Below are 72,089 nucleotides of genomic sequence, written 5' to 3' on the forward strand. Positions count from 1 at the left end.
TGGACATTCTTTGCATAAGGGAGATGATAGGGAATCTGAGGGCTGAGGGTGTCTTGGTTGGGTTGCTGCTGGACCTGACCAAGCTGGCCATCCACGAGTCACAGTGCCAGGCAGAAGGGGGCCCTGTCCGAGCCTGCTGCCTGTGTCTTCTCCGGGGTTATGTGCACGCCCAGGTGGTTTTAAAGAGGGACTACGCTCTGTCAACAACTAAGTATTGTGAATGGACACTGGTTGAGCAACATTTTTTTGTTTCCTCTGGGTATGTGAGTACTCAGGAAATGACAATAAAGATGTACTGATACTGATATTACTGCTTATTAATCTATCGTATTATTATTGTATATTTGTGTGTTATTGATTTAAAGGTCCAATGGAGCTGCAGCAAGTAAGAACTTCATTATTCTGTTACTGGCACATTGGACATTAAACACACTTGACTTTAAATGTCGGCTTTGATAATAAAAATCGCAAGCAGAGTTTCTTGTCACATCTACATTACCAAATCGGGTTATTGATAGGGGATGATCAGCTATGATCACAATGAATGGCGGTGCTGGCTCGAAGGGCCGAATGGCCTTATCCTGCACCTATTTTCTATGTTTCCATTACCAGCAGGCTGCTCACATACACGAGCAGCTCTAACAGTGGTGTGCTCAGTGAATTAGGACTTTGCTTCCAAAGGTTAAGACAGCATTTGATCTGTGGCCTTCTTTGGTTGCATTTGGTACAACCCTGAATAAAAGGGCTGGTATTCAGTGTGATGTTATCACTAAAAAGGCATGTTATAATAGCCCACTTTTTAATGCATAAATGGAACTCTTACTCCAGCACCAACAAGTTTAGAAATAAGGTTGGACTGTAGAAGCGGGTTTAAAAAAAGACACAAAGTGGTGATGTAACTCAGCAGGTCAAGCAGCAGCCTGGAGAACATCGATAAGGTCACATGAAGATAGACACAAAAAAGCTGGAGTAACTCAGCGGGTCACACAACTCCAGAGAAAAGGAAGAGGTGATGTTGTGGTTGCGCCGAAACCTAAACTCATTGAAGATGGAAAGCTAAAATGTCACTTATTCCATTTCTCCAGGGATGCTGCCTGACCCGCTGAATTACCCCAACTTTTTCTGTCTGTCTTTGGTTTAAAACAACATCTGCAGTTCCTTGCTACACATAGACAGGTCACACAATTGGTTCGAGTCTGAAGACAGGCCCTGACCTGAAGAACAACCTATCCATGTTCTCCAGCAATGCCGAGTTACTCCAGCACTTTGTCTTTTCCCTCCCTCACCATAAAGTTTAATTGTCTTTGGACGATATGACTCAAACTTACTGTACTTGAAAGTAGAGCATTTATACAAAGCAGCAATGGTCTCAATTTTCACATTGAAAAATAAGATAAAAATGGTCCCAAATTCAATATCGGATCAATATTTAAACAATGAATAATCAGGAAAACCAAAGTTTATATCTGGAAATACATTACAAAGTTACAGAGAAAGGCTTCAAACTTTAAGCAGTAGTCAAAAATGTACACAGTGATTTTGTAACTGATAAATTGTAGTAACAAGGTAAAAATATTGTACAGGAACAATCAGACCAACATCTTAAGATATTAAATCCATACATACTGAAAATCTTCCGAAAATTTTAAAATTACAATTTAAGAGATGTAATGTATTAACAAAAGCACATACTGAAGAGAAAGAGTAGATTCTTAGTTTTCTCTTCCCACCGCCACCTATTTCATGTCGACATCGTACTCTGGATGAAGTCAATCTATTGCACTACTCATTGAAGATGGACACAAAATGCTGGAGTAACTCAGCAGGACAGGCAGTATCTCAGGATAGAAGGAACAGGTGGTGTATCGGGTCGAGACCCTTCTTCAGAAAGAGTCAGGGGAGAGGGAGACAGACTTGAGGAAGTGCAAGGTGTGAGAACGACACATCAAAGGTGATGCGGGTCGGGGAGAATGGAGAATTCACGGTCTCCCTTGTATATAAATGGAGGAGATGTATTTGTGAGCCGACAACCAGCTGAGATCAAGGAGCTACCCTCCACACCACATGGGTGAATTGATTGAGGGGGGGGGGGGGGGGGGGATCTTATAGAAACTTACAACATTCTTAAGGGGTTGGACAGGCTAGATGCAGGAAGATTGTTCCCGATGTTGGGGAAGTCCAGAACAAGGGGTCACAGTTTAAGGATAAGGGGGAAATCTTTTAGGACCAAGATGAGAATTTTACAGAGAGTGGTGAATCTGTGGAATTCTCTGCCACAGAAAGTAGTTGAGGCCACAGTTCATTGGCTATATTTAAGAGGGAGTTAGACGTGGCCCTTGTGGCTAAAGGGATCAGGAGGTATGGAGAGAAGGCAGGTACAGGATACTGAGTTGGATGATCAACCATGATCATATTGAATGGCAGTGCAGGCTCGAAGGGCCGAATGGCCTCTACTCCTGCACCTGTTTTCTATGTCTGGCACTGGTGATAAGTCTACTGATCCAAAGAACTACTTTACCCACTCAAAAAATACCTCTATCTACCTATTACCTCCCACACCTTGCCCTGCCCCTCCTCTCTTCCAGCTTTCTTCCCTCCCCCTCCAATCAGTCTGAAGGAGGGTCCCAACCTGAAACACCACCATGGTTCCATGTCCTCCAGGTATGCTGCCTGACCCGCTGAGTTACTCCAGCACATTGTCTCTCCCCCTCCCCCACCTCCGATTGCCCCAGTGCCCAATGGTAATGCAGGAATGTCATTTGACACCAGGATAACTGGTTTAAGAAAAAGTAACATACATATGCAAAATGAAAGTGACACTTTAATCAAACTGCAGATATTTCAGTAGTGGTCAAATGAAGTATTTTAAGTTATTGTTTCATTCTTACGCCTAGCTTTACACTAGTTTTGGTTTGACAAAGTAGAATTACAGAAAGGTTTTAAGTCAGTCCTCCAAGCCATGAATCTTTTTCAAAATTGACACCATTATTTGTCAAAAAATATATTTTTTATACTATTTACACATTCTTGTAGCCAGTAAATAAATAGAATATCTCCCAGTTTATACGCTGGCTTGTCCACAAAAAGGTTTTGCAGTATTTTCAACATCACTAAAATCAAATTGATAAAGAGTCCTCAGTTTTGTATTTTACAAAAATAGTGAAAGGTTATACAGAGACGGAGAGCTCACATGCTGCTCCACCACACAGCACTGGTACATAGACGGGTCGCTCACATAGAGCTCCACCACTGGTACATTATAGCATCATGGCCCTCCATTCTGAACACTACCCAGTGTCTGTTCACATTGAGAACTGGGACATTGGGAACCAGGCACCAATGCAGTGATGAATCGCCCCAGGGCTTGGTGGTGGGAGGGCTTGTTGTTGTGGGCGGGGCTTGTTGTTGTGGGCGGGGGCTTGTCGTTGTGGGTGGGTGCGGGGCTGAGAAGTGGAGCTCAGGGCAGTGGGCAGGAGAGGCGAGGGTAGGTGAATGGTGGGGACTGACAGGGGGCTGCTCCCTTTGCCGAGTGCAGGTGTTTTGTGAATGGGCCGGCACTGCTCAAGTGGGATTACTGAGGCATCTCCAGGCCGAGGAGAGCTGTATTGCCCGGCATAGAGGAGACAGCAGCTTACATCACAGACGGTGGTTTGGGAGTCTTGACAAATACTCAGGGCAGGGACTGTATCCCCTGAGCAGTGACATTGCCAACCTCCAGCTCCCTCACTGGTGGTCTCTCCATGTCGGCCCATGAGGTGGTTCACAGCAGGTTGGCGTAGCATAGTAGAGGGCAGCAGCAGTAGAGAAGGCAGGGATAATCAGCAGGAGCCTGGCATAGCAGCACCGTCAGTAAGGCAACTGCCTCTACATAATGCTACAGTCCTCTTTAAGCAAGAAATCCATGCTCTTCCTTTCAGAATGCAGAGTGCGAAACATGGTACCAGTGTAAACGATGGAGTACATCCCACCCCTACCTCCTTAAGGGAACGGACACAAATACTGCGGACTCAGCATTTGCTCCACGGCAAGAACGAGATGGAGACGAAAAGTAAATTCAACACGCGATACATAACAGTTGCTTCTGATCCGCAGAAAGTCTCCAGCCTTTACGTTTTGTGAAAACCAGTCGGGCGTTAAGATCAGAGACGAGCATTTACGGTGCCTCACCGCGGCGGTTCAGGTGTCAAGTTCAATTTTGCATTCTGTTCTAACATGAACATTTCAACAAGCAGACGGAGCAGATTATTCTTGATCCAGCACCATCGCTGACAGGGCATTGGGGTCCCTCATGAGGGGGTTGGCTGCCAGAATACGATCTATTCTCTCTCTTTGGGGGGCATCGGGAAAGATCTTAAACAAGTCCTGCTTCAGTCGTTCAGTTTCCTCTTTTGGTCGCAAAGGAGGAATCACAGGCTGCTCCAATATTGGTCGTGCCAAGAGTTTATTGTTCCCAATTACAGCCTTGAGTAAAGTCCTATAAAGCAAAGGAAACAAAGTCACCAAGATGCCGAGTTTTCAGAATGGCTAACTGTACAGTTCATTACATAATAGAGGTGCTGGCTCGAAGGGCCGAATGGCCTCCTCCTGAACCTATTTTCTATGTTTCTAATAGATAATGTCGTCTCATCAGGTGTATAACATCATGAGGTGAACAAATAGAGTGACCCAGGTAGAGGTTTAAGGAGCGAGGAGGAACTTTTAATAGGAACAATAGATGCAGGAGTAGGCCATTTGGCCGTTCGAGCCGAATACAATGTGAGCATGGCTGATCATCCGCACTCAGTGCCCCGTTCCTGCCTTCACCCCATATCCTCCGACTCCGCTATCTTTAAGAGCCCCATCTAGCTCTCTATTGAAAGCATCCAGAGATTTGGCCTCCACAGCCCTAAGCTCGACTGAGACTGAGAATTCCAGATTCACAACTCTATGGGTGAAAATGTTTTTCCTCATCTCCCTCCCGTCTACCCCTTATTCTGAAACTGTGGCCTCAAGGGGCAACTTTCTCATTCCGAGGGTAAAGAGTAATGGAATGAGCTGTCAGAGCAGGTCGTTGTGGCAGGTATTATAACAGCATTTGAAAGACACTTGGATGGGTACATGGATAGGAAAGGTTTAGAGGGGAAAAAGACAAAGTGCTGGAGTAGCTCAGTGGGTCAGGCAACATTGCTGGAGAACACGACTCCATGTTACTGATGGTGGGACTGAAGGAGGTAGCGTATAGACCATTCTCATGGTGGTGACGGACAGTGTCAGGTGCTTATACAATTATTATTGTGGGCTTAAATGAATCAACACGGAACAGAATGGATGGTGTGAACAACCTTGAAGAACATCCAGAGATAGTTCCTGCTGGGAAGATTAGCAGTCTGTGAAACTAGGAATACAAGGAATGCAAGGCAGAGGGGTGAAATAGCTAAAGCAGAGAAGGGGACGGTTGATAAATAACACAATTATGAATCAGGATTGCACTTAAGGCAGCAGTTAAAACGATGAATAGCTGGAGTCATACCAAGCTAGTTGTGATAAGGGGCAATATGTTTACTTTGAAGATATCACTGGTGGAGAACAAAGCTTCACTAGCTGTGTGGGTGGCTCTCATAGTAGTGGGAATAAAATGGGAGAAATCTAAGTGATGAAACCTGATTCTGAAACACCCGGACCAAGGATGGGATTCTTGTATGTACCATCAGGAGCAATCAACCACCTCGTTCTTCTCTTGTCTAATTGGCTTAGTAGAAATAAATAAAGTGTAGTGCACTGGTGAAGCAGTTAATACAAAACGTGCATGACACTAATAATTTAGCTGCCAGGTTAAAATAGGGGTGAAATGAGTTTAGTACTGGTCTGCGCACACAAGGTGAAAAGTTTCAATGAAGAACAAAATAAACAGGTCCTGGCAAAAGGATTACATTCCTGATTTAGTTGAGTTTTGAGATACAGCACGGAAACAGGCCCTTCAGCCCACCGGGTCTATGTCGACCAGTGATCCCCGCACATTAACACCATCCTACACCCACTAGGGACAATTTTTACATTTATACCAAGCCAATCAACCTACAAACCTGTACGTCTTTGGAATGAGGGAGGAAACCGAAGATCTCAGAGAAAACCCACGCAGGTCACGGGGTGGACGTACAAACTCCGTACAGACAGCACCCGTAGTCAGGATTGAACCCGGGTCTCCGGCGCTGCATTCACTATGAGGCAGCAACTCTACCGCTGTACACGCCACCGTGACCGGCCAAGAAATCACAGAAAGTCCCCAAAAACCAAACCTTGCAGGGAAAGATCAAATCAAAAAGTAAGAATGAAAGGAAGTCACAAATCTGACATTGTGACAGAGACTAGTGTACAGGACATGGGTGCCATGGCAATTAAGAGTTTAAATAAAGGCAGATGCATCTTTCATCAATTGTCAGTGATGTGACTCACTGCATTGTAAATTCAGCACCACACTATAATACTATTTGCTACACAGGAGATGAAGCCTGGATGAGCAAGTGGAGTGTTGATAGGCAATTACATTCAGAATAGCAGTTCCTGGAACATCTTTTGTAGAATAAAATGTTGAAATTACAAATTCAAGGGGATAAAGTGCACTTTACTTTTGTCTTTCTGCTAAAAATGAGATTGAACACAAAAATGACTTTTAGTTCCCAGTGCAGTGAATGCCTTCCCATACAGGTATGTACAACCACTTGGGGGATACATCTCAATCCACAACACCCCTTGTGTAGGAACTGCAGACGCTGATTTATACCAAAGATAGACACACATACTGGAGTAACTCAGCGGGAAATGCAGCATCTCTGGAGAAAAGGAATAGGTGACGTTTCGGGCCGAGAACCTTCTTCAGACCACGATACCTTTATGAATTCTCAACACACATTTTGTGATAAAGTAGTGGTGACCTGTAGTGCAGATTTGTGATTGGGGTGAGGAGGGACTGTGCCGGTGATGTAGTGTGATGTTTGCTTTGCCTGAAAGGAGCAGTGTTCTTTTTTTTAAATAAAGGAGTTCACTCTTCAGTAAGCAAATAAAACCCAATTGATACAAAGCACTGTAAATGTCAGAAATACAATTGTTGTGGTTTAATGTTGTACGGAATTAGATGTTATCATCTTTGGAAAACCTGCCACAGGATCTTTCACTTTTCTCTGAACAAGCAGATGAGAATTCCATTCTACCTTTCAGCTGAAGGACAATCTGAATTGAAACGCTGGTCTAGATAGTAAACAAATCCTACAGCAGCCTCTGGCCCAGGGAGAATAAAACATTTCAGCAAGTTATGTGCAGATGGCAAACTAAAACCCATGTTGTTTGAATCACCTCCTGTGATCAATAGCTAATTAATGTTTAAGAAAGAACTGCAGATTCAGGAAAAATCGAAGTTAGACAAAATTGCTGGAGAAACTCAGCTGGTGAGGCAGCATCTATGGAGCGAAGGAAAGGGTGACGTTTCGCGTCGAGACCCTTCTTCAGATTTGAAGGGTCTGAAGAAGAGTCTCGACCCGAAATGTCACCTTTTCCTTCGTCCCACAGATGCTGCCTCACCCGCTGAGTTTGACATTACCTACTCTTTCGGAGAAACTATTTCAGCAAGCACAGGAGGTGCTTGAAGTTTAAGAAACTGTATCTCCAACAAAAATCTATTTGTTCAATAGAAAATAATTAAAAACATAAAAGCACATAGGATGTCTAGGTCAGCACGGTACTGCCATACAGCACTAGCAACCCAAGTTCAATCCTAACAATGGGTGCTCTCTGTGCTGTTTTACCTTCTCCCTGCCACTGTATGGGTTTTCTCCAGGTGCTCCGGTTTCCTCCCACACTCCAAAAAAGATGTACAGATTTGTGGGTTAATTGACTTTGGTAAAATTGTAAATTGTCCCTAGTGTGTAGGATAGTGTTAGTCAATGGGGTGATCGCTGGTCGGCACGGACTCGGTGGGCCGAAGGGCTGGTTTCCGCGCTGTATCTCTAAAGTAAAAGTCTAAAGTCAATGATGAAATCTGAATTGAGAAGACATTTAAAAGCTAATTTGGGGGGCACTTTCCACAGCACCAACATCTGGCAAAAGTCCTTTCAGTGAGAAGTACCTGCAAGGGCCTGCCTGCAGAAAGGTGTCCAGTCTTGGTCCGTTCCTCCCAAGGGGATCATCAGGTATCATGAATATGTCTCCAACAAATGTATACTGTAGTAACCTAATAAACAGAATAAACACTTTACACTTGTCCAGAGATGACAATTTGGTATTATTGAAAAAGTTACTTTTATAACAACTAAACCAGGTTCGCTTCTTAATAAACAGACACCACACAAACTGTTTGGTAGACCAGTTCAAAACTTTACTTAACATCGGCCGATGGAAGGGAGGGAGAACTCCAGTCAAGTGACCAACACAGACACTTGACTGTGCTCAGCCACCTTCCCTTAACAACAGAATTACATTGCCTTAAATAGGGTTTTTTTTGTCCCCTTAGCACATTTCACAGACATTAGTCATGTCAGAGGTACAGGAAAAGGTTTCCACAGAATGCATCACATCAAACCTTTTGTTTACATGGTACAAGATATACTAAAAACATTGGCCATTTGCTTTAGGTCCAAATAGACCACCCTAGCTCTTTTCGCTGCTTCCTCTGTCATTTGGTCCCTCATAAACATAGGTCATTTGTTTACAAAGATGTGACTGGCTATTTCTCTCTTCCTTTATTGCCTCCTCCCCATAAACATTGGTAATTTGGTTTATGGCATCTTACTTCAAAGATATCTCTAGCTTCTCCAATGTTATAGGATTTATTATCTCACACACCCACAACCTAAGGCAAGCCTAATTTGAGACTAAATATAAGCTGTAAGCTAGCCCAGAAGTCAATTTAATATCTTCTTATATTTTTAACTAAAATTCGGCTTCATCATTATAAACCAAGCTTTTGCCCATTTTCAGTAAATTAGCACTCATTTAATTAAATGTTCCTCACTTCATGCAATAATACACAAAAACCATTCTGCATTGATTAATGAACTGTGCAATTCTGATGGTTTCCTCAACTTGCATATGGTGGGTGGTACTCAATTTCAACTACGTTTCTGAGCAAAGCAGGGAGAAATTAAATCACATGCAATGCTTCTGCTCATGATTACTATGCAGTTGCTCTTGCTGGAAGGGACGTGAGAAGTGGTGCCTGCCAGACATTGACTAATATCTGTGGTTTAAATATGAAGATTCACCGTTTTAAATGCCCCGGAATTGATCTAGCTTCCGTCGTATCATTTTAGAAGAGATAAAGCGGGGAAAGATTAAAAATCTTTCAATTATCCGAACATTGCCCATCACAAGGCAAATGAGTCAATTCTGAATCATGCTTTGTGTTAACGTTTAATATCGAAAATCAATAATGCCATGGAAATACCCTATCTAATGAGGTTTCATTGACGGCAAGGTTATGATGAGTCAAAAAGCTTTTTATAAAAATGCCTGTAATATCCACATACCGCTTGTAGAACTTCTCAATATGCGTTTTTGCATTGATGCAAATAGGTAGAAAGGCACCCTTTTATTCAGTGATGATTTGAAAACAAAATTAAATTCTCAATACTTTACTTCAAGGAAATCTTGATTTAATGTAATTTAAATTTATAATTAATTAAACTTATTTGTCCTAGGGACAACTGTAAGTAGGATTTATAGAAACATAGAAAATAGGTGCAGGAGTAGGCCATTCGGCCCTTCGAGCCTGCACCGCCATTCGATATGATCATGGCTGATCATCCAACTCAGTATCCCATCCCTGCCTTCTCTCCATACCCCCTGATCCCTTTAGCCACAAGGGCCACATCTAACTCCCTCTTAAATATAATAGGAGTTTAAAGAAGGGGTCCCGACTCAACCTGCGATCTGTCCATTCCCTCCACAGATGCTGCCTGACTTGCTGAGTTCCTCCAGAACTGTGTTTTGCTTAGGACTTAGCATGTATATTTTATATTCACTTCTCCAATCTCCTTCAGATCACTGTTCAGGTGTACTGCTATTTTCCATGTAAAACACAGAAAATAAGCAGATTAATTTGGGCAGTCTGGCAATTTTGTCAATGGTATTCTGTCTGCGTATGAATGTGTATTCATGAAATCCACAAAGAGTAGACTAGGCAATTGAGATTAGTTTTTCCTAGTGGCTATTTACACGATTATTACACCTCGTTCCACTCAGCATCATTGGAATTCAGAAAGCTCAATCTACTTCAGACACTTCTCAAAGCTCCAGAATTACAGCTGGTTTGGCTCAATTCCACATATTTATCATAATTTCTTATATCCCTGATATAACCCAAACTCAGGGGCTGCCCAAAATTGCTCGGCTTAGATGGCTTCCTAATGCCTCCAGTTCAACCATCGCAGCAGATGTGGATCTACTTTGATCCAAGCCACACGAGCCCCTGGATGCACGGCGCACAGCGAGTAAAAATGCCGCCCCACAGGCTCACCCTGACCTCGGACGCTGTCTGTGTGGAGTTTGCACATTTTCCCATGACCGTGTGAGTTTCCTCCAGATGCTCTGGTTTCCTCCCAGATCCCAAAGACTTTGGATTTGTAGATTAATTGGCTGCTGTAAAATTGCTGCTAATTCGTCGAGAGTGGATGTGAAAGTGGGATAATAGTATTGTATTGTTGTATATCTTTATTGTCATTTCCTGAGTATTCGCATACCCAGAGTACTAGTGTGAATAAGTGATCGGTGGGCTGAAAGGTCAGTTTGCGCATTGTACTTTACGGGCAGTCACGTTATCTACCAGTAGAGTTGCTGCCTCACAGCGCCGGAGACCCGAGTTCGATCCTGACTAAAGGGGCTGTCTGTACGGAGTTTGTACATTCTCCCCATGACCTGCGTGGGTTTTCTCCGAGATCTTCAGTTTCCTCCCACACCCCAAAGACGTACAGGTTTGTAGGTTAATTGGCTTGGTAAATGTAAAAATTGTCCCTAGTGTGTGTAAGATGGAGTTAATATGCGGGGATCGCTAGTCGGCGCGGACCCAGTGGGCTGAAGGGCCTGTTTCCGCGCTGCATCTCTAAACTAAACCTCTAATTTAAACAAACGGCTTTTTTCACCAACATTATTAGAGTGCTTGCTGCATACTGTTTAAAGCAGTTACCTCTCCAAAATGATTGATTTCCAGGTTGTAGATTCATACACAAATTCTCGCAGGTTGTCATTAGTGACAATAATCCCTCCTGTTTTCTCAGCAAGGTGCAATAAAAACCTAGAGAAAAGGAACAATAGATTGCCAAAAATGTTTGTCAATTACTGAGGTTAGAATATGCCGTGTTAATCTTTTCAGTCCCTAGATTCACATTTCAACTCTCTAATAATCTCCTTCATCTTTAGCATTTCCAGTCCATCCAAGACTGTTCCACTGACATTCTACCTTAGCCCCATTCAGAACTTTTTAAATAATATTTCAGTCATCTGCTCCACAACTTGGTTACAGATTCGCACAGGAAACCATACTTTAGTAAAGGTTCTATAAAAATACACGACAAAATCTGGATCAAGATCATGCATGTACAAGCATGCCCCAACTTACGTCATAGGCGACTTGCGTAATTTCACACTTATTTAACCCACAGTTACTGAAATTGTGATTAAGATCCGGGAGAAGAGAAACAACATTTACTTCTGTCGGAACTTATTTTTATAAATTACTTTTGTATTTGTGTATTTTACTTAACTATCACAATTAGTGCTTTGTACAAAACAGATTTGTAGCAGAATATTGCAACAACAGAATCTTAAGTTAGAGATAAGTTAACTTTATTGTGCTTCTATTGATTGAAACTTTATTTTAAATTACTAGAATAGAATTGGGCGGCACTGTGGTGCAGCGGTAGAGTTGCTGCCATTACAGCACCAGAGAACCTGGGTTCGATCCTGACTACGGGTGATGTCTGCAGGGAGTTTTACATTCACCCCGTGACCACGCAGGTTCTCCCAGATCTTCGGCTTCTTCCTTCTCCAAAGACGTACAGGGTTGTAAGTTTTTAAGAAGGAACTGCAGATGCTGGAAAATCGAAGGTAGATAAAAGTGCTGGAGAAACTCAGCGGGTGCAGCAGCATCTGTGGAGTGAAGGAAATAGGCAACATTTCGGGCCGAAACCCTTCTTCAGACTCTCGAAACGTTGCCTATTTCCTTCGATCCATAGATGCTGCTGCACCCGCTGAGTTTCTCCAGCACTTTTGTCTACCTCAGGTTTGTAGGTTAACTGGCTATGTATAAATGTAAATTGTCCCTAGTGTGTGACAATAGACAATAGGTGCAGGAGCAGGCCATTCGGCCCTTCGAGCCAGCACCGCCATTCAATGTGATCATGGCTGATCATCCCCAATCAGTATCCCGTTCCTGCCTTCCCCCATATCCCCTGACTCTGCTATCTTTAAGAGCCCTATCTAGCTCTCTTTTGAAAGCATCCAGAGAACCGGCCTCCACTGCCCTCTGAGGCAGAGAATTCCACAGACTCATGGTAGTAGGATAGTGTTAATGTGCAGGGATCACTGGTCGGTGCAGTCTCGGTGGGCCAAAGGGTCTGTTTCCATGCTCTCTCTCTAAATAAATGAATAGAACTAAGAAAAATCACACCAAAAAATAACTGACTTATCACTGATTGTGAGCTTTTGTCATTGAGGTTTGTCATTGACAAATAAATGAGGATTACTCAATCCGTTACTTTACCTGTCATCATGAGATGCAATTCTTGTCCCACACACCGTTCGAGCAGGTGTAAAGGAAAGTACACCCAGCTCTTCAAGTTCATTTAAAAAATGCTGTTCTGTTAAAGGAGAAAATGTGTCACATGTGTTGTAATTTTCAGACAAGCACCAATAGTCTAGCAAAAAAATGTTTATAGTGAAAGCATCACTTTCAGTCGAAATTTCAACTTATACTCCCAACCAAAGACAGCCAAAGAAAGAAACATTATGAGAAAGACAATGTGCACATAAGTAAAACTAAACACCAAGAGGAATTTAAAATTACCACATACTAAAGCCAAAGAAAATAATTTCAAGATGGTAATACTAAATATAAATTACAAACATAGAAATCGCAGGTGGACAAAAATGCTGGAGAAACTCAGCACCTATGGAACGAAGGAATAGGTGACGTTTCGGGTCGACACCCTTCCGGGTCTCGACCCGAAACGTCACCTATTCCTTCATCAGTCTGAAGAAGGGTCTCGACCCAAAACGTCACCTATTTCCTTTGCTCCATAGATGCTGCCTCACCCGCTGAGTTTCTCCAGCATTTTCTGTCTACCTTCGATTTTTCCAGCATCTGCAGTTCCTTCTGAAACATAGAAATCGCAGTTGGAAGCCTTTAATGCAGATGTTATTTTGGGGCCCTACCTGTGATTTTGGCATCACGTTTGGTTCTCCACTGTGGAACAAATACAGTTATTTGTCGGTGACCCCGATTCCAGAAGAACTCCACGGCAATAGCAATGCCACGGCAGGAAAATTGTTTTTTCATTCCGTGGCTGAGAAAATGAGAGTAGAAGAATGATAAAACTATCACGTATCACAACTTGCGTCTTCAAATTAACCTCGAATGCCCCCTAGCCAAATGTATTGGAGGCTTTAGATGATAAAGCATTCAAAATATTGTCCTCAATATTTGAATTTCCCATCTTTTGAATAGTAGAGATTTAATGAAACAATTTTCAAAGCGTACAACTTGTGTGCAGATAGATACTCATTTTAGAGTCCATAATATGCAAATACTGTAAAATAGTTAACAGCTATCATCCTGACAAACGGATTTTAGAACACTACTAATTTATTTTTCCTACAAATAAATGTAAGAAAATGACAGCAGAAACAGTTGTTTTGTCTCAACTGATCTAAGTTTCCATTCAATCCATTAACAAAAGTCTGATATTGTTTCCAAAAATGACTGGAAACACTAAAAACATCAGGCAACATCTGTGGAAAGAGAAACAGCTAATATGTCAGGTCCAGGGCCCTTCATCAGTTCTGCTGTTCTGTATTTTTTTTTAGCAATGTCTTTTTTATTTCAGGTTACCAGCTTCTGCAGCTTTTCTGATCTTCATGGCAATAGATAATAGACAATAGGTGCAGGAGTAGGCCATTCGGCCCTTCGAGCCAGCACCGCCGTTCAATGTGATCATGGCTGATCATCCCCAATCAGTACCCCTTTCCTACCTTCTCCCCATACCCCCTGATAATGAAAGTGAAGAAATTGATGCAGATTATATTATATTTGGGTTATGGATTTATTTTCAACTAACTTAAAGAGTTACTACCAAAGTAATTCACTTTTGTAGAAAATCCTCTATGGAGCTATCAGTTGCTATTGTTTTCTCATTCCAATAATTGTAAAAGCACAGGAGAAAAACTGTCTGATTACTTCAATAGAATTTCTATAAATAACAGTAACCTCATTTTTACTTAATATATATATATAGTAAACTTCCCTAACTACTTGGAAACCCAGTGAATCAGTATCTGGACAACATGTGGTGTTTGTCTCAATCAGTTCCCTCCCACTCGGCCAGCTTTCTCAAGCTTCTTTCCCACGCCTGTTCATGAGTTCCCTTTCAATCTGTTCAAGAAGGAACTGCAGATGCTTCAAAATCAAAGGTAGACAAAATTGCTGGAGAAACTCAGCGGGTGCGGCAGCATCTATGGAGCGAAGGAAATAGGCAGCGTTTCGGGACGAAACGTTGCCTATTTCCTTCGCTCCATAGATGCTGCCGCACCCGCTGAGTTTCTCCAGCAATTTTGTCTACCTCCCTTTCAATCTACCTGGTTGACGAGAACATTTGAGAATGCTGTGTAATTTCATGCATTGGTGTATTAATTGGCTTGGACAGTCCAGCATTAAAGTCACGAACAGGCCAGATTTTTGAGTTTCCCCTCGGTTGGTAACACTAATACCAAACCTATATTCACATTGTTATGTGAAGGAAGGTTAAAAGTACACGCTCACTGCAAGGAAGTGATGTTGATGGTAAAAATGACAGTGCGGGAATTCCCAATCAGAAGACAAAGAATGATTCATTAAAGTGTTCCGCTGAAGAGCAAAAAGTGTATACTTTGCATCTGCATTATATAATTGTACAAAAAAATGTAGTTATGATTCAGAATGTCATGACGCACTTTGTTACTGTGAGTATCAGTGTGTACATATACTTGGCCACATGCACCACAGGTGGAGAGCGTGGATGTGAGAGAAACTGTTAGTCATACTTTAGTCACTGTCATAATACTTGGTAAGATCACCTTAAAATCCCATTTCTGGAGTAGATTTTTAAATATGTATTTCCCAGGGGACCCAAAGATCTACTGATCTACCTGATAAATTTGACTTGCATTTAAAAAAAAATTAGATTTACGTATTTTTTTAACAAAGGCCTAAAGTGAGAATATTTGAAGCCACGCGGGCAGCCTATTTAATTCACAAATTCATTTTTTATTTTGAAAGTTTAGGAAATCCAATTCATTTGTAGACAAATCTCAGCTATTAAGGATATTATGCCCTTGTAATGATGTCTGACAAGCTGTAAAATATTAGAATACATGTGCCCCGAGTAACTGATAAACCAATGTTATAAGGTGGACAAAAGTGCTGGGGAAACTCAGCAGGTGCAGCAGCAACTATGGAGCGAAGGAAAGAGGTTTCGGCCCAAAACGTTGCCTCTTTCCTTTGCTCCATAGATGCTGCTGCACCCGCAGAGTTCCTACAGCACTTTTGTCTTCCTTCCATTTTCCAGCATCTGCAGATCCTTCTTAAACCAATGTTATAAGTTCTTGCATCAGAAACAGTTAGTGGTTAAATGCCAGTTTTGATGAAAGACAATTTGCTCAATATGATAACTCTCCCTGGCATACTGCTTCAACTGTTAAGAACTTCCAGCATTTACAGCTTTTATTTCAAATTTCCAACATCTGCAGCAACATGCACACAATTTTGACTCTGGAATATGTACTGCAAAGCCAATTTTACATTTACTTTATTACTTTGTACTTAGATGGTACCAGATTCACAACCTACCATTTAATGTACAGCATTAAGACACCAGAAAAATAATTCTGTGGATTAAATGTCTCTTCAGCTAGGTTTGAATTGTATTTCAATACATTTGATGCAGATTATGCATTAATTCTTGAAATATCAGCCATTATTTGGAAATGTCATACTTTAGTATAGTTCTCAAATTTATCATAGCCAATTGTATTCCATCAATGTTTGCTTTATTTTGAGTGATGACCTTGGATAAACTGAAACTAAATTACTGCAGCCTTAACAAAATATTATCACATTAAGATCTCCCTAGAATGCCCCTTAACAGCAAGACCAATGCTCTTTCCTTGTGCAACTCTGGATCAATCCTTCGTCGATTCCTTGACACGCTAATCAAGATATTTCCTACTCAAAAAGCTTAACTTTTTGGTCTGGACTTTTAAGTTAGTTCCAGGCATAAAGAATGGAAGAATAGCATCAGTGAAGAGGGGAGAAAGAACAAACTAGGCACCTTCACTTTATGTGTAGGAAGGAACTGTAGATGCTGGTTTAAACCGAAGATAGACACAAATTCAGTGGGCCAGACAGCATCTCTGGAGAAAAGGAATAGGTGATGTTTTGGGTCAAGACCCTTCTTCAGACTGAAAGTCGAGGGAAAGGGAAACAAAAGATGTAGTCAGTGATATAAAGAGATTCAACAACTAGGGTGTGGGAGGGACGGAGAAAAGTCAGAATGGGAATGGCAGTTATAATCCTTTATAATGGATTCCACCAAACTGAAAACTCGCTATATGGTTGAAAAACCATGAATTTTAACAGCCTGAAACCCCTGTCCCACGGTACGAGTTCATTCCATGAGTTCTCCCGAGTTTGCCCCGATTCGAACTCGGAGATTTACGGTAATGGCCGCTCGTCGGTACTCGAGGCTCTCGTGGACATTTTTCATCATGTTGAAAAATCTTCACGAATCTTCCCTTGCTTACCTGCCGTTAGCGAGTCTTCCCGAGTATCTGCAGTTAGCGCTAAGAGACATCCCTGAGCTCCGACGTACCCATTACGTTCATTCTCCGTGCTTACCACGAGTTTGATTTTTTTTAAACTCGGGAGAGCTCTTGGAATGAACTCGTACCGTGGAACGGGGCTTTTAGAAATATATTCAATGATGTTAATATTTCAAATTAATTGAATATTTGTCTGGTCTTCATAATGTTGTATGTAGTGCTTAATATATTTATCAACCAAAACACTGTACATGAAAGTAACTGTATTCAGTCATTACACAAACAAGGTTTTACTAAAAGAGAATGTTCAAAATACTTTGATAGTTGAAAGAGCTAGGCTTGCCAGATTTTCCTGTTCTTCTCTGAATAGTACCAGCAAATCTTTAATATTCATATGGAACACATTCTATTCTAATAATGCAAGCAATTATATCTTGTTTTGCAGTCTCTATTTTAATTGTCTTGTATAATTTAAGTATAACTGGTTGTGTGCGTTGTCTGAATCGACGTCCCTGTGAAGTTACATCTCACCCATACTGGTGTTTTGACTTGACCAGAGTTTATAATTGCCAGGTTAAAATTCTGGAACACGACTTGTTAATCAAAGGACAACACCAAAACTGAGTCAAACTGACAACAATCTGAAGAAGGGCTCGACCCAAAACACCAGTCTGAAGATGGGTCTCGACCCAAAACGTCACCCATTCCTTCTATCCAGAGATGCGACCTGTCCCGCTGAGTTATTCCAGCATTTTGTGTCTACCTTCGGTGTAAACCGTCACCTACACCAAATTAACTAACAATGAACAGATTTGGCACTTGCATGCCAAGGTTAATTAATCCCGAGAACAATGTCATAAATACTTACGCCATTGCAACATTACTTCCATCAATTATAACATATTTTAAGTGTTTGTTCCCTGGATCATTTGTTAGGGCCAGTTTGTAAGGATTTTTAAGCAAATCGTGGAATCGTTGTACCCCAGTTACTGAAGATCTAATTTGCTGATTAGCAGGCACAGTAGAATACCAACGGGCAATAGGCAACTGTGCCTGTTCAGAGCTGCCTCTTGCCACTATCTCATTTTCACTTGGGGCTCGCTCATTAACAAAGTCATTGTACCAAGGTTTGGCTGGTTGAAAACTTTCACAACCTTTAGTAAATCGAAGCGTAAGTGGCTTTAAGACTTCATCTTTGTCGTCCCGTGCATTGCCAATTGACACTACATTTTCAGAATGGCAATTTTCTTTACGATGCTCACTTTTCTGTTGATTTTGAGAAGGATTGATGACTGGCACAGATATACGCTCTGTCCCTTTAACTTCAGCAGCTCCAAAAGTACAAGCTTTAGGTTTTTCCTCGCTGGAATTCCCCGCTTCATTCATTAGATTTGTATTACAAACAGATGTCTGGACTGTATTACTGGCTTGTTCTTTTTCCAAATGGTTACTTTCTTCAACAATTTTCTTTAGCAGTTCCATAGGTTCCTCAGTCACTCCCATTTCCTTAATGACTTTTTTAATAATAATCTCAGAATAACCCATTGACCTGAAGAATTCCACAAGCATTCTGAATTCCATTTCTGAGGTGGTAGTGGATGAGTCCTCCTCAATCTGATTATCACGATGTTCAATTAAAGAAGGAACCCATATATCAGGATCAGCGACCAAATCATTGCACTGTGACTTTGGCGTTGTATTAATTGCTATGAGCTCATCAATATCTCCAGAAAACTGTCGTTTTGTATGTCTGTCCTCGCTAGCAGATGACCTTCTTTTGCACGATTGCCGTTCCGTACAAACCGACGAGTCCTCGTGCAACGCGTGTGTTTCGGGACCAAATGAACTTTGTTTAAGCATCGTGTCCATCTGCTGAACTAGCTCAGACACGGGTGTGCCAGCCTGCTTTCTGGTTTCTTCAGAAGATAGCAAATCATTGGATTTTGCCTCAGAACACAAAGTCTCTTGAGAAGAGCTCAAGGCGTCCTGAATAACAAATGGGGAATTATCACCATCAGGTACCAACGTAAGATCTATATAATCTTTAAACTGTAGTACTTCTTGAGTAAGATTCATTAGTTCCTCCTTTACTGAACTTGGCAAGAGCAGCAAATCCATTGTATATTTATCAGTATGTGATTCGACAAAATGTTTAAATTTCCTTTTAACGCAAGATTCCGTTCTGGGTGGTAAACAATGATTGTCTCTGAAGAGATGCACAAATTGCTGAATGCGAGTTTTTGCCATTATCACTGGCTCTGTACATCCATTAATAACAATCACTCCAGGGCTTTGCAAGCAGATGTCAGCGCAGGTATCCTGTATAAGACACTTGAGAAACAAGCCTCCGGCGCCCGCAAAAATGCAATGCATATCCTTGGGATAACACTCAATTTGACGAAGCTCGGGATTACAAACACCCTTGATATATTCCTAAAAAAAGCAAAAAATAATTAGATAATCAGGCAATCAAAAACTATTTATTTTGCACATTTTTGTAATCTCAGTCTTTGTGGGTGTTGGGGGGGGGGGGGGGGGGGGGGGGGGGGGGGGGGGGGGGGAGGAGATCACCTTAAGAATTTTTGTTTTTGCAAGACAACCAACAAAAGATCCATGTGGCAACTCCAAATACTACATGGCATTTTGAAACATAATACAAGAACAATAGGTTGGACAGAAAGTTCATCCTAAAGCAAAAAAAAAACCTGACAAATAGCTGATTGCTATAAAAATATCATAAGATGCTAAACACACAATGAATAATATTTAGAGTACCCTTTGACAAACTTACGATTGGCCTTGGATGAATTAATTGACCCGACTCAGTTTGCAAGTTATCATGTCTAGCCCAAACAATTACATTTATACCAAAACCAGATAATGCTGGAAATACTGAGCAGATTAAGTGGCGTAAAGTGGGAGGGAAAAGTAGTCAACATTTTGGGTCAAGGACTATTCATCAGAACTGCAGGCGTGAGCAAACAAGGGTGTGAAGTTGAAGAGGGGAAGAGACTGCACCGACCAGTGATCCCTGCACATTAACACTATCCTACTACTATGAGTCTGTGGAATTCTCTGCCTCAGAAGGCGGTGGAGGCCGGTTCTCTGGATGCTTTCAAGAGAGAGCTAGATAGGGCTCTTAAAAATAACGGAGTCAGGGGATATGGGGAGAAGGCAGGAACGGGGTACTGATTGAGGATGATCAACCATGATCACATTGAATGGCGTGCTGACTCGATGGGCCGAATGGCCTACTCTTGCACCTATTGTCTACTCAGCGGGACAGGCAGCATCTCTGGAGAGAAGAAATGTCTACTGTCTATTGTCCTGCACAATGCATTAGTGACATTCCCAGTAAACCCAATGTTTTTGCCTGCTTATGCCCCACAGATGCATTTCTCCCGCCCTTCCTCCCTGTCACATTTTTACTCATACTAGCAACAGTAGGCCCCCTCGGTCATGACTGACCATGGGTGATGCATCCTGGTCTGATGCAAGCCTGGACGATGTCATATGGAGGACAGGCTGTTGCCCATGCAGCACATGCCCCCTCTACACGTTGCTGATCGATCCAAAGGAACAGCAGTGCCGTTGCAGTCTAATTAGTCACTTCCTCTGTCACTCCCCTTTATCTACATAAACGCAGCCTGAGGATGTGACAAGTAAAATGGATGAAGGGGTGCCAGTGGATGTAGTGTATCTAGACGATCAGAAAGCCTTTGATAAGGTCCCGCAAGGGAGACTGGTGACTAAAATTAGAGCACATGGTATTGGGGGGAGGGTGTTAACATGGATAGAAAATTGGTTGGCAGACAGGAAGCAAAGAGTAGGAGTGAACGGGTCCTTTACAGAATGGCAGGCAGTGGCGAGTGGAGTGCCGCAAGGCTCGATGTTGAGGCCGCAACTGTTTACCATATATATTAATGATTTGGAAGAGGGAATTAGGAGCAACACTAGCAAGTTTGCGGATGAAACAAAGCTGGGTGGCAGTGTGAACTGTGAAGAGGATGTTCGGTTGCAGGGTGACCTGGAGTGAGTGGGCAAATGCAGTATAATATAGAAGGATGTGAGGTTATCCACTTTGGTGGCAAAAACAAGGGGGCAGATTATTATCTCAATGGGGTTAGGTAAGGGGGAGGTGCAGCGAGACCTGGGCGTCCTTGTACACCAGACACTGGCTTGCAGGTACAGCAGGCAGTGAAGAAAGCTAATGGAATGTTGGCCTTCATAACAAGAGGATCTCAGTAAAGGAGAAAAGAGGTTCTTCTGCAGTTGTATGTGGTGAGACCACATCTGGAGTATTGTTTACAGTTTTGGTCTCCTAATTTGAGGAAGGACATCCTTCCAATTCAGGCAGTGCAGGTAGGTTCACGAGATTGATCCCTGGGATGACGGGACTGTCATACGAGGAAAGATTGAAAAGACTAGGCTTGTATTTTAGAAGGATGAGGGGAGATCTTATAGAAACATATACAATTATAAAAGGACTGGACAAGCTAGATGCAGGACACATGTTCCCAATGTTGGGCGAGTCCAGAACCAGGGGCCACAGTCTTAGAATAAAGGGGAGGTCATTTAAGACTGAGGCGAGAAAAAACATTTTCACCCAGAGTTGTAAATTTGTGTAATTCCCTGCCACGGAGGGCAGGAACTCCTGTTGATGTTTAGTAGAGAGTAGAGTGTTAATTTGTTCATGATATATGTATTTTTATTTTTATTTATTTTTTACTGCACACTGAATGGACACCGCAACATTTTTTTGTTTCCTCTGGGTATGTGAGTACTCAGGAAAATGACAATAAAGATAAACTATACTACAGTGGAGGCCAAGTCACTGGATGGATTTAAGAGAGAGTTAGATAGTGCTCTAGGGGCTAGTGGAGTCAAGGGATACAGGGAGAAGGCAGGCATGGGTTATTTATTGGGAACGATCAACCATGATCACAATGAATGGCGGTGCTGGCTCGAAGGGCCAAATGGCCTCCTCCTGTACCTATTTTCTATGACACTGAACAACACCTTTGGTTTTGTTTAAGAAGGAACTGTAGATGCTGGAAAAATCGAAGGTAGATAAAAATGCTAGAGAAATTCAGCGGGTGAGGCAGCATCTATGGAGTGAATGAATAGGCGACGTTTCTAACTCCTTTGGCTTTGGTCACATTCCCTATGTCAAGGGCATTGCTCTGGGATGTACATTGCCAATGTTTACCCATTTGTCACCTTCATATGGTTCATATCTATTTCTTCCCTTTCTTTTTCCATTATCTCATCTCGGGGCTCAGATTAACTACCAGCATCCATGATAAGCCACCAACACCTAAGGTTTTCTTGACTACACCTTCTCCCACCCTGCTTTCTGGAAGGACTTTCAGAAATGGATAGAAAATTGGTTTGCAGACAGGAAACAAAGAGTAGCGATTAACAGGTCAGTCCCTTTCAGAATGGCAGGCAGTGACTAGTGGGGTACCGCAAGGCTGGTCCGCAGCTATTTACAATATACATTCATGATTTACATAAAGAGATTAAAAGTAACATTAGCAAATTTACTGATGACACAAAGCTGGGTGGCATTGTGAACTGTGAGGAGGATGCAGGGTGACTTGAGGATATCCACCTTGGTGGCAAAAATAGGTGGGCAGATTATTATCTGAATGGTGTCATGTTGTCTATTCCATTTTATCCATCATATTACTTCAGATCGCTTGGCTTTCTACAACAGTACCCTAAATAAGTATTTTTCCTTAACCACGAGTTTCCTTTGACCATAGCCATTGGTATTATCAACCATATTTCCTGCGCCTCTGCTCACACCAATCTCCCTTCCCAAACAAAACACAAATGCTGTTTCCTTGTCTTCATCTTGTATCCCATCAGGCTCCATGTTCAACAAATCATTCTCCAGTTTCTGAAATCTTGAGCATAATTTTACCACCAAACTTCTTTCCTCCCCTTTTCAACTTTCTAAAGGGACTGGTGGCGCCAACCCTCTCAGGTGAATACTTCCATCTAAATCAAGCACCGTGATGCAATTGTAGGTAATGCAACATTCATTTATTCTACCACCTAGGGATCCTGTCTTTCCAGGAGAAGTAATAATCCACTATAACTTCTTTTAAGCTGGTGTACTGCGAACAATACGGAAGATCAATAGACAATAGATGCAGGGGCAGGCAATTTGGCCCTTCGAGCCAGCACCGCCATTCAATGTAATCATGGTTGATCATCCCCAATCAGTACCCCGTTCCCACCTTCTCCCCATATCCCCTGACTCCGCTATTATTAAGAGCCCTATCTAGCTCTCTTGAAAGCATCCAGAGAACCTGCCTCCACCGCCCTCTGAGGCAGAGAATTCCACAGACTCACCACTCTCTGTGAGAAAAAGTGATTCCTCGTCTCCATTCTAAATGGCTTACTCCTTATTCTTAAACTGTAGCCCCAACTCCCCCAACATCGGGAACACGTTTCCTGCCTCTTCAGCAATGGGATAAAGTTTAAAGGAGATGCGAGAGTCTAATGTCTATTGAGGGCAATTGTGTTTTTTTTTTTAAAAGAGTGGTGATGGAGGCAGATAGGGTAGTGACATTTAAGCTTTTAGATAGGTATGTGGATATGCAGGAAATGGAAGGATATGATCTCATGCAGGCAAAGGAGGCGAGTTTAACGACATAATTTTCAGTACAAACGTAGGCTGAAGGGCCTGTTCCTGTGCTGTGCTGTGTGGTTTCCCACACCCTATAATGCAGGTTTGGGTAACCATTTTGTAGAAGGAACTGCAGATGCTGTAAAATTAAAAGTATATAAAAGTGCTGGAGAAACTCAGCGGTGCAGCAGCATCTATGGAGCGAAGGAAATAGGCAACATTTCAGGGTGGGGAGGGGGGGCTGTCCTAAAGTGTTAATTTACAGTGGCCAATTAATTAACTGGCATGTCTGGGAGGTGGAGGGAAAGCAGAACACCTGGCAGAAATCCACACTTACCCAGGCCAAAGTCAGAGTGCGCAAACTGCAGATGGACAGCACCCAAACTTAGGATCAAACTCGGGTCCCTGAAAGAGTCATTGGCCCAAAATGTTAACTGTGTCAACTCTGTTGCCCTGTCCTCTTATGTAGTTGGATCTTCCCTATTGTCCGTTTTAGTTTGGGATTTCATCCTACACAATACTGCTCCAAATGCTTGACTAAAATAGTAAGATCATATATTTATCTTCCTTATACTAGTTTTTATAAAGAATAATTGCTTCATAATCTAACGAGTTCCGGTTTTATATGTTGCAATAATGGAATTTTATGTAAACACGTCATCTTCTAAGAATTTCACTGTGCACTGACATTGTTAAATATTTTAAACGTTTGAATTGTTTGGCAAACTTGATTTCCTACCAAAGGTCTGTAGTAACATATAATTATAATAATAATAATATCTTTTATTGTCATTACACATAAGCGTAACGAGATTTGGTATGCAGCTTCCATCCGATGTCATAACATAAATAACTAATAATATTTAGATTTAGATACCCCGAGAACATGGATTGTAATAATTATGTGACTATCATACCCACCAACAGTACAAATCAATTTTACTTATTTTAATTGGACAAACAAAAACAGCTTGTCAGAATTTACATGATATCAACTGCACAAAACAAAGCTCTTGCTCAGCTACAAGTTTCCTTGTTGATAAAAACAAGATTTTGTTGCTCAAGTTTGCAGCAAATCCAATGAAAGTAAATTGACTTCCTCTTCCAGGGCAAGTTTCCTGTCACGCAATTGCAGATACCAAGGATTTTGATTTAGGTTTATTATTGTCACATGTGCCAAGATACATGGAAAAGTTTATGTTTGTTTGTCATTCAATCAAATCAGATAAGACTATATTTGAACACATTCAAGCAAAACTCCAGCACTAAAGGTACATTGAAGAGAAAGATAAGAGTGCAAAGTTTTCAGCATCGTAGCATTCCAGTGACAAAGTCCAATATCTGCAATGAAGTAGGTTGGAGAATTGGGACTGTACCCTAGCTTTTAGAAGGACCATGCAGAAGCCTGACATGAGGGGAAGAAGAAGCTTTTCTTGAGTCCAGGGGTGCATGCTTTCAATCTTTTGTGTTTTCTGCCTGATGGGAGCAGGGAGAATGAGGAATGACTGGGAAGAGAGGAATTACTTTAATTATGTTGGTTGCCTTTCCAAGGCAGCAGGAAGTGTAGATGGAGACAATGGTGGGAAGTCTGGCATAGTCATGTCAAGAATGTTTTATTGTCATATGTCCCAGATAGAACAATGAAATTCATACTTGCTGCAGCACAATAGAATATGTAAACGTAGCATTAACCAAGAGAAAAAAGTTTGGTGTGTATATATACACACAGCCATACTCAATAAAACAAACAACAACAAACAATTATTATAGTGCAATAATAATAATAATAGTCTGTTGTAGTTCAGAACTTATTTGTTGTTGTGTTCAATAGACTGATGGCTGAAGGGAAGAAGCTGTTCCTGAACCTGGACGTTAGTTTTCAGGCTCCTGTACCTTCTTCCCAACAGCAACGGTGAAATGAGTGTGTGGCCAGGATGGTGTGGGTCTCTGATGATGCTGGCTGCCTTTTTAAGGCAGTGACTGCGATAAATCCCTTCGATGGTGGGGAGGTCAGATCGAGTGATGGAATGGGCTATGGTCACAACTTTTTGTAGTCTATTCCGTTCCTGGACGTTCAAGTTGCCGAACCAGGCCAAGATGGTTCGATCAGTCAATATGTTCTCCACCAGTAGAAGTTCAGGAGAATCCTCTTTGACATACCGAATCTCCGTAATCTTCTTGTAGATGTAGATGAGTCTACATCAACAACTCTCTGACAAACTCCAAAAAGACTCTTACATTTAAAAAAAAGTCCCAAGGATTGCCCAAACTCTTGTGAAATAACAAACTTAGTTTGGTGCCACAAGGAAGTATAGATGCTGGTTGCTTTACAAAAATCATAAACAAGAGTGTGCTAAACATAGAGCCGGTCGGTGTGAGCGGCCCGACCCCGGCCGGCCGGCCCCGCTTACCTTGGCTTTGCTCACATGCTCCCGGCTGCCATCCAGCTGGGCCCACACCTGCGAGGAGTCGGCCGCCCCGGGCACGAACGCGGCCAGAGGCAGCGGCAGCGGAAGCGGCGTCAACACGGCCAGTTCAACCTTGAAGAGTTCCTGGATTGCGGCCTTGTTGTGCTCCAGGTAGTCCTGCTTGTCCCGGGACACGGCGAACTCGTCGCTGACCGGGACCGGGACCGGGACAGGAACGTCGTCCAGGGCCTGGTACCGGAGGGCTGCGGCGGCGGTGGAAGGCCCGGGCCCGCAGGGTTGAGCCTGGGGCCCGCGTCCCGCCGCGACGGCCCACTCGCTGTGACGGCTGGCGGCCATGAAGGGACGGACTCAGGGAGGCACTCGGTCGCCGCTCTCCCTCATCGCCTGGTCGAAGGGCGGAGGACTGTGACGTCACCGCGTCCGGCGTCATGTTGTAAACACACACGCAGCCCCTTTCCAACCGGCGCCATGACGTCAACATACACGCGCAACCCCTTCTCAGCCGGCGCCATTACGTCAGCCCATCAGCGGCCGCCCGGCGCCATTACGTCAGCCCATCAGCGGCCGCCCGGCGCAATTACGTCAGCCTATCAACGGCCGCCCGGCGCATTGACATCAGCGTTCCAGTACGACCGGCGCCATGACATCAGTGTACCCGCACGCCCTGCGCCCTGACGTCCGGAGGGCGGCAGGTTGTGGAAAAGGGCGGGCTGTGGCCGCGCGCGTCTAAACCCGGGGCTTTCCGTTGATTCACCGCCGTCTCGTCACACCACACCTCACCTCACCACACCACAGGCTGCAGGTGTAAGGTAAGTGAGAGCACACTGACACACATGGCTACATACCGTCCCCACCATCACCCGCACCCCTCCAGAGCCAAGCACCGAGTGAGTGGTTGGTGGGGGGGGGGTGGGTTAACGCGGCGGGTCGGGCAGCATCTGTGGATGGCGGATCCATCTTCGCACTCAAGAGCCTTCTGGATTTGTAGTGGTGGATTTGCATGGCAGTGCTCTGCATATCGCCAGCTTGGATTTGCTCTGCATATCGCCAGCTTGGATGTGTTGTGCATACTAACGTGCTGTTAGTGCCCCCTTACAACTGTCTAGTGAAGGTGATTTGACTATTGTTGTCTAGTTTATTCCATTCCCTTAAGGTTCAAGTCAAGTCACGATAGTTTATTGTCATGTGTCCCTGTGATAGGACAATGAAATTCTTGCTTTGCTTCAGCACAACAGAACATAGTCGGCATGAATACAGAACAGATCAGTGTGTCCATATACCATTACATAGCAATGTTACAAAATTTTGAGATTTTGAAAATCAAGTCTGCAATTTATCCCATCCGATAAAGCATAAAAAGAAGTTTAATTTGACACCTAATTCACTTTCATATCTCAAGTATTTAAAAAGTTATGGCCATTTTCATACTTGGAAATTAGCATCTAGGGTGATTTCACGAAAGGTCACTGGAGCGTAGATCCGCACCCACGTGACCGAAAATCTGAAGCTGTGGAGGACATGCTAGTACATCCGGCCGTTTTCATTTTTTAGTGAATGGGAAAAACACGCACTTTCACACGGTCACGTTGCGGAAAAGTGACCTCGAAAACGGCCAGTGATTTTTCTATGAGCTGCAATTTGGACTGTGCCATAACTTCGGGGTGACCGAATGAGTTATCACAGCTACCTAAACTTGCAGTCCAAAAAAAAGATAGAAACTAAGGTCAATTCAAGAGGGAGCTGAAGGTGCAAATCCAGTGGAAATGCTTATCGGACATTTGCCATGGAGATTTAAAGATCCAAAATATCGGGAATTATCGCGTTTGCTGTAAAACACAGATTTTAATGCGCTGGAGAAGCCCTTTTTAATGTAAAAATAAACAGCCTACCTTCTGTTGTCCCCTGTATGAGATCCGGCCGGTGGTCGGGGGTTTAGAGGTTAATTTTTAAACTACTATAACAACTAGATAAAGCCCTTAAAAGTAATAATAGCTAAAGCGACGGAATCTTCCAGCGATTTTTCGTTAATAATTAACTAGGCTGAACATCCTCGATTTGAACAGCCTAGGGGAAATCGCGTTTTAAACCCACCCCCCTTCTAAACGGCGCCAAAATCGCGCACACGGGCTGGGACAGATTTTCAGCTACGCTTCAGGTAGGCTTTGCAACATACCTACATTATATAAATATATACACACATCAATAAATAAGCAGATAAAGTGCAAATAAACAGATAATGGGCTATTAATGTTCAGAGATTTGTTTCAGTTGAGTTCAATAACCTGATGGCTGTGGGGAATAAGCTATTTCTGAACCTGGACGTTGCAGTCTTCAGGCTCCTGTACCTTCTACCTGAAGGTAGTGGGGAGATGAGTGTGTGGCCTGGATGGTGTGGGTCCTTGATGATGCTGCCAGATTTTTTGAGGCAGCGACTGCAATAGATGGTAGGGAGGGCAGAGCCGATGATGGACTGGGCAGTGTTTACTACTTTTTGTAGTCTTCCGCTCCTGGGCGCTCAGGTTGCCGAACCAAGCCACGATGCAACCGGTCTTTCCCTCAGCTCCCTTTGATAAAGCAGCCTTGGCCTTAGGTCCCCCACTTTATTTCCTAGTGACTGTACGTTGGACAGTAGGATAGTAGGGAGAGGGAGCTGAAGTCCCCTCCACTTCAGCCTGACCTGTAGTCCTGCCCGACGGCCACGTTTCTTTACTCCATTGAGCCCTCTTTACAGGTACAGTACTTACGGGTCTCCGCGAGGTCGGGGAATCCCCTGAGATCGGGAATTCCCATACAGTCTACACCTCCAGCTCCGTTGCTACTGAGGGATCCTGCCCGACGACTTCGATTCCGGACTCCCTGAAGGCCTCCCCGGTGTTTGCAGGTAAGGTTCTTGCTGTAAGGAGCCTGCGCTCCTCCACAAGTTTGGGGAATCCCCTCTGACCGGGGGTTCCCTTACCGGCGCTAACCTTGGGGATTCCCTTACCGGCGCTAAGGTTCTTACAATGAATGAGTTCTTATAAATATCTGGCCTGGGGAATGGGGTATCTATTTGCATATCGATACTCTTTCTTGTTCTCCCTTCTGTTGAGTATGTTATTATCTATCTGCAGTTATTCCATGTTCTATACAGGTTCTAGGAACAAAATTAGTCGAACGAGTGGCCAGAGGAGGTAGTTGAGGCTGGGACTATCCCAACGTTTAAGAAACAGACAGGTACATGGATAGGTTGGGTTTGAAGGGATATGGGCCAACACAGACAGGTGGGACTAGTGTAGCTGTGACTCGTTGGCCGGTGTTGGCAAGTTGGGTCAAGGGGCCTGTTTCCACGCTGCATCACTCTATGACTATGACTGTCCACTCCGCCATTCAATCATTAGAACGTGGGCCGAGGTGCCTTTTCGTTTCATGTTGTGACCTAGATCCCATATCTACCTGTATTTATAACATATTGTGTAAAAAATATTACAGAAATTATATCTGAAACTCGTCAAGAAAAAACCTACACATATTTTTAATATATGGAGAAAAACCTCCAAAATGTTGTCAATTTCCCTAGTAGTAATCGTCCGATCAAAGCACGTTTGACATTGTGTCGGACGCCAATTGAGCAATCGTGCACTTTGTTTCAGGTCGGCAGAGAGCCCACTGGGATCATGGTGGACAGTATTTCGTCTGATTCTAGTGTGACGGAAGATTCCGAGGAAGGTTATGTGGTTTTCTGTGCAATACATGTCGTCAATACCCATAGCAAGGTCATTGCATTTAGTGAGAAAAGCTTTAAAAAGTCTCACGAATGTGCAGCTAAGTGGATAGAAGTGGAAGAAAGTCTGGAAAGCAAAGTCGCCGCTGAGGCGCTGCAACACAAACACGTCAGCCAATGCGTGGGACCGGTGAAACTTGAGGACGAAGGCCATGCAGCTGCTGGCGATGATGATGATGATGATGACCATTCTCATGGACATGGTGAAGCAACTGGAACTGGAAGGTACGATCTAATGTCAGAATTTATGAAAATGAACTCAATCATGAATAATGTCATTTTGATGCATCTTTTATATAATATGAGATCTTGAAGCTGAAGTTGAGGACTTGAACTTTGTCTTTCCTGAATAGATTAAATTAAAAGTTGTCACTAATGTAGCTATAATTTTATGAATTCACTAGGCTCAACTCGTAAAAGTAGGCTCAACGCTTCTGCCCTACCACTCTTCAGAGCCTCATACACATTCACACACAAAAGCGTTGTTGTGTGGAGATGCACTGGAGGCATTGAGCCACATAATGATTTACATGAGTGAGACCAAGTGCACGCTTGGCGATCGCATCGCCCAACACCTCCGCTCAGTTCGCAATAACCAATCTGATCTCCCGGTGGCTCGGCATTTCAACTCCCCCTCCCATTCCGAATCCGACCTTTCTGTCCTGGGCATCCTCCATGGCCAGAGTGAGTCCCACCACAAATTGGAGGAACAGCACCTCGTATTTCGCTTGGGTAGATTACACTTCAGCAGTATGAACATTGACTTCTCCAATCTCAGGTATTCTTCGCTTTCTCCCTCCTTCCCCTCCCCTTTCCAGCTCTTCCAGAAGACCATTGCCTCCGCCTCTTCCTTTCTTTTTCCCGCCCCCCCCCCCCCCCGACGTCAGTCTGAAGAAGGGTCTTGACCCGAGACGTCGCCTATTCCTTCGCTCCATAGATGCTGCCTCACCTGCTGAGTTTCTCCAGCATTTTTGTCTATCTTCGATTTTTCTAGCACCCGCAGTTCTTTCTTAAACATGCGTACGTGTATATTGCTCCAGTGATATGTTGATTTTGTCTTACATAATATAAAAAATGAAAATAGGTAAAATACTCCCTTATGCATTTTATCTCGTATTATTAGGAGGCAGCAGTGTATCCCGGGTTATCATGCCGAGTGCTATCGTCACTTCTGCAACATTACAACAATAAATCGAGCTATAGCAAGGTTTCGAAAGAAGAAAGGTAATGCTATCCACTTGCTGATAATTTTGTTTTACAACTGATTTAGGACATGCAAAATAATTATGTGAAAATCAGAAATTGACTGAGACGGACTGAATTGTTCTGTTATAAATTTCTAGTACATTTTCACATATTGTAACAGAAAGGGTTTCATAAACTTAGTTAGGTCAATGGCACAATTTCTGTCAATGATGTCAGCTTTGAAGTCAGTGATGTATAGAATGATGTATTAATTTTATCTTTGTAAAGTTATGATGTTGTGAACTGTGAAATAAAAACGTGTCACTATTATGGATGGGCATGAGAATGGGGACTGGACTTTGTGCCTTCCCCCAAACCATCTGGGGCAAAGCAACCAAGATTCATGTAAATAAACATTTTAACAAATATGCTATAGGCACTTAAATATAGTTTTGGATGATGCTCAAAGTTTGTTACTAATGGCCTTGAAAATATATGATAGGACTCGATCAACATTTATTCGTATTTATGGTCATATTCTATTTTGTGCAATGGAAATATATTTGAGATGTTGAATTATTTTACTTTTCTTTCTTTTACCTCTTCTAATTTTGTTCAATCCACAGACGCTGAAAAGCCCAAAGCAGGATCCTCTCAAGAAGCAGTTCCTGATGGCGAACCACATGAGTCGGCCCCAAAGAGACTGCTTCGGTCCATGGCATGTGATGGGCAACAAACAGCTACTGACCGCAGGCATGTCCCACCAGTGCAATGCATCATCTGTAAAGGCTCAAAGTACATTAAAGAACAAGCTACGGGTAAACGACAATCAGAGAAATTAGTACGATGCGAAACAAAACATGGGGGCCAGTTACTAACTGCTGCCACCTTGAAGCAAGATGAAGCATTGCTATTACACATAAGAGACAAGAATCTTGTAGCTATGGAAGCAAGATACCATAAATCATGCTACCTTAGATACACAAGAGTTGTCATAGATTTTGCAAACATTATTAAACAAGATAATCAGCAGCAGGTGTATGAGAAGTCCTACTCTAGTTTCTGCAAGAGTGTCGTTGAGGAAAGAATCATCCGTGGCAAAGAGATCTTAAGACTTGCTAAACTTAACCAACTTCTCATCAAGGAGATTCGAGAAGTTGAGGGCCTGGATGCATCATCTCACAAGGCAGGCCACTTGAAGGCAAGGTTGAAGAAATCCTATCCTGTCTTATGTTTTACAAGGCTATCCAGGCAAGTAGAAAGTGATATTGTATTTGTAGAATCACTTGCTGTTGAAGAGCTGGTTGAAGGTGTGCGAGTTAATTCAAATGAGGACGGTGAGAGCAGCAAAATTGTTGGTGAAAATCAACAAGGTGGATCATCGTCCCATCACCTCAGAGACATGTTTCATGCAGCCCACATAGTGCAGAACAGCATCGTCAACTCGCCAAACCCCATCCAATGGCCCTTAACTTCTGCAGACTCAACATTAGATAAGGCTGAAGAGATTGTCCCAACTGAGCTGTACAACTTTTTGGCATGGACCACCGGAGCGAGCAGTCAGCCCAAAGAATCTGGGAAAGTTGTTGTTCCTGACGAGCTGCATCACCGTCTGTTGTCAGTTGCCCAGGATGTCATGGACCTGAAAAGGAAGGATACTCCTTCCATGGAAAACTGACCGTGAGAAGTCAAATACAGGCGCCTGAAAGTCTTACCCTTCCACCACGTTTCCAGACAAAATGGAAGCGCATCCCATCGTACTTGAGGTTTGTAGGTGACTGAGAGCTCCAAGGTAATGAGCAATCATTTCAACCAACCTGGTTAAAGCTTTTGCCATTGCACACGCCGACCATGCTGCCAGATGTAAAGGCTTGGCGGAATAAAACTATTCAGTGTCTTTGGAGTATGTTTATTATATTCGGATCAAGGTGACAATCTGACATTGGTGACGAGGATGTACTAGTAAATGTTTAGGAAAGAACTGCAGATGCTGGTTTATAACGAAGGGACACAAAATGCTGGAGTAACTCAGTGGGACGGGCAGCATCTCTGGAGAGGAGGAATGGGTGATGTTTCGGGTGGAGACCCTTCTTCAGACTGGTCTTGTAATTGTTTAAGAAAGAACTGCAGATGCTGGAAAAATCCAAGGTAGACAAAAATGCTGGAGAAAATCAGTGGGTGAGGCAGCGTCTATGGAGCGAAGGAATAGGTGACGTTTCAGGTCGAGGGTCTTGACCCGAAACCTCACATATTCCATCGCTCCATAGACGCTGCCTCACCCGCTGAGTTTCACCAGCATTTTTGTCTACCTTTGTAATTGTTTAGTACAGTTTTTGAAGCAGATAATAATAATAATATCTTTTATTGTCATTGCACATGGGTGCAACGAGATTTGGTATGCAGCTTCCATCCAATGTCATAACTTAAAACAACTAATAAAATTTATATACCCCGAGAAACATGGTTTATAAAAAAAACAAGAACAGTAAAACAGTCTAAAGTGCAAATGTGTCTGTGCTGGGTCAATGTGCGACGTGACCATCTGAGGGAGACAGTTCATGGGGGTGGGGGGCACTCAGCAGGGCCGGTTCAGAGCAGCTTTAGTTCTGGGGATGAAGCTGTTCCTGAGTCTGGAGGTGCGGGCATAGAAGGCCTTGTAACGTCTCCCGGAAGGTAGGAGTTCGAACAGACTATTACAGGGGTGTGAGGAGTCTGGATGCTGACGGCTTTCTTGAGGCACCATGTGTAGTAGATGCCCTCCAAGGCTGGTAGTTGTGACACAATAATCTTCTGCGTTCTGTGTACGACGTGCTGAAGAGCTCTCCTCTCCGCCTCCGTGCAGCTGAGATACCACACAGAGATGCCATATGTTAGTATGCTCTCTGTGGTGCAGCGGTAGAAGGTTGTCAGCAGCTTTTGGGGCAGACCAGTCTTTTTTAATGTTCTCAGGAAGAACAGTCGTTGCTGTGCCTTCTTGACCAGCGCAGCGGTGTTGGTGGACCATGTGAGTTCCTCTGCAATGTGTGTGCCCAGAAACCTAAAGCTGGACACTCTCTCCACACTCCCCGTTGATGGGGATTGGAGCGTATTCCCCTTTATGTGTCCTCCTGAAGTTGATTATCAGCTCCTTGGTCTTGGAGGTGTTTAGGGTTTTAATGAAGCAGCTGGAATTAGAAGTTTGAATTCATTCGACCCGAGTGGAAGAGCGAGTGTGGTGAGAGGCATGGTCAGAGGAATTTGATGTTGATGCAGAGAACCTTGGCAACGCCAGTGTAGCTCACGCGACGGAGAGCATTGTTATTGTACAGTGCTGGAGCTTCAGTTTAGGAGACTTTCAAGATGCTTCCTGAGACAAGAAGCAAAGCAATTTATGCAATGGCTGTTGCTGCTTTCAAGAACCATTACGTGGTGCAAACAAAAGATACATTTCAACGACATGTATTTGTCCAGACGACACAGAGAGAGGAGGAAAGCATTGTTCAGTTTGTAACAAGATTGTGTTCTGTTTCTGTGAGTTGTTGCTATGGCGCTGTTGGAGAATCAAATCGGGGATCAGGTTGCACAAAGTTGCATATCAAATGGCTTGAGACACTTGTTTAGTTTAGAGATACAGTGTGGAAACAGGCTCTTCGGCCCACCGAATCCGTACCGACTGGCAATCCCCGCAAATTAACGCTATCCTATTCACGTTAAGGACAATTTACACTTATACCAAGCCAATAAACCTACAAACCATTGTAGTGTGGGAGGAAACTGAATATCTCAAGAGAAAACCCAGATAGGACACGGGGAGAACGTACAAACTGTACAGACAGCACCCGTAGTTGGGATAGAACCTGAGTCTCTGGCACTGTAAGGCAGCAACTCTACCACTGCGCCATCTTGGTAGGAGAAAGGTGACACACTAACATTAATGGAAACACTGACAATTGCCTGTAAATTTGAAGCTATGGAAACACAGTTTCTGACCATGAGATTGGATGGAAATAGGTGTCTACTGGCACGAGCAACGGACATGGACATGGGCGTCTGAAGAAGGGTCTCGACCCGAAACGTCACCTACTCCTTTTCTCCATAGATGCCGCCTCACCCGCTGAGTTTCTCCAGCATTTTCTGTCTACTTTGGACATGGTAAGGGTCATTCCAAAGCTGAAAAATGACTGAGTGTTTTAGTTGTGGAAATTTGGACCTTTTGCCAAGAATCCACGCTGCGAATCGACATCATGGGTCAAAGTCCAGTTGTAATAGTACCAAAACCAAATAGAGAGATAAGGCTTTGCATAGACATGAGACAATAATACGAGATAGACCCCATACCTACTGTCGATCAGGTCCTGCAAGTGTTATTTGCAAGCAAATTACTTTCAAAGCTAAAGTGGGGTTATCATCAGTTGGAGTTAGACCTGGAGTTAGACACATTGTGGACTCTACCGATATAAGAGGTTGTTTAGAGTCAATCAGCACCAGATATTTACCAATATGTAATTGAAAAGGTTAATCAAGGGATTTGTGGCGCCTTCATAGCAAAAGGATTTGAGTATAAGAGCAGGGAGGTTCTACTGCATTTGATACAGTGCCTTGGTGAGACGACACCTGGAGTATTGCGTACAGTTTTGGTCTCCTAATCTGAGGAAAGACATTTTTGCCATAGAGGTAGTACAGAGAAGGTTCACCAGACTGATTCCTGGGATGGCAGGACCTTCATATGAAGAAAGACTGGATAGACTCGGCTTGTACTCGCTAGAATTTAGAAGATTAAGGGGGGGGTCTAATAGAAACGTACAAAATTCTTAAGGGGTTGGACAGGCTAGATGCAGGAAGATTGTTCCCGATGTTGGAGAAGTCCAGAACAAGGGGTCACAGTTTAAGGATAAGGGGAAAGTCTTTTAGGACCGAGATGAGACAAACATTTTTCACACAGAGAGTGGTGAATCTGTGGAATTCTCTGCCACAGAAGGTAGTTGAGGCCAGTTCATTGGCTATACTTAAGAGAGAGTTAGATGTGGCTAAAGTGGACTTCTGGACAGAAGTGAAGGGGGCGCTGTTCTGGCGGCAGCCATGGCAGCAGCACGTCAGCCTTTCAATTTTATTTTTTATTTTTAGTATGTTTTAAAGTGTGTATTTAGTGAGGTTTTTTGTGTTTTGTGTGGGTGGTGTAAGGGGGAAACCGCTTCGGTCGCCTCCTCCATGGAGAGGCGACTTTTTCCAGGTCGCCTCCCCCGTGGCCTACCATCAAGGATCGGCGAGGTCTTTCCCGGAGACGTGCCCGGGGCTTCAGCGGCAGGCGCAGCGTGGACTCGGCGTGGAGCGGGTGAGCCCTCGCTGGGGCTCGCCGGTGGGGAGTGCTCCGTTTCACTGGCCCGGGGCAGCCGGCAGCCTGAAGTCGCTGCCTGAAGCCGCGGTCTGCAGAGTTCCAGCTGCTGCGGCGTCTACAGCCCGGGATCCCTCGTGGGGGACCCGGGGGAAGAAGAAGCCGCCATTGCCGGCCCACGGATAACTTCTACCGCGGGCCCGGCATGGACTTACCATCACCCCTGGAGGGGAGCTTCGACCGCCGGCCCTGCAGTCTACGGTGCTTCTGGCTGCGGCAGGGACTTTAAATCTCAACCGCCGGCCTGCGGCCTACACAATCTTGAAGCCGCGGTCTCCGGTGAGGAAAGACCGATCCTGGACTGGACTCTGGACTCTGGTCTTGTCCACGGGGGGGAGGGGGGCGGGGGGGGGGGGGGGGAATGGAGGAGGACGGCCAACATTTTTTGTGCCTTCCACCACAGTGATGAATGCTGTGGTGGATGTTTATGTTACATGTTGTGTCCTGTTTATGCATTTTATTATTTTGTTAACCCATCTTTATGCTTTGTATGGAACTGATTTTTAAATTATGTAAAGCACTTTGGGGTCAATGAAAATTGACTATAAATGTGCTATATAAATAAACTTATTATTATTATTATTATTATTAAAGGGATCAGGGGGTATGGAGAGAAGGCAGGTACAGGATACTGAGTTGGATGATCAGCCATGATCATATTGAATGGCGGTGCAGGCTCGAAGGGCCGAATGGCCTACTCCTGCACCTAATTTCTATGTTTCATGCCCACGTTGGTTTTGCATACAGCCTGTCACCGCTGGCGACTCGCCAGAAGCTACACGAGACGGTCCAGCCACAAGAGCTCAATAACAACTCCAAGGTCAGACACACTAATTGTTATCTGCAATTGTTATATGATTGGTGAGAATGTAGGTAAAAGAGGCTTCTGGAATAGCTAAGTGTCCTTTGTTCTTTGCTTTCTGTCGTGGGATTCAGGAGATCCTACAGATTCCTGGAACTGCAATAAATTATGTTTTTTTTCATTCATTCATACACAATACATACAGGTAGGTAGATTAAGACATCACACAGAACATAAATAACATATAAATTATGCAAGACAGTCAAAAGAAAAAGACACTAACAATTTGTCAGAATATATAAGAAACTAGAGAAGCTGGCAAGCTTTTTTTTTATGATTACATCTATGTTCTGGCCCCAGGTCAGGTTATCTGAGATGTTTATGCAAGTAATTTGAAACTGCCAACCCACCAATTAAACGGATATGTGATCCCCTTACTTCCCCTTTCTGAGTCAACCATTAATTCCTTGATTTTGCTCATGTTGAGAGGTTGTTGAAGCACCACTCGACCAGATGTTCTGTCTCACTGCTGTACACTGAATCACCACCACTCGTGATTCAGCCAACCACAGTGGTGTCATTGACGAATTTGTAGAGGGCGTTGCAGCTGATCCCAGCCGTACAATCATGAAATTCCTCAGCACGTACTCTGAGAAATAACAATAGACAATAGGTGCAGGAGTAGGCCATTCGGCCCTTCGAGCCAGCACCGCCATTCAATGTGATCATGGCTGATCATCCCCAATCAGTACCCCGTTCCTGCCTTCTCCCCATATCCCCTGACCACTATTTTTAAGAGCCCTATCTAGCTCTCTCTTGAAAGCATCCAGAGAACCAGCCTCCACCGCCCTCTGAGACAGAGAATTCCACAGACTCCTCCATTACCTCCTGGCATGGCGCAGTTTCCACGAACCCATTTATTACAATGGCAATTGTGAGAAAAAAAGTTAAGAAAAATATGTTATTCAACATCTTTTATTTATAAATTCTTTTCTGCTTTGTGCGATCCTTGTTTTTCAAATTCAAGGATATTGACACACTTTGACAGCAGGGGGCAGGGCTCATCTACAGAATGGTAACTTGTTCTCCTGATGGAAAAAAGTGAATTTCAAGCACAAGCACTTTGTGTATAAAAGGGAAGTAATTTTGAAAATAATTTATTTCTGCAACTGGAATTTTCTGGAGTATTGTAGTTTGCTTTTTGCTTTTGAGATGCTTTTACTGTGGAAAACAGTAGCTGAATTGTGGGAAGCGTGGGGTAGTTAAACCAGACAATGTAGTCAAGGTTTGTCTACTCAGCTCTCCAGATAATAAGATCTTTGGATGCCTTGCCAGAATTCATACATTCCACAGGCGTTGGAGCTCTTAAAGGGGCTGACGTTTGCTGGTCTTTAACTTTATTTTGTAGTTAGAAACAGAAAATAGGTGCAGGAGGAGGCCATTCGGCCTTTCGAGCCAGCACCGCCATTCATTGTGATCATGACTGATCATCCCCAATCAATAACCCATGCTTGCCTTCTCCCCTTATCCCTTGATCCTCTGGTTCTCTGGATGCTTTCAAGAGAGAGCTAGATAGGGCTCTTAAAAATAGCGGAGTCAGGGGATATGGGGAGAAGGCAGGACAGGGGTACTGATTGAGGATGATCAACCATGATCACATTGAATGGCGGTGCTGACTCGAAGGGCCAAATGGCCTACTCCTGCACCTATTGTCTATTGTCTATTGATCCCACTAGCCCTGAGAGTATCTACTAGCCCCTAGAGCCCTATCTGTTCTTATCCTTCAGCCTAAATTCCCTTTTAACAACACGACGAGCATTAATGCAGTAAGATAGACTCAATGGTAGTAGATGCAAAATGCTGGTGTAACTCAGCAGGATAGACAGCATCTCTGGAGAGAAGGAATGGGCGATATTATCAGCATGGATCTCAGTCATTCAGAATTTTATTGATGTAAATTTTAAAAGTGTATAATCTCTTCCCAATCCTTGCGTTAACTTGCACTTAAGACTTGACAGATACAGCGCTGAAACAGGCCCTTCGGCCCACCGAGTCCGTGCCGACCTGCACATCATACACTACCACTATCCTATATACTCTGGACTATTTATAATTTTACTGTAGCCGATTAACCTGTACGTCTTTGGTGTGTGGGAGGAAGCTGGAGCACCCGGAGAAAACCCACACAATCGCAGGGAGAACGTAAAAACTCCATAAAGACAGCACCCGTGGTCAGGATCGAATCCTGGCACTGCAAGCCAGCAGCTCTAAGGCTGCACCACAGTGCCTCTCTTGTCCAGTCTAGTTAAACTGCTCTCCCTGTTTTTGACTGATCTGGTCCTGTTGCTGTCTTGTTAACAACTACTTGCTAAACCAAAAGAAGTCCCTTAAAAACCTAAACCTATACTTTAAAACACGAACCTGCAGTATCCAGTTAGCAATTGTAGATTTCAAATGAAGGCTGCAGTATCCCTGGTTTCCAAGTGGTGGCGCAGTTTAGTGTAACAATTTAAAATGTTCAGCAGTGCTAGCAGCAAGATTGTGCAGTACAGCGAATGGTAGGGACTTGTTGCCAGAGGTGGTGGTGGAGGCAAATATTATGGTAGTGTTTATGAGGCTTTTAGATAGACTCATGATATGCAGGAAATGGAGGATATGGATAATGTACGAATGAACAAAGGAGATTATTTTAACTTTGCATCATGTTCAGTACAGACATTCTTGTCCCTTTGGTTACTTTTAGTCTGTTTTAGTTGATCTTTAGTTGTTGTATTATGGTGGGGGGGGAATTTACAAAAATCTCTTCCCCCGACAGAGATGCTACTTTTTCTGAGTTTCTCCAGCTTTTTTGTGTAACCTTCGATTCTCCAGCATCTGCAGTTCCCTCTTAAACACTTCTTGTCCCTTTGTTGCTTTTAGTCTGTTTTAGTTGATCTTTAGTTGTTGTGTTATGGTGGGGGGGGGGGAATTTACAAAAATCTCTTCCCCCGACGGAGATGCTACTTTTCCCGATCGTATCTCCGTCTGCACTGCGGCCTAACATCGTGGAGCTGGCGGATCAACTTCGGGAACTCCAGCTGCAGTAGCTTCGACCGCCCCGATCGCGGGAGCATCGATCACCAACTGCGGAAGCTTCAAACACCCCGATTACGGATATTTCGCTTGCCCCGCCCGTGGGAGTAAAGGAGGAAGAAGGTAAAAGTTATTCGCCTTCCATCACAGTGAGGAGCGCGAGATCACTGAAAGCAAGATGGATGCTGCCTGCGCTGGTGGGGACTCGGAGGGATTGCCGTGAGGGCGGTGGTCTCAGTGTTTGCGGGGATGTCGCTCCACGTCGCACTACTGGATTCTGGTGCGAGTTTGGATGGCTTTCTGAATGTTCGGGTGGACAGGGACTGCAGAGAGAGCGACAAGTGCAAGTCTGGTCACATCACGGTGAAGGGGCGTGTGTGTGTGACACGGACATTGAACTGATGGTTGTGGGTCTCCGCTGTTGCTGTGTGCCGAGGGATTCTCACACGCCGCTGTGGTGGCTGTTTATGTTTAATTTCTATGTAATATTGTGTCTTGCTGCTTTTTTTTGTTGTGACTATGGCAAATCAAATTTCATTGTACCTTAGGATATACGTGACAATAAAGGACTATTGAACTATTGGGCATTGTGGGCGGCAGGACCTGTTCTTGTGTGGTATTTTGTCTATGTTCTTTGATAGGGAAGCATTGCACGGTCCAACTGAATGGATTATCATGGGGCAACAAGGCCATGCCCATCCTTCACAACACTGGAGAGAGGTAGAACCTCAGCATGTGATGATACTTGGTGTTTGTGTTTGTGTACCATGGGGAGAAGGCAGGAACGGGGTACTGATTGGGGATGATCAGCCATGAGCACATTGAATGGTGGTGCTGGCTCGAAGGGCCAAATGGCCTACTCCTGCACCTATTGTCTATTGTCTATTGATTCCACTAGCCTTGAGAGAATCTACTAGCCCCTAGAGCTCTATCTGTTCTTATCCCTTACAGCCTAAATTCTGGAGTATTGTAGTTTGCTTTTTGCTTTTGAGATGCTTTTACTGTGGAAAACAGTAGCTGAATTGTGGGAAGCGTGGGGTAGTTAAACCAGACAATGTAGTCAAGGTTTGTCTACTCAACTCTCCAGATAATAAGATCTTTGGATGCCTTGCCAGAATTCATACATTCCACAGGCGTTGGAGCTCTTAAAGGGGCTGACGTTTGCTGGTCTTTAACTTTATTTTGTAGTTAGAAACATAGAAAATAGGTGCAGGAGGAGGCCATTCGGCCTTTTGAGCCAGCACCGCCATTCATTGTGATCATGACTGGTCATCCCCAATCAATAACCCGTGCCTGCCTTCTCCCCATATCCCTTGATTCTCTGGTTCTCTGGATGCTTTCAAGAGAGAGCTAGATAGGGCTCTTAAAAATAGCGGAGTCGGGGGATATGGTGAGAAGGCAGGACAGGGTACTGATTGGGGATGATCAGCCATGATCACATTGAATGGCAGTGCTGACTCGAAGGGCCAAATGGCTTACTCCTGCACCTATTGTCTATTGATTCCACTAGCCCCGAGAGTATCTACTAGCCCCTAGAGCCCTATCTGTTCTTATCCTTCAGCCTAAATTCCCTTTTAACAACACGACGAGCATTAATGCAGTAAGATAGACTCAATGGTAGTAGACACAAAATGCTAGTGTAACTCAGCAGGATAGACAGCATCTCTGGAGAGAAGGAATGGGCGATATTATCAGCATGGATCTCAGTCATTCAGAATTTTATTGATGTAAATTTTAGAAGTGTATAATCTCTTCCCAATCCTTGCGTTAACTTGCACTTAAGACTTTACAGATACAGCGCTGAAACAGGCCCTTCGGCCCACCGAGTCCGTGCCGACCTCCACATCATACACTAACACTATCCTATATACTCTGGACTATTTATAATTTTACTGTAGCTAATTAACCTGTACGTCTTTGGAGTGTGGGAGGAAGCCGGAGCACCGGGAAAAACCCACACAATCGCAGGGAGAACGTAAAAGTTTGGGCCGAAACGTTGCCTATTTCCTTCGCTCCATAGGTGCTGCTGCACCCGCTGAGTTTCTCCAGCATTTTTGTCTACCTTCGATTTTCCAGCATCTGCAGTTCCTTCTTAAACACCAAAAAACAACAAGCAGGATAACATTATTTCTTCATTCTCATCCTTCCATTAAAGTACAGATATTCATCAGTGAAACCTTGAAAAAATAGTTAACATTACTTCTATGAAGTGATAAACTGCAAGAAATGTTTGTCAAACAACCATCAAAGTTGCCCAGAAAATCAAAAATCACTCTCATGGTTAATAGCAATTAAGGAAGAAGAATGAGGGATGATAAAATAACAAAAAAGCAATTAATGAGGAAGAAATATAATTTATTATCTCAATTAAACTAATTCATATTTCTACCGCTTGACTGGGAGGCTAATGTAACTAAAGTAAAACATAGATGCCGTATTAATATTATAAATAATATTTAAATATATGATGCTACTCCATTTTATTGGTCTAAATTAAAACCAGATGGCATGAAGATGCTTGAATTCCTCAAAATTACTGTCCACAGTCTATGATTAATATGGTGAGAAACTTCAAGTGGTGCCAACAGAATGGGAGACATGGGAATGCCAAATGGTAGTTAGTAAAGCTACGATAGTAGAGCATGGCGTACAGCGATACTGAATAACACTTCTCATATAACATATAACAATTACAGCACGGAAACAGGCCATCTCGGCCCTATAGTACGTTAACATTTTCACAAAGTCTGAAATAAAATTATAAATACTATAAAAATCCTAATTTGAGGAAGGACATTCTTGCTATCGAGGGAGTGCAGCGTAGGTTTAAAAGGTTAATACCCGGGATGGTGGGACTGTCATATGCTGAGAGAATGGAGCGGCTGGGCTTGTACACTCTGGAGTTCAGAAGGATGAGAAGATATCTCATTGAAACATATAAGATTGTTAAGGGCTTGGACACGCTAGAGGCAGGAAACATGTTCCCGATGTTGGGGGAGTCCAGAACCAGGGGCCACAGTTTAAGAATAAGGAGGAAGCCATTTAGAACGGAGACGAGGAAACACTTTTTCTCACAGAGAGTGGTGAGTCTGGAATTCTCTGCCTCAGAGGGCGGTGGAGGCAGGTTCTCTGGATGCTTTCAAGAGAGAGATAGATAGGGCTCTTAAAGATAGTGGAGTCGGGGGATATGGGGAGAAGGCAGGAACGGGGTACTGATTGTGGATGATCAGCCATGATCACATTGAATGGCGGTGCTGGCTTGAAGGGCCGAATGGCCTACTCCTGCACCTATTGTCTATTGTCTATATAGTCACATGTGATTAAGGTAGAAATTGAGTTGTCACAAACTAATATATCGAAACAAAAACCCTAAAGGTCTTACCTTTGAACATTTACGTGAAGGCCAGAGAGTTTGTTGGGCTGTAATTATGGCTCAGTATGCTCTTGAAATCTTGGCTATCATGCAATAAAAAATAACAGTTACAGGATATTCATTTCTGTGAGAGCTGACTCACTGTCTGCTGTAATTCCCATGTTGAAATTTGCTTGCATGAACATTGGAAAGTTTCAGTTAGTTTTGTAGTCTAATAACAAATGGGAATTATTTTCTCTTTAAATTAGGACAGGGGGGGAAGATGTAAGCCTTTGTCTTTTAATATGTACACACTGAGGAACTGTCAAGCTCCTGAGGGATGCTACACTCTCAATTGACTAACCAACCCAAAACTAGAGTGCTTTGCTTTAAGGTGAGAGGGGCAAAGTTTAAAGATATGCGGGACACATTGTGGGCTGAAGGGCCTGTTCATGTGCTGTAGTGTTTTATGTTATATGTAAGTATTAAAATGATACTCCCTGTCATCTGACTTACTTTGATTTATCGATTGAAAGATGCAGCATGGAAACAGGCCCTTTGGCCCATCGAGTCAATGCTGTCCAAATTTTCACACTAGTTCTATGTTACACCACTTACTCATCCACTCACCTGCACACTGGGGCAATTTACAGAGACCATTTGAGCTACAAACCCACACGTCTTTGGGATGTGGGAGGAAAATGGAGGAAACCCATGCGGTCACAGGAGAATGTGACCTCAGCACCTGAGCTCAGGATCGAACTGGGGTCTCTGGAACTGTGAGGCAGCAGTTCTACCAGCTGCACCATTGTGCCACATGATAGAATTGCATCTCCAACAGAGGTGATTTTCTAGACATCCCTAAGATGTTCTATTTGGATTGAGTTGCATTTCCTAGTCCAAGATCATTACATAAAGGAAATAATCAGCTCGTATTATTTGGGAGTCTTAACAGTTTGGTCAGTACAACATTTTGCTTCACATTGGAAATGCTTATAGAGCAATTCTTCAATGTTTGTCCAAGATCATCTCTTCCAAGCTTTAAGCATTGAATGCCAGTCTCAAACAGATGGCCTCTGCTTACAGAGTTCCAAGAATATAAATAGTGGGGAGTTGAAGAGTGTCCAGCTTTTCCTCATTTACACACAGCATCTGCCCACATTTCCTGCAAAATTATGACTATAATAAAACGCTTCCATGTTCCAACCATTTTATCCTTTAAATGCTGAAGATTCACGGAGTAGGGGAGAGGGGTGGAATTGAGTCGGGTGGAGTAGTGGTGATATATTAACCCTTGATTACATGGTTCACGGTATAGTATACACAATAGATAAATATCAACAAATAGCGTATTGTACAACCAGTGATTTTTTGAAGACAGCCAAAATTGCTGGAGATACTCAGTGGGTGCGGCAACATCTATGGAGCGAAGGAAATAGGCGACGTTTCGGCCTGAAACCCTTCTTCAGACTGATGCAGGGTGGTGGGGGGGGGGGGGTGGGGGGGGGGGGGGGGGGGGGGGGAGAAGAAAGAAAGAAGCGTCTCCAGTAACTGCAGTTCCTTCTTGAACATTTTATCTACTCCACTGCGATATCTCCTCAAGGTATGCCTACTTTGAAGAAGTTCTCCTCCTCCTCTTCCTTTCTTCTTTCCGCCCCCACCCCCCCTCACCCTGCATCAGTCTGAAGAAGGGTTTCGGCCCGAAACGTTACCTATTCCCTTTGCTCCATAGATGCTGCCGCACCCGCTGAGTTTCTCCAGCATTTTTGTCTACCTTCAATTCTCCAGCACCTGCAGTTCCTTCTTGAATAGTGATTTTTTGTGTTGTGAGATATGCTTACAACTAGTCCACTACATTCCATTGCAAAACCCCAAGTGCTGGAATAACTCAGTGGGCCAGGTTGCATCTCTGGAGGACATGAATAGGCAATGTTTAAGGTCAGGAGTGTGTAGGAAGGAACTGCAGATGCTGATTTAAACCGAAGATAGACACAAAACGCTGGAGTAACTCGGCGGGACTGGCTGCATCTCTGGAGAGAAGGAATGGGCGACGTTTCGGCTCGTGACCCTTCTTCAGACAGGTCAGGACCTTGTTCAGATTCCAGCATCTGCAATTCCTTGTGTCTACACTCCATTGTATTTTGGCTGTGGAACATTTTTAAGTCAATGCGGAGAGTTTCCGTGTAATTAACTTTTGGTAAACGTCCAAGAAATGACACATCATTAGAGGCCATGACAATTGCAATGTTGGAGTATTTGAAAGATAGTCCTGTAAGAAATACATGAGTGGGTTTGAGTCAGAATGGTGATGAAAGGGGAGGAGGGAACACATCTTATGTGGCTAGATTGTGCATAATTCTTTTAACTATAGCTCATATTAAGAGAAAAACTGATTTTGAAACTTCTATGACTATCAATTCACTAAGGTAGAACATTTCAATATCTTCATACCTCCAGATTAAAATAATAAGGTAATTAATTATGCTTTAAAAAAGGTGATTTAGATTGTGTCAGTAGTTGTAAAAGTTGAAAATTATGTAAAATTCCAGATGATACTGGGGGTATGGAGAGAAGGCAGGAACAGGATACTGAGTTGGATGATCAGCCATGATCATATTGAATGGCGGTGCTGGCTCGAAGGGCCGAATGGCCTACTCCTGCACCTATTGGCCCACAGAGGACGCAGTCTCAACAACACTGAACCTCGTGTTGTCACATCTCGATCGGAAAAACACCTATGCCAGGATCCTCTTCATAGACTTCAGCTCCGCTTTCAACACAATCATCCCGCAGCAGCTGGTGGAGAAGTTGGAGCTGTTGGGGGTTGATGCTGGCACATGTAGCTGGGTCCTGAACTTCCTGTCGCAGCGGCAGCAGACAGTCAGGGTGGGCAGTAGGACATCAAAAACCATAGCCGTGAGCACTGGCTCACCCCAAGGCTGTGTCCTAAGCCCCCTTCTGTTTAGTCTGCTGACACACGACTGTACTGCCAGACTCAATAACAACTTCATCAGCAAGTTCGCTGATGACACAACAGTGGTGGGTCTCATCTCTGGACAACGATGAATCGGCGTACAGGATGGAGGTGGAGCTGCTCACAGGTTGGTGCAAATCCCAGAACCTCATTCTTAACGATTCCAGGAGATGGTGGTTGACTTCAGGAGGGCGGGGTGTCTATCACCATGCACCTCTGCACATCGACGGAGCTGATGTGGAAAGGGTCAGCAGCATGAAGTTCTTAGGACTACACCCTGTCTGATGACCTGACGTCCACGGCCAACACCACAGCTCTGGTCAAGAGAGCCCAGCAGCGACTTCACCCCCCTCCGAAGACTACGGAAAGCAGGCCTCCCCACCACACATCTACGGACTTTTTACAGGGGGACTGTCGAGAGCACACTGACATACGGCATAACTTCCTGGTTCGGGTAGCTGCAAGGCGTACGAACGGCACCAACTGGACAGGATAGTGAAGACCGCAAGCAGGATTATTGGTGCTCCACTCCCCTGTGGCTGATTGGACATATACAAGAAGAGATAGCATCAACAGAGAGATCTCCATCATGAAAGACCCTTACTCGCATGACTTTTTCACCATCCTCCCTCTGGGAAGAGGTACATTTCAATCATCTTCAAAACCAGCAGGATGCTCCTCAGCTTCTTCCCACAGGCTAATAAGACTGTTAAATGAACTTTCCCCCCTGCCAAGTATCGCGCAAAACACCCCACACTACAGCAGTGCCACTGTTGTGCCATTGTGTCGGAACGGCTGTTGAATGTTATTGAATGTTATTAGAGGGTTAAATTGTTCATGACATGTATTTTAATTTTAATTGCTATTTATTTTGTAACGAAAACTGAATGGACACTGGTTGAGAAACGTTTTTTTGTTTCCTCTGAGTATGCGAATACTCAGGAAATGACAATAAAGATTTACAATTACAATTACAATTACAATTATTTTCTATGTTTCTATGTTTCTATGATACAGGGAGCATTGAACAAAAGTAAAGACCACCATTGTGAATCAAAATGTCATTAACAAATCTCAGTGGGTATGGGGAGAAGGCAGGAACGGGGTGCTGATTGGGGATGATCAGCCATGATCACATTGAATGGCGAATTTGTCTATTGTCTAAATAATAAAAAATCAAAAGGCAGCTAAATCACTGGGATAAACTGTAATCATCAGTGCTCTTAAAAGAATCAGGATATGATGAACAATTTATTATTTATCTTAATTCTTCCATATTTGCAATGAGCAAAGTAATATATATATATAAGAATTATATTCTATCAACATACATAAAATACCAACTGCAACCTTCATTATATTTATTAGTGATTGATTGCAATGGTGAGCTTTTGGGGAAACCACATACTACAGTGTTCTTTGGGAATCAGCATTTTATATATAGTTACTGAGATTACAGAAAAACAATCATAAGTGATTAATGGTGCGAAGAAAATATGTATAATTTTAAATCTCTCTGTATATTTTCAGCTGTGTACTCTCCATTGAACCAGCAGAGGGCAATGGTACGCTGAAAAATGTAAAAATGCTTGAAAATACATCGACCAAGAAATATTGTCACTTCCTGAGTCCCTTTTCAGTGTTTGTTCAGTGTCAGTGGTTTGTGATCACATTGGCTTCTGCTCATCTAACCTGGCCCCTCACCAGCCACGTGGAGTAGCCGAAGATAGGCACAAAAAGCTGTAACTCAACGGGACAGGCAGCATCTCTGGAGAGAAGAAATGGGTGACGTTTCGGGTCGAGACTCTCTAATCCCGTGTCCCCACCACTACTCCTCTGGGCATTGACACTGACTTCCTATTTCCCTTTGTATGCTCTGTACTGCCACAGCCAATGCATCAGGCCAGCTCAGTAATGCCTGACCGCTTGTGCCTTGGTTAGAGTTTAACGTGCTCTGCTAGATGGGTCCTGCTGGTGGAGTAGAATGTGCTCAGGGATTGTGGATCCTACAACTTGCCTACAGACCCAACAAATCAACATTGGATGTGATCTTGCTCGCTTTCTACTCTGCGCTGGACCACTTGGACAATAAAAACGGCTACATCAGACGGTTGGACATCTACTTCAGCTTGTTCAACACCAGCATCTCCTCCAACCTTATAAAACTCAGTCTTTGCTCATCCCCACGTAACTGGATACGTGATTTCCACATTGGCAGACCTCAGTCAGTAGGAATTGTCGACAACACTTCCTCCTCCATAGCCACTACCTTGGCATCTCAAGGTTTCATCTATTGGACAGTGGTGGAAAAATTCAACAGCTTCAAGTGTTGAAGAAGGAACCGCAGATGCTGGAAAATCGAAGGTAGACAAAAGTGCTGGAGAAACTCAGCGGGTGCAGCAGCATCCATGGAGCGAAGGAAATAGGTGACGTTTCGGGCTGAAACCCGAAAGAATTAGTAAAGGAAATAGGCAACGTTTCGGGCCGAAACCCGAAAGGGTTTCGGCCTGAAACGTTACCTATTTCCTTCGCTCCATAGATGCTGCTGCACCCGCTGAGTTTCTCCAGCACTTTTCCCGAAACGTTGCCTATTTCCTTCGATCCATAGATGCCGCTGCGACAGCTTCAAGTGCCTGGGTGTGCATACTTCTGAAGCTCTGACCTAAGCCCCCAGTACAATGATGCAATCACAAAGAAAGCCTCTACCTCATTAGAAGTTTGTGGGGATTTTGTTTGTCGATGAATAGTCTAAAGAACTTCTACTGGTGTAGGGTAGAGAGTATACGGACTGGTTGCACCATAGCTTAGTTTGGCAACTCGAAAGCCCAGGTAATTAAGAATCTCTGGAGAGAAGCAATGGGTGACGTTTCGTGTCGAGACTCTTCTTCAGTCTGAGCGAAGGGTCTTGACCCGAAACATCACCCATTGCTTCTCTCCAGAGATGCTGCCGGTCCCGCTGAGTTACTCCTGCATTTTGTGTCCATCTTCAATTTTCTTGGCCCCGCTCTGGGAGTAGAAGTGGGGGCGGATCCGGACTGCAACGGCCGTGAGCCCCAGGCCGAGCTCGGCGATCGTTTGCCTGCTTCTGCTGCTGTTGGAGGTGAGACGTTGCGTGGCGCCAGGGTCTTGGGCCTGTCCCACTTTGGCCGTCAGTTCCGCGACAGGCCGTTGGCGCGCAAAGATTTTGTTCGCTACAAAAATTTCGGAGCGCCGTGCAATACCGCGCAACTACATACCACCTCCGCGCTTCTCAGTGGGACCGGCCCCACGTGGCCACACGATGCCCTCAACGCGACCACGAGGTAGCGTAATTTGCGTGCCAATGACACGTAAGTGGGACAGGCCCTTAACATTCCTTCAGTGTCTCCCTGGAATATGCGTCTTGATTAGAAATCCATGCTTCGTTGCTGGTGATGAACAGCAATCACCTTCTTCTCCAGAGGGAAAGATCTGATCAGTTGAACCTTGCATTGCATGTTAAATTGCAAGCATCAAATATTTCCATGTGCCACATACATCACACGTTACATACCATTGTACCCGAGTTTCAAGCCAGCACTGAATTCAACAAGACTTTTATTCTAAAAGTGAATCACCAATTTGCAGACACTACAAACAAATTGCTGTCCAAGTGTATTTACCACAGTTAAATCTTGTCCCAAGTTATTAGTACATTTGATGAAAACCTGCAACTTGTCTCAAACTGAGGATTGACCGAGGAGGTTTGTAGCGGATTTCAGTTGATTATGATCTAACACATCATTACTGACAGCTGCAGCTGTATTAACCAGGGAGATTCATATGAAGATTCTTTAATTTACCAGCATTATTTATCCTGTTTGAAAATGTTTCCGTTCATTATCTATTTTCACTCATCTTCCATACAATTAATGCACCTTTCACACCGGAGCTATCCCTGTACATCTCTGTTTTATTCACTGATTGTTTGTATATTTAATTATGTCACAGCGTTCTCTGCCACCACGATGCAAAACGAAAATGATTTACTTCAGAAACAGGACCGTATTTACACCAAGATTCACAAACAACAATTAGAGATTTATTTTAGTCGGATCCATTTGACCTGCTGCCAAAGAGAAACGTTCCATAATTCTGACCTAAAACAGAACCACCATACATTTTGGAAACAGATTTCATGTTTGACTGTGCATTATTCGAAGATATCAAATTGTAGCTTAAATGCAATTTGTTCAGCAGTCAATACTAATTACTTTTACTTGAGAATCAAAGGATAATTAATATTTTAAAAAATCCCCTCAGTCCTCCTTTGTTTGATTACAAGTTTGAATTACTGAACTAGAAGAAGCCTAAAGCGTATAAGAAATGATTATCGTCTCAGCCTTAGCCAAATGACGGGAATCCCTGATGGGTGTCTGGGTGTGCTGTCACCACAAAGGATTATGCTCCTGATTCACACGTTCCTGCACCTTTTCTAACACAAATAGTTAGAGAGACCAGAATAACATGTGAATGAGGAAACACCTACACTTGAAACCCCTTCTCATTCAATTTTATTTGGTTTCTTTATTGGGGCCCACAGTTTAAGAATAAGGGGTAAGCCATTCAGAACGGAGACGAGGAAACACTTTTTCTCACAGAGAGTGGTGAGCCTGTGGAATTCTCTGCCCCAGAGGGCGGTGGAGGCAGGTTCTCTGGATGCTTTCAAGAGAGAGCTAGATGGGACTCTTAAAAATAGCGGAGTCAGGGGATATGGGAGACGGCAGGAACGGGGTACTGATTGGGGATGATCAGCCATGATCACATTGAATGGCGGTGTTGGCTCGAAGGGCCGAATGGCCTCTTCTCCTGCACCTGTTGTCTATTGTCTATTGTCTTCACCTTTCGCTTTTTCATTCTACATTCCTATTTAAATTATATTTCTCTGCGATGCGATGTCATTCACATTTAATGGCCTGAAACACCTCGCTCTCTTCACAAACACCATTCCACTTATTGAGATACCTACCTTTTCATTCTTTGCTTCGGGGCTTCAGTATCTGCGGTATTTCCATTTTCCTTCGCATTATTTAATACAGATTGCGAATTTCAGAATACAATGTGAATCGCAGTCCCAGAAATGTGGCGACTCTTTGTGTATTGCCTCAGTGTCATCTACTCCTACACTGCAATCCTTGCACTTTTTCACTCGTCCATGATAGAAAAAAAATAGAAAAACATAGAAAATAGGTGCAGGAGTAGGCCATTCGGCCCTTCGAGCCTACACCGCCATCCACATGATCATGGCTGATCATCCAACTCAGTATCCTGTACCTGCCTTCTCTCCATACCCCCTGATCCCTTTAGCCACAATGGCCACATCTAACTCCCTCTTAAATATAGCCAATGAACTGGCCCCAACTACCTTCTGTGGCAGAGAATTCCACAGATTCACTACTCTCTGTGTAAAAAATGGTTTTCTCATCTCGGTCCTAAAAGACTTCCCTCTTATCCTTAAACTGTGACTCCTTGTCCTGGACTTCCCCATTATCGGGAATAATCTTCCTGCATCTGGCCTGTCCAACCCCTTAAGAATTTTGTAAGTTTCTATAAGATCCCCCCTCAATCTTCTAAATTCTAGCGAGTACAAGCCAAGTCTATCCAGTCTTTCTTCATATGAAAGTCCCAGGAAAGTCCCAGTCTGGTGAACCTTCTCTGTACTCCCTCTATGGCAAGAATGTCTTTCCTCACTACAGGAAACTCCAGGTATGCACAGATCACTTGCTGGATTGGAACATTGGGTGCCAATTCTACGCCGGTAAAAACAGATACAGTGCAATCAAAATTAAAGGCCGGATACCATCAGCTCTTAAAAAAAAACACATGGACTGTTTGTTCATGTTACTATTAGCTTTAGCCAAGTAATTAGAAAAAAAAATTCCCTCATTCCAGAGAACTGAACACATAATCTAGCCAGGCACTTCAAGCAGTCATGAAGAAGTGGTGTAGCGTTGGTGGTATTGTCTTAAGGATGTCATTAAACCTAATAGCCTTTCATGGCCTATCGGATGGACACCCAAAATCTTGGAACATCAATTGAAAGGTCAGAAAAGATCATGGAGATACAAGGAACTGCAGATTCTGGTTTATACAAACAAAACGTCACGGTGGCGCAGCAGTAGAGTTGATGCCTCACAGCGACAGAGATCCGGGTTGTATCCTGACTATGGATGCTGTCTGTACGGAGTTTGTATGTTCTTCCCTGTGACCAAGTGGGATTTCTCCGGGTGCTCCGGTTTTCTCCCACATCCCAAAGACGTGCAGGTTTGTAAGTTTGTGTAAGTTGCCTCTAGGATGTGAAAGTGGGATAGCATGGAACTAGTGTGCAATGTGGACTCGGTGGGCCGAAGGGCCTGTATAGGTCTGTGCGGTATCTCTAAACTAAACTAAAAGGCACAAAGTGCTGGAGTAACTCAGGGGGTCTGGATGCATCTCTGGAGAATATGGATAAGCTCCATTCTGGATCGGGACCCTTCAGATTGATGACATTCTCTTGTATGTGGTAACAGATATCATGAGTTGTTTGATGACCCATCAGTCTGAAGAAGGGTCCCAACCTAAAATGTCACCTATCCATGTTCTCCAGCAATGTACTAAGTTACACCAGCACTTTGCGTCAGGAAAGATCTCTTCTGTTTAGATCAGTATTTATCTCTGAAAATCGACAGCTCAAAAAATGATCTGACCAATTGTCCCATCGTTTTATTGAAGAACTCTGTGCACTGTTTATTTGTATCTTCTTCATTGCAATACTAATAACCCTGTCCCACTGTACGAGTTCATTCCAAGAGCTCTCCCGAGTTTAAAAAAAATCAAACTCGTGGTAAGCACGGAGAATGAACGTAGCGGGTACGTCGGAGCTCGGGGACGTCTCTTAGCTGCTCATAATGCTAATGGCAGGTACTCGGGAAGACTCGCTAGCGGCAGGTAAGCACGGGAAGACTCATGAAGATTTTTCAACACGATGAAAAATGTCCACGAGAGCCCCGAGTACCGACGAGTGGCCATTACCGTAAATCTCCGAGTTCGAATCAGGGCAAACTCGGGAGAGCTCTTGGAATGAACTCGTACCGTGGGACAGGGCTTTAACTATATTGACACGGCTCTTCTTTGATTGTAAAGTGATTTTAGACATGCTGTGATTGTGAAGGGTATGTTATAACTGCTAGTTCATTCCTTCTTTTAATACTTCTCTTTGGACAAGTGGTGAAAGATATCATGGCTTGTTTGACTGACTGATTGAGAATTAGTCTGACAAATCCAATTACCCACGGTGGACTGGGCAATGCCCAGCGCATCTCCAAAAGGGGTTTGAATGGATTAGCATAGAAGTTCAGAATGGCCATGGGCAAAGGTTACTCATGTGTGAGTCACTCTTGAAATGTGCCTCCAGTTTAGCACATTAATCTACAAGCAGATAACTGAAGCAAAAATACTTCTGGCGTTGGTCAGAGTAAAGGGCTGAGTGGTAAAAAGTTACAGTAAAAGATACACCTCTATAAAGGTCACCACTCAGTCAACTTCTAGACATCTTGTCCACCTTTGTGGATATCACCAGAATTCCTCACACATTCTGCATTTACACGGCCTCTGCGTTTCAGTCAAAATGCCTTTTAATGTGAAACAGAAATAGCAAAGATTGTACCAGATAATTACTTGTCATTAATGTACTAAGCTCCCCGCTGGATTCATATGGATTCTCATTGACATTTGCAGAGTTGAAAATCATTTGGCAAGAAAACTTAAAAACTAATTTTTAATTGCAAATTCTCTGCTTATGACATATGCAGATCACATCTGTAAGCTGATATGAAATCTCACAACTGCATTTTGCCAAGGAAAACATTTCTATTTAAGCAATGCCCACTGCCCTTCCTTCATCAGTGATTACCTCTTCAAAAGCTCTACAGATATACCAGCTGAGTTGCTCCAGCACTTTGTATCTATCTTCAGTATAAACAAGCATCTGCAGTTTATCCCCATATATCGTTAAAACAGATTGTCTTGTCACTATCATATTTCTATTTGCTTTTGAAATTTGTAAAACACAAATTGACTGCTTATTTCTAATGCCCCTGTCCCACTTAGGATACCTGAACGGAAACCTCTGGAGACTTTGCGCCCCACCCAAGGTTTCCGTGCAGTTCCAGGAGGTTTTTGCCAGTCTCCCTACCTGCTTCCACTACCTGCAACCTCCGGCAACCACCTGCAACCTCCGGGAACCGCATGGAAACCTTGGGTGGGGCGCAAAGTATCCAGAGGTTTCCGTTCAGGTTTCCTAAGTGGGACAGGGGCATTAGACGCCAACATATTTCAAACAGTATTTGGTTTGCTGTAAAGCACAGTGGAAGGCTCCTAGGTTATGAAAACAGCTATATGTCCGTTTAACTTTTAGTTCTCAAATAAGTGTTAAATCTTGGCCTTTGGGACATTTGCAATAATTGCTCTCGATCTCAACCTTGTATAAATTAGTTCTGGTCCCTCAAAGCAGAGGACCACTGAGCTAAATTAGATGACTTCTCCAAAGCACAAATTTAACACCAATTCTACATCCGATCAAACTGTTGCTACCTTCAAGACTATAATAACTTTATTTATAGAGCACTTTAAAAACAACCACTGTTGCCACAAAGTGCTGTACATGACTAATCATTGACAAAAAAAATTATTACACGACAATAAAAACACTAGAAGAGAAAGTAAAAACAATGAAATTAAAAACATTAAAAGCACTAAAACAGGAGCAAAGTCTCAAGCAGGGTCAAAAGCCAAGGAATATAAATGTGTTTTAAGATTGGTTTTGAAGATGGACAGTGAGGGGGCCTGTCTGATGTGCAACGGCAGAGTGTTCCATAACGCCGGAGCAGCAACAGAGAAGGCTCTATCCCCTCTGAGCTTCCGCTTAGACCTCGGTACCTCCAGGAGCAGCTGATCAGCTGACCTGAGGCACCGGGCAGGAGCGTATGGATGAAGCAGCTCAGAGAGGTAAGGTGGGGCGAGCCCATTCAAAGATTTAAAAACAAATAAAATAATTTTAAAATGAACTCGAAAGTGTACCGGGAGCCAGTGGAGGGAGGCCAGAATTGGCGTTATGTGCTCCCTCTTTCGAGTTTCGACTACTCATGAGTATTCTGTGGACACTCATTACATACAAGATGGGATGTGCCAATTCAGCAATAACATTGCAAACACAAATTGTAAGTTACTGTTTTGGCTTTAAGATGTCTTCTTCTTCTTGCATGTGGCGTGCATGGCCTACAGTTGTAGGACAACTTGTTCTATTTGATTTATTTGATTGATCTGGCTTGTATTGACTGGAGTTTAGAAGGAATATATAGAAACATATAACATTATAAAAGGACTGGACAAGCTAGATGTAGGAAAAATGTTCCCAATGTTGGGCGAGTCCAGAACCAGGGCCCACAGTCTTAGAATAAAGGGGATTTAAGACTGAGGTGAGGAAAAACTTTTTCACCCAGAGAGTTGTGAATTTATGGAATTCCCTGCCGCAGAGGGCAGTGGAGGCCAAGTCACTGGATGGATTTAAGAGAGAGTTAGATAGAGCTCCAGGGGCTAGTGGAGTCAAGGGATATGGGGAGAAGGCAGGCACGGGTTATTGATAGGGGACGATCAGCCATGATCACAATGAATGGCGGTGCTGGCTCGAAGGGCCGAATGGCCTCCTCCTGCATCTATGTTTCTATATTGTGCACGCCAGGTTGATTATATTTGTCGAAACAGGGCGGACCATGCGAAGGTTGCAATCTCCCCACCCCGCTTTAAGATGTGAACTCCAGTGCATACTTCATCTCATGAAATTCTACATAAACCATTGTTTTGCAAATTAACGCAAAAATAACATGCCAAAATTAATTGCGCAAGAAGAATTCTGAAAAAAAACTGCTTTTAAGCATTTATATATGCAACATATTTGCTGAAAAATCGTATGAAATGACTATAGTAAAATAAACTTAAGGTCACTGCTCCATTGAATCAGCCATGCACAAAGAACATCAGCCTTGAAGAGATTGTACAGCAGGGTGACTAGGAGGGTTTTGGGCCCATCATTAAAAACATTGGAAGATTGTTTGACAGATATTGCCTCAATAAATACAGGCTACGGCACGCCGGGGAATTAATTACTGTAACCACAACTGAAAATGGCTCCGCAGCCCATTGCTTGCTAAGTGTCAGTCCCTGACATTAGGAAATTGTCAAATTGTTCTTCCCCTAATCAGCATGAAGGATTGTGTTTATTTTACAACTGCCATTTTCCTGTAAGATGCTCATTCATTAGAGGGATAAGGAATGGTAATAAAATACAACAAGAAAATAATTTCTTCGCTTATTTTATGGCGTTAGATTTAATTTTTAGATTCATCAGCGAGGCATAAAAGTTTGGATCTAACATTATTTTATCATGCGCAAATTACATTCAAATTGTGCAATTGCTACTTGTCTAAATCAACAGAGTTACAACTGCTTGCTCATCAAAAGTCATGATTGAGTTACATTTGCACGGTGCCACCACAAACCATTTTCTTCGTATATTTCTCTTCCCACAAGCGGGTAGTTCAACACATGAGATTATTGTCATCAGCATTGCTCTCTAATTGTTGTTGGGAAGATATTCTACTGCATCAGAAAATCGACGCAATGTTTTAATTGCCGCAAAGCAGCAGCTATGCAGAAGCAGAACATAAAGTGCTGGAGGAACTCAGCGGGTCAGGCAGCACCTGTGGAAGGGAATGGGCAGGCAATGTTTTGGGTCTGTGACGAAGATTCCAACTTCCTGGGTGTCGGGAGGACAGAAAACAAATTGCCTTGAGCAAACAGAGAAGGCGCATGAAAATATTTTAGGTTATTGTTTAGCTTAGAGACACAATGCAGAAACAGGCCCTTCAGCCCATCGAGTCCGCACTGACCAGCGATCCGTGCACATTAACACTATCCTACACGAGGGGCAATTTTTACATTCATACCAAGCCAATTAACTAATGCCCCTGTCCCACTTAGGAAACCCGAACGGAAAACCTCTGGTGACCTTGCGCCCCACCCAAGGTTTCCGTGAGTCGCCAGAGGTTTTGGTCACTCGCCTGGAAAGCCTCGACCGAAGCGTGAGCTGCATCTACTGACCATAGATCCTACAGGACCTTTGCTACCGACCGCACACACACACACAGACAGACACACACACACACACACACACACACACACAGACACACGCACAGACACACACACACACACACACACACACACACACACACACACACACACACACACACACACACACACACACACACACACACACACACACACACACACACACACACACACACACACACACACACACACACACACACACACACACACACACAAACACACACACACACACACACACACACACACACACACACACACACACACACACACACACACACACACACACACACACACACACACACACACACACACACATCGCAAAGGTGGGGGCCAGGGACAGCGGAGGAGCGCTGTCTGCGCGATGAAGAGGAAGGTAAACGGCTGCCACAGAGCACAGTAAGTCCTTTAGAGAGTGCGGGAGGGGGGGAGAGAAGGGGAGCGTAGAGGAAGAGAAGGAGAGGGAAGTAGAGAAGGGGAGAGTAGAGGAAGAGAAGGGGAGAGAGGAGTGGAGACAGTTTTAAGAAGTTTAATAAAGTTTAGCGGGCATTTTACCTAATGGTGGGTCCTTCTAGATCGTGAAACTCCAATGAGCCAATCAAAATGGACGGTCAGCGAAGGAGATGGCCTTCGACTGCCTGTAAGTAAATAGCGACCCCACTCCACTGGCTTCGACCAAATGACAACCTATTTTTGGTCAAGGCCGGTTGTGCTTTTGTTGAAATAATCGAAGGAACATAGAAGAAGCCTCGACCATGCGCAAACCACTTTTGACCATTAGGGAGAGTGACCAAAACCTCCAGGAACCTCATGGAAACCTTGGGTTGGGCGCAAGGTCACCAGATGTTTCCGTTCAGGTTTCCTAAGTGGGACAGGGGCATTACAAACCTGTGTGTGTGTCTTTAGAGTGTGGGAGGAAACCAAAGTTCTCGGAGAAAACCCACGCAGGTCACGGGGAGAACGTACAAACTCCGCACAGACCCGTAGTCGGGATCGAACCTGGGTCTCAGCAACTCTACTGCTGCGCCACCGTGCCTCCCTCTTTCCAACAACTTTTCGAAATAACTCTTTGCAAAGAAGAAAATAACAATTATCCATTTGCAGTGTATGAACACAAAGAATTATGAAACATGATGAAGTATCTATGGGACCAATTTAAAACTGTTCAGGGAAATAATTAGTATTGTATCCTTGTGAGAAACTAGAAAGCATAAAATGTCACAGTGTTTTGAAATGTAATTTCCAAAACAATAGATTCATAAGTAAATTAGACAGCAAGTAACGTATTTTAAAATATACAATATCAGGCAGGTGTAAATCTTTCCATATTTCATAAAACTGATTTTGGCACATGCATGGTCTGCCAGCCTTATGAGGACCAATTGAAATTCACTGCCACTGGCTTGTTTACATTAAAGATCACTACAGTTAGAAGCTTGTAAATATTTATTCCACATGCTTCTGTAGATGTAATTTTCCATAGCTGGAAGGTGTTTCATTTACATTATGTGTCAGTGAATTGAACAGAAAGGAAAGCAACATATTTGATTACAAGCCAGTTCTAGAGCATGCCTTGTGTCTCTGGGATGTTTTAAGATTATGATTTGCAAAACATTTTTTGTTGGAAAAAAAAATTATTTCCCGATTTCACTCATGAAAACCTGCACTGACATTTGCATTATTCTTGAACAAAACACAGTGCTGGAAGAACTCAGCAGGTCAGGCGGCAGCTGTGGAGAGACTGGGCAGGTCAGGACATTTCAGGTCAGGATCTTTTTTCAGACTGAGCACTGTAAAAAGGAACGGAGCCGAGATTCCGGATCAGATGATAAAATATCCAGAAGGTTGTGTATTCTGTTCTGATATCTGTTCCATATAACCATATAACCATATTACAGCACGGAAACAGGCCATCTCGACCCTTCTAGTCCGTGCCGAACACGTATTCTCCCCTAGTCCCTTACACCTGCGTTCAGACCACAACCCTCCATTCTTTTCCCGTCCATATAACTATCCAATTTATTTTTAAATGATAAAAACGAACCTGCCTCCACCGCCTTCACTGGAAGCTCATTCCACACAGCCACCACTCTCTGAGTAAAGAAGTTCCCCCTCATGTTACCACTAAACTTCTGTCCCTTAATTCTCAAGTCATGTCCCCTTGTTTGAATCTTCCCTACTCTCAGTGGGAAAAGCTTATCCACGTCTATCCCTCTCATCATTTTAAAGACCTCTATCAAGTCCCCCCTTAACCGTCTGCGCTCCAAAGAATAAAGCCCTAACTTGTTCAACCTTTCTCTGTAACTTAGTTGCTGAAACCCAGGCAACATTCTAGTAAATCTAGATTCTAGGTTCATTTCCAACTATCTGTTAATTTCCAAAAATAGACTAAAAAAGCTGGAGAAACAGCATCTGCCTGTCCCGCTGAGTTACTCCAGCTTTTTGTCTTCGGTTTAGACAATAGACAATAGGTGCAGGAGTTGGCCATTCAGCCCTTCGAGATCAAATCCAATCAGTGCCACTTTCCTGCCTTCTCCCCATATCCCCTGACTCCGCTATCTTTAAGAGCCAGTTTAAACCAGCATCTGCAGATCCTTCCTACACATTGACTTTCTAAAGCGACCTTTCTTCAGACTTATGTCTGGTGAGGGGGTGGGACAAAGATTGAATGTAGTCGGAGACAGTAAGACTAGTGGGAGAACTGGGAAGGGGATGGAGAGAGAAAGCGAGGGCTATCTGATGTTGGAGAAGTCAATGTTCATACCGCTGGGGTGTAAACTACCCAAGTGAAATATGAGGTGCTGTTCCTCCAATTTACTCTGGGCCTCACTCTAACAATGGAGGAGGCCCAGGACAGAAAGGTCAGAGTGGGAATGGGAGGGGGAGTTGAAATGCTGAGCCACCGGGAGATCAGGTAGGTTAAGATGGACAGAGGACGTGATCAGTGAAATGATCGCCGAGCCTTTGAAGTCTTCTGTGGGAAAGAATTACACAGATTCACCACCCTCTGATTAAAGAAACGTCGCCTCATCGCCTTCCTAAACGAACGTCCTCTAATTCTGAAGCTATGGCCTTAAAAGTCTTAGACTCTCCCACTCCCACTATCTTCTTTGTCACTTCTTCAAAAGATCAACTATATTTGTGAGCCAGGACCTTCCCATCACAATAGACAATAGGTGCTGGAGTAGGCCATTTGGCCCTTCGAGCCAGCACCGCCATTCAATGTGATCATGGCTGATCATCCCCAATCAGTGCCCCGTTCCTGCCTTCTCCCCATATCCCCTGATTCCGCTATTTTTAAGAGCCCTATCTAGCTCTCTCTTGAAAGCACCCAGAGAACCTGCCTCCACCACCCTCTGAGGCAGAGAATTCCACAGACCCACCACTCTCTGTGTAAAAAAGTGTTTCCTCGTCTCTGTTCTAAATGGCTTACCCCGTATTCTTAAACTGTGTGGCCCCCGGTTCTGGACTCCCCGAACATCGGGAACATGTTTCCTGCCTCTAGCGTGTCCAAGCCCTTAACAATCTTATATGTTTCAATAAGATAACCTCTCATCCTTCTAAACTCCAGAGTGTACAAGCCCAGCCGCTCCATTCTCTCAGCATCTCACAATGCTACACTGACCGATAAGTTATTTTGGTCCTATTCCTTACCTTTTACTCGTTGATCAATAACTAATCCATATCACTAATAATCTCCAGTTTCAAGGGTTACCTATTATTGTTTATCACAAAACAACGAAATGGTAAAATAATAGAAACCTGTGCACGATAATGTGATTTACTGGGTATTGATGTGTGTTAAACTTCCATCTCTTACTGAAGTTCACAAGATTTTATTCTCAGTTATTATTAGACATTTACTTGTGCATCGTGTGCTCTTTGCCATCTTCCCTCAGGGCCTGGCTGCAGTCAGCAAATAATAACTCTTTTTTTTAAACTTCTGCTTTGATGCCAGTTGAGGCAAAGTTGTAATGTCGCTGACAAACATCGACTCTCAATTAGATTTAAGTTTAGGTTTATTGTTGTCATGTGCACCAAGGCACTGTGAAAAGCAGACTATCCAAACAGATCAGATAATGCTCCACATAAAAATAACCACGACAAACGCAGGTACAATAGGTAGAGCAAAGGGGAAATAGTGTTTAAATATGCATTTGATTTTATAGAGGTGGGCAGAGTCATGAGAGGAATAGATTGGGTAGATGCACTGAGTCTCTTGCCCAGAGTAGGGGAATCAAGAACCAAAGGCCAGAGGTTTAAGGTGACGGGGGGAAGGATTTAATAAGGTAGCTTTTTCACACGAAGGACGGTGGGTGTGTGGAATGAGCTGCCAGAAGAGGCAGATACTATCGCAACATTTAAGTAACGCTAGACTAACTGGACTAACGCCTGTCACACAGGAGACCTGGTCCTCCAACGCAACCCGTTCCCCAACGCAATATTGCACCACTAACCAGGAGGCGTGGTTCCCCCAACTCAACCCGTTGCCAAACGTACGATTCCAGCGCTCCCCTCCTTCCCCCATCATTTGACCTTAAAATCCAATTGCACTTCCCTAATTGCAATACCAATTGCCCCTCCCCCTCCTGTCCTGCCAGGAGCTATGATGGCAACATTGTTGCAAATGTCAGGTGGAGGACTGTGATATCCCATTCAGGTGAAAAGTTGAAAGACAGAGTGTTCGTGTCTTGCAACTTTATATCAAAGTTTGTTGGAATCTGGCAGGAAGGATTTTAACAGTAAAAATCTTGTTAAAGCTGGCTTTTTTTAAACCTTAAAATATCAATCACTTGTGAAATATAACATCAAATCTGAAGAAAACTTGACATGGGTGATGACAGGAAAAATCTGAGTAAGGTTCTGTAAAAGTATCAGCGGCAAAGTGTACCGTTTTAGTGAAGATACAATAAAAGACAGACAGCCACACACACAGAAAATCAAGACGAGACTTTTATGAGTATATAGAAAGATAAAAATAGATAGATAGATTTAGACAGGAACATGGATAGGACAGGTTTAGAGGGATATAGGCCAATGCAGACAGGTGGGGATAATGTAGATGGGACATGTTGGTTGGTGTTGGGCAAGTTGGGACGAAGGGCCTGTTTCCACACTGTGTCTCTATGACTATCATCTCCAGCATTCCAATCCCCACAAGATTTCTGCACAAACATGTCTGCTCAGACTGACAGGTTTTTATGAGGAAGTTCCAAAGTCCAATGCTGGTGCTGTTTTAAGCTGGCGACAGTATCTTCTGCCTTGCAGCCAATGCTTCTGCAGATTCCCCAGCTCACTGGGTGGAAAATCTTCCCTCTCAGCGTATCCTGGGAGCAGCTCTGTTGTAAGTAATGAGGAAAGTGCCCTCCACAAATCCAGTGCTACATTTTTCTCTCTCATGTTTTCAAATATAGTTTTTAATTTTAGTGATACAGTGCGGACAGGCCCTTCCATCAACTGAGTCCACACCGACCATCAATCACCAGTTCACACTAGTTCTATATTATCCCACTTTCTGAGAAGATAACGGAGAGTCGGTTTGTCAAGGAGGACTCTCTCTAACTTCTACAGGTGCACAGTAGAGAGCATGCTGACCGGTTGCATCGTGGCTTGGTTCGGCAACTTGAGCGCCCTGGAGAGGAAAGACTACAACAAGTAGTAAACACTGCCCAGTCCATCATCGGCTCTGACCTCCCTACCATCGAGGGGATCTATCGCAGTCGCTGCCTCAAAAAGGCTGGCAGTATCATCAGGGACCCACACCATCCTGGCCACACACTCATCTCCCCGCTACCTTCAGGTAGAAGGTACAGGAGCCTGAAGACTGCAACGTCCAGGTTCAGGAATAGCTACTTCCCCACAGCCATCAGGCTATTAAACTCAACTCAAACAAAACTCTGAATATTAATAGCCCATTATCTGTTTATTTGCACTTTATCTGTTTTATTTATTCATGTGTGTATATATTTTATACAATAGTATATGGACACACTGATCTGTTCTGTATTCATGCCGATTATATTCTGTTGTGCTGAAGCAAAGCAAGAATTTCATTATCCTATCAGGGACACATGACAATAAACTCTCTTGAATCTTGAATAACCATATAACCATATAACAATTACAGCACGGAAACAGGCCATCTCGGCCCTACAAGTCCGTGCCGAACAACTTTTTTCCCCTTAGTCCCACCTGCCTGCACTCATACCATAACCCTCCATTCCCTTCTCATCCATATGCCTATCCAATTTATTTTTAAATGATACCAAATGAATCTCCTATACATTTGGGGCTTTTTTGTTGACAGGCAAATTATCCTACAAACCCGCATGTCTTTGGGATGTTAATGTCCATATTATCCCTTACATCAAATCTCATAGTCATGCAGTGTGGAAACAGGCCCTGTGGCCCAACTTGCCCACGCCGACCAACATGTCCCATCTACACTAGATCCACCTGCCTGCGTTCGGCCCATATCCTTCTAAATCTGTCCTATCCATGTACCTGTCTAAGTGTTTCTTAGACGTTGCGATGGTACCTGCACTTCACTCAAAGTATTTGGCACACATTTCAGATCATCTACAGATTATAAAATGGCTGAGACACAAAAGATTTGTGTGTGAAACATCAGCTGGTACGTGCAAAGGTACGGACAAGCAAAACTGTCGTTGCTGCGTTGGAATTGATTAAATTTCTAAAATCATGACTCAATTGGGTAAGATTAAGATTGGGACAGTCAAGTGATTAAAAGAAAGATTAATTACATGATTAAGAATTAATCACTGGTTACTTGGTTTGAATTGCATCCAGCAGGCCACAGAAGACACAATAGTCAAACAAGCCTTCTTAAGGTTTAAGAAGGAACTGCAGATGCTGGAGAATCGAAGGTGAATCGAAGGGACGAAACGTTGCCTATTTCCTTCGCTCCATAGATGCTGCTGCACCCGCTGAGTTTCTCCAGCTTTTTTGTGTAACCTTCAAGCCTTCTTAAGGGCCTGTCCCACTGTGTTAAAGTCAGTGAGACTTGATGAGTAGAATATAATAATTCAAAGAGTCAAAGGTCTCGTTGAACAAACTTTTACTAAGTCACCCGGGTGAAATAGGACACAACCAGGAGTGTGGACTTAGATCAGTGGTTCCCAACCTTTTTTTGGCCATGCCCCACCTAATCACCTCTAAAATCCTGATGCCCCCCCTTGCTTTCCCTTGAGAGAAAACGGAGGAAATAGATATTATACGGGTAACTTAGCAAAAGCTCTTTGAATCGCATTTCTAAATCCAATTCAATAAATAAGGTTCTCCCATGAGAATAGGGAAGATTCAAACAAGAGGACATGACTTCAGAATTAAGGGACAGAAGTTTAGGGGTAATATGAGGGGGAACTTCTTTATTGTTATATGGTTATATGGTTATATGGTTATGACCTCGCACGTTTCGTGCGACGTGCATGAAGAGCGATGGCGCGGTGATTGTGTAATAACTACACAATAAAGACCTTTTTTACCCCCAAAAAATTATTTACCCAAAATAACATCTGAAACATAAACTACATATGTTTACCTGATGGAAAATCCAAAAAAATAAAAAATCGAAAATTTGGACCCAGACCTCCTCAGTCGCGTTCAACTGCCCCCCTTAAAAATCAAATTGCCCCCCTGTGGGGCATATGCCCCACGTTGGGAACCACTGGCTTAGATGCACATTCGCAAGCTGCCACAACTCTACTGACTATACGGAGAAATTACAAGTACCTTTATACTGATAAAATAACACTAGTCAACATGGATTGGAGGCATAAGTGAACAAAGGGCTCAGTTACACACAATGAAATCCTTCAAACTAACATTAAAGAGAAGGTACACAAAAATGCTGGAGAAACTCAGCGGGTGCAGCAGCATCTATGGAGCGAAGGGAAAAGGCAACGTTTCGGGCCGAAACCCTTCTTCAGAGAGGAGGAGAACTTCTTCAAGGTCGGCATACCTTAAAGAGATTTTGCAGTGGAGTATTACAAAGTGTTTAAGAAGGAACTGCAGATGCTGGAAAATCGAAGGTAGACAAAAAAGTTGGAGAAACTCAGCGGGTACAGCAGCACCCGCTGAGTTTCTCCAGCTTTTTTGTGTACCTTCTGGAGTATAGCCCAGCTGCATAGGCAAGAAAGCACTATTGTATTCATTGCAACCTGCAGACAGAACACTGATATGGCAAAGAAACAAGATGCTAGGGAAAGGCCGTTATCTCTGTTCCCTTTAGTTAGTGGAGGTCATGTTCACAGGCTTCTGCAGACTTCTGTAGTCAATCTTTAAATTTAACCAGCATTCTATTCACAAAATGGAGGTTGCAGCTAACGTGACTAAAATAGCTACGCGCTAGCTCTTACAACTGTACGAGCTAACTCAAGAGCCCTCCGGAGTTTAAAAAAAAAATCAAACTCGTGGTGAGTACGTAGAATGTACGTAGCGGGTACGTCGGAACTCGTGGATGTCTCGTAGCGGCTCGTAACGCTAACGGCAGATACTCGGGAAACGCGGAAACTCGTGAAGTTTTTTCAGCGCTGTGAGAAATGTCCACGAGAGCCCCGAGTACCTACGAGCAGCTATTACCGTAATTCACCAAGTTCGAATCAGGGGAAACTCAGGAGAACTCTTAAATTACCTCGTACAGTGGGACAGGGCCCTTTAAATGTTCTTTTCCATAAGCTTAAATCAAAGAGAAAGAATTTTATTCCCAGACTCAGGGATAGGTTTCACTCTGACAAATGCTACTCCATCACATGCACTTGTTCCAAGAGGTTGGGTGTCGAGACATCACTGTTTTAAAGTGCTTTCTGTAGGCTACACAAACCATTACAAACAGAGACTGGATTCGTACAGAGAACAGAAGAGTCCTTGGTTTAACCTGGCCTTCAGCAAGAAATGCAATATCTTATGGTGGGAAAATACTATAAAACCACAACTGGCAAACGCATTGCAATGTAAGAATTCACATGAGGATCGTTTCGCTGTAAGCCAAGTGAATTTTAAACTGAATTCTCAAAAATTCCGTAAAGCAGTTGTGTCGAAGCTGTCTCTCTAAGGAGAAGAGAGGAGTGTGATTTGGAGAGGCTTGGAGAGATTTTCAGAAGATCAAAGGTCCCGGTCACTTTACACAGCCTGTTGGACTTCACAAGGGCATGAAAATTCGCACATCTAAAGGACAGACTCTAAACGGACTCAGAAAGTAGACAAAAGTGCTGGAGAAACTCAGCGGGTGCAGCAGCATTTCTGGTTGGCATTGAGCAGAAAGGTCATAGGGTCATAGGAATAGGAGCAGAATTAGGCCATTCCGCCCATCAAGTCTACTCCGCCATTGAGTTGAGGTGAGCTGGGTAAGTTGCGGGGCATGTTTTTACACAGATAGTGTTTGGTACTGCCTGGTGTGGTGGTACAGGCAGGTACAATAAGGTCATGTGATAGCAGTGGAATTAGGCCATTCGGCCCAACAAGTCTACTCTGCCATGGCTCTCCCTCCTAACTCCATTCTCCTGCCTCCTCCCCATTGCTCCTCATCTCCTTCCTAACAGAACACCCTTTAATTCTGAGGCTGTGACCTCTAGCCCTAGACTCTCCCAATAGTGGAAACATCCTCTCCACATCCACTCTATCCAAGCCTATCACTATTCTGTACGTTTCAATGAGGTCCCCCCTCATTCTTCTAAACTCCAGCGAGACCAGGCCCAGTGCTGACAAACGCTCATCATAGGTCAACCCACTCATTCCTGGGATCATTCATGTAAATCTCCTCTGGACCTTCTTCCTTCCTCAGATATGGTGCCCAAAATTGCTCACAGTATTCCAAATCCAAAAGAGATCATGCTTTAATTTTCGGAAGCTTTTTTTAATCACCAGCTATAAACACTTTAAATAAATGATTACTGTAATTTTTATTTTTATTTGCATTTATCACAGTCATTAATGGCGATAAATTGCCTCTCTACATTAATTCACATTTTCCTTATAAATGAGCCCGCTTTTTACCTCAGTCATTTTTTACCTTTCTCCAGATTTCTTCAATTCAACAGTTTGGTGGGATAACATTTGGCCAGGTGTGTGGGTTGCTCAGAATGGGGCAAGTTGGGCCGCAGGACCTGTGGGATTCCATCAGTCTGTGACAGTCCTACTGGAGAGACAGTTGACGGCACGGAAAGAAACATAGTAAATAGGTGCAGGAGTAGAGGCCATTCGGCCCTTCGAGCCTGCACCGCCATTCAATATGATCATGGCTGATCATCCAATTCAGTATCCTGTACCTGCCTTCTCTCCATACCCCCTGATCCCTTTAGCCACAAGGGCCACATCTAACTCCCTCTTAAATATAGCCAATGAACTGTGGCCTCAACTACCTTCTGTGGCAGAGAATTCCAGAGATTCACCACTCTCTGTGTGAAAAATGTTTTCCTCAACTCGGTCCTAAAAGATTTAACCCTTATCCTTAAACTGTGACTCCTCGTTCTGGACTTCCCCAACATCGGGAACAATCTTCCTGCATCTAGCCTGTCCAACCCCTTAAGAATTTTGTAAGCTTCTTTAAGATCCTCCCCTCAATCTTCTAAATTCACCCCAGTCTGTGTCTTTCGTGAGAAGGACAAGCAATAAAGATACGGAAAGGCCTCTAATGAACCACCGTGGCCTAAACATCCATCAGGCGAGAATGAAATGCTCGGAGAAACAGAAATGCACATATACTTTCAATTCCGCCCCTTCACTGCAAACACTCTGAGAACATTTAGTTAAACTTCAATTTGATAGGTTTGCCAGAAGGGGAGGAGTGGCGTGCACGCGAATGGCGGGGCCGCAGAACAGGATGAGTTTCTCGGTTCATGGGATTACGCGAGTTCGGGGATTTAGTTAGAACTGGGCCTCACTCGTCATTTTTTCTTTTATTTATGCACGCCCAGGCCTTGAACCTGGTGAGACGCGGGAGGAGCCAGGCCAGGACTCACTCCGCAGAGCCCAGTCCCTCCACGCACTAGAGTCTCCCAACCCCTGCAGGCGGTTGCTGCTGGGACGCAAGTCGAGGCCTGATCAACCCCGGCTGGGTCACCTGGTCGAGGGTGTCTGATGTTGTGAGACCCAAACACCTGATGACCCCCGGGCACATCCCAGCGCATCTAGAAGATGGATATCTTTCACACTGTAACAACAGCCTTGACACTGGACCACATTCAGTTAACCCAACGCATCCTTGCTGAGAGTCAAAGCACACTATTCATGAAATGATCACTGCCGATTTTAGTAAATGAATGTTTAATGATTCCGTATAATATTCAACTCTCTGCTACGCTGGTTCATTTATGACATTGCTTAACGTGTAAACACAATAATATATTAATCATTCATGTGCTAATACTCGAACAATAAATTCTGGGTTGTAAGCGTGAACTATTATCTCTCCAAGATGGAATGTTTTTGGACAGATATCGTGAATCAAATGATAAGTTGTGCACTAACCTTGAAGAACTTAATAGACAGAACGTACACTACAGCAGAGGAGCAGACACGTTAGTCCATGTTGTCCGTGTCAAACATGATGTCAGGTTAAACTCATCTCCTCTGCCTGTGTGTGATCCATATCCCTCTATTCCCTACATATCCATGTGCCATCTCTGCCTCAGAGGGCGGTGGAGGCAGGTTCTCTGGATACTTTCAAGAGAGAGATAGATAGGGCTCTTAAAGATCAGGGGATATGGGGAGACGGCAGGAACGGGGTACTGAATGTTGATTATCAGCCATGATCACATTGAATGGTGGTGCTGGCTCGAAGGGCCGAATGGCCTTCTCCTGCACCTATTGTCTATTGTCTATCTGAAAGCTTCCTAAACACCACTATTGTTTCCACTAGTGGGAGAATCTAGGACTAGAAATCACAGCCTCAGGATTAGAGGACATTCCTTTAGGAAGGAGATGAGGAGGAATTTCTTTAGTCAGAGGTTGGTGAACCAGTGGAATTCTTTGCCACAGACGGCTGTGGGGGCAAAGTCAATGGCAGAGATAGATCGATTCTTGATTACTACGGGTGTCAGGGGGTATGGGGAGAAAGCAGGAGAATGGGGTTAGGAGGGAGAGATAGATCAGCCATGACTGAATGGTGGAATAGACTCGATGGGCCGAATGGCCTAATTCCACTCCTATCACTTATGACCTTATTGTACCTGCCTGTACCACCACACCGGGTAGGACCCACCACTCTCTGTGTAAAAAGGTGCTCCGCAACTTACCCTGCTCACCTTAAGGCTTTAGACCAAGGCCTGAAATTGAGCCAACAGCATTGGGAGACTCAGACTGGACTGTCAGAATGTTGTGGTCCATAAATCAGGACAATGTGGGATCACCAGACTCAGGAACAGCATCTTCCTCTCTGTTATCAGGCTTCTGAACGGTCCTTCCACAAGCTAGGGTACTGTCCGATTCACCTGTACCCCATTGCGGACATTGGACATTGTCTCTGGAACTGATGCACTATAATGCTGAGAGCTATAGTCTACACTCTGTATCTCCCCCTTTGCTCTTCTTGTGCTTAAGTTAGACTTGATTGTATTTATGCATTATATATCTGATCCCAAAGACGTGCGGTTTTGCGGGATAATTGGCCTTTGTGAAGTGCCTTTAATGTGTAGGGAGTGGATGAGAAAATGGGATTACATAGAACTAGGGCGATCGATGATCAGTGTGGACTCAGTGAGCTGAAGGGCCTGGATTCCATGTTGTATCTTTCAATCAATCTTCATTATAGTTTAGGTTAGTTTAGAGATACATTGTGGAAACAGGCCCTTCGGCCCACCGGGTCCGTGCCGACCAGCGATCCCCGCACATTAACACTACCACACACACACACTAGGGACAGTTTTTACATTTACCAAGCCAATTAACCTACAAACCTGTACGTCATTGGAGTGTGGGAGGAAATCTTTAAGGATTCCAATCAATGAGTTGGAGAAAGGGCAACTTTAATGGCAGAACACTATGCAACAAGAGGTTCATCACAATATTTCCGATGGTTTTTGACCGAGATTGTGGCGAGAGTGAATTTAATCTCCGCAAAATAGTTATTTCAGTTAAATAGCAAAAGTGCAGTTAACAATTATAACAATAAACAATAGACAACAGGTGCAGGAGTAGGCCATTCGGCCCTTCAAGCCAGCACCGCCATTCAATGTGATCATGGCTGATCATCTCCAATCAGTACCCCGTTCCTGCCTTCTCCCCATATCCCCATGACTCCGCTATTTTTAAGAGCCCTATCTAGCTCTCTCTTGAAAGCATCCAGAGAACCGGCCTCCACCGCCCTCTGAGGCAGAGAATTCCACAGACTCACCACACTCTGTGTGAGAAAAAGTGTTTCCTCGTCTCCGTTCTAAATGGCTTACCCCTTATTCTTAAACTGTGTGGCCCCTGGTTCTGGACTCCCCCAACATCGGGAACATGTTTCCTGCCTCTAGCATGCCACTAACAAGTCACTGAAGTTAGCCCATATTCAAGCCATACTCAGTGGGTCAAAGGACCTGTTTCCATGCTGTAGACTTAGGAGATACAGTGCGGTTTCAGGCCCTTCGGTCATCGAGTCCGTGCCGACCAGCAATCCCCGTTCAGTAGCTCTGCCCTACACACTAGGGACAACTTACAATTTCGCCAAAGTCAATTAACCTACAAACCTGCATGTGTTTGGAGTGTGGGAGGAAACCGGAGCACCCGGAGAAAACCCACGCAGGTCACGGGGAGAATGTGCAAACTCTGTACAGACAGCGCCCGTAGTCAGGATCGAACCTGGGTCTCTGGCGCTGTGTGGCAGCGACTCTACCACTACGCCACCATTCAGCCCTAGAAAACAAAGATCCAGATCTCTTAAAAGCTACATGGAGAGTGATGTCATCCTGTGGGCTCCTGTCACAGAAATTGGGGCACGGATGGTAGGTTAGCAATCATAGCCTGAAGTGCCCACGCACATATCCAGAGTGTTGTATAGTGGAGAAAAAACACACACTGGAGATACAAGGAAGTGCAGATGCTGGAATCTGGAGCAAAAGACAAAGTGCTGGAGGAACTCAGTGGGCCTGGCAGCATTGGGAGTTGCTGGAGAAATGGTGGTCTTTGTGTTTCCTACCAGGGAAAACAAGATTGATTTTCAAACCTGTATCACTGAAGAGTCAAGTGTCTAGAATGTAGGAAGGAACTGCAGATGCTGGTTTAAACCAGAAGGTAGACACAAAAAGCTGGAGTAACTCAGCGGGACAGGCAGCATCTGTGGAGAGAAGG

At 43.8% G+C, this 72,089-nt stretch overlaps 2 protein-coding genes across 2 annotated transcripts; one reads left to right on the forward strand and one right to left on the reverse strand.

The window, feature by feature from the left end:
* Positions 1 to 2,092: 2,092 nt before the first annotated feature.
* n4bp1 (nedd4 binding protein 1) lies at positions 2,093 to 26,529 on the reverse strand. Its single transcript, XM_055648392.1, has 7 exons — positions 26,089 to 26,529; positions 17,906 to 19,470; positions 13,399 to 13,529; positions 12,728 to 12,824; positions 11,153 to 11,260; positions 8,099 to 8,203; positions 2,093 to 4,474 (listed from the first exon to the last, which is right to left on the reverse strand). The coding sequence occupies exons 1-7, from the start codon at positions 26,440 to 26,442 to the stop codon at positions 4,243 to 4,245; spliced, it is 2,592 nt and encodes an 863-aa protein (XP_055504367.1). The 5' UTR covers positions 26,443 to 26,529; the 3' UTR covers positions 2,093 to 4,242.
* A 189-nt stretch (positions 26,530 to 26,718) lies between these two features.
* LOC129705019 (uncharacterized) lies at positions 26,719 to 33,223 on the forward strand. Its single transcript, XM_055648393.1, has 5 exons — positions 26,719 to 26,915; positions 28,838 to 28,987; positions 29,736 to 30,091; positions 30,990 to 31,090; positions 31,678 to 33,223. Exons 3-5 carry the CDS (start codon positions 29,760 to 29,762, stop codon positions 32,727 to 32,729), a joined length of 1,485 nt encoding a protein of 494 aa, XP_055504368.1. The 5' UTR covers positions 26,719 to 26,915; positions 28,838 to 28,987; positions 29,736 to 29,759; the 3' UTR covers positions 32,730 to 33,223.
* Positions 33,224 to 72,089: the final 38,866 nt, after the last annotated feature.

The sequence above is a fragment of the Leucoraja erinacea genome, chromosome 17 (genome assembly GCF_028641065.1).
Source record: "Leucoraja erinacea ecotype New England chromosome 17, Leri_hhj_1, whole genome shotgun sequence".
NCBI classification, from domain to species: Eukaryota; Metazoa; Chordata; class Chondrichthyes; order Rajiformes; family Rajidae; genus Leucoraja; species Leucoraja erinaceus.

Bases quoted from the DNA above. Each gene is read 5' to 3' on its own strand.
- n4bp1 (XM_055648392.1), bottom strand. From the start codon at position 26,442: ATGGCCGCCAGCCGTCACAGCGAGTGGGCCGTCGCGGCGGGACGCGGG. The intron at 11,261-12,727 runs GTAAAGTAACGG...CCTTTTCTCTAG, and splicing joins ATTGCATCTCATGATGACAG to GTTTTTATTGCACCTTGCTG. The intron at 8,204-11,152 runs GTAACTGCTTTA...TCTGTTTATTAG, and splicing joins AAATCAATCATTTTGGAGAG to GTTACTACAGTATACATTTG.
- LOC129705019 (XM_055648393.1), top strand. From the start codon at position 29,760: ATGGTGGACAGTATTTCGTCTGATTCTAGTGTGACGGAAGATTCCGAG. The intron at 30,092-30,989 runs GTACGATCTAAT...TCGTATTATTAG, and splicing joins GAAGCAACTGGAACTGGAAG to GAGGCAGCAGTGTATCCCGG. The intron at 31,091-31,677 runs GTAATGCTATCC...TTCAATCCACAG, and splicing joins AAGGTTTCGAAAGAAGAAAG to ACGCTGAAAAGCCCAAAGCA.